At 47.6% G+C, this 72,089-nt stretch overlaps 1 protein-coding gene and 1 long non-coding RNA gene across 9 annotated transcripts; both read left to right on the top strand.

The window, feature by feature from the left end:
- The first annotated feature begins 8,342 nt into the window (after positions 1-8,342).
- On the top strand, positions 8,343-12,257 carry LOC123068640 (inner membrane protein ALBINO3, chloroplastic). Its single transcript, XM_044491252.1, has 12 exons — positions 8,343-8,797; positions 9,163-9,273; positions 9,370-9,444; positions 9,639-9,699; positions 9,981-10,054; positions 10,129-10,233; positions 10,682-10,789; positions 10,868-10,971; positions 11,084-11,233; positions 11,315-11,435; positions 11,572-11,714; positions 11,850-12,257. The coding sequence occupies exons 1-11, from the start codon at positions 8,462-8,464 to the stop codon at positions 11,674-11,676; spliced, it is 1,350 nt and encodes a 449-aa protein (XP_044347187.1). The 5' UTR covers positions 8,343-8,461; the 3' UTR covers positions 11,677-11,714; positions 11,850-12,257.
- A 14,232-nt stretch (positions 12,258-26,489) lies between these two features.
- Positions 26,490-33,795, top strand: LOC123068641 (uncharacterized). Of its 8 annotated transcripts, none has more exons than XR_006431910.1 (10): positions 26,490-27,420; positions 27,772-28,043; positions 28,193-28,330; positions 28,415-28,534; positions 28,649-28,734; positions 28,829-28,905; positions 29,369-29,794; positions 29,894-30,030; positions 32,802-33,014; positions 33,110-33,795. It is a non-coding gene; the product is annotated as an uncharacterized lncRNA (long non-coding RNA). The 8 variants fall into 8 exon arrangements; XR_006431904.1 differs by having other exon boundaries at positions 28,245-28,330; XR_006431906.1 differs by lacking the exon at positions 26,490-27,420 and adding an exon at positions 30,146-30,182 and having other exon boundaries at positions 27,432-28,043; positions 28,245-28,330.
- Positions 33,796-72,089: the final 38,294 nt, after the last annotated feature.

Consider the following 72,089-nt stretch of genomic DNA (forward strand, 5'->3'; position numbering starts at 1 on the left):
TCAAGTTGAGTTACTTATTAGGTTCAACTTAATATGAAAATAACCGGTGTCACAATGCCATGCTATGCATCACTTAACATATGCATCACATAACCATGCCAACAACTAAATCAACTACGCTCCCAAGGAGCCATCATCAACAACTCAAGATACTTCTCTGGTTAAGATCAAACCTCACTTCAACCAGAATCATTTCAAGCAATATCATTATTTTTCATCATGCAAGAATAATAATTAAACTAATTACCAAACTCCATGACCATATCATTTATTCTTTACTCATCACTAAGTTGTTCTAAGCTTAGCAACAAAATTTACTTCAAACTTTATGTAGATCAAGTATTCTAACATGACAAGCATTTTAACAGAATATAATTATCATATAAATAAGTTAAATGCATGAATAATTATGAGTTCAAGTAGAAAAATCACAAATATTGAAGTGGCACTATGAAAATGTTGTTGTGGCTTGCCGTAGTGCTGATGAGGTTCACAAAGCTCCTGGTGATCCTCAAGACAATCTTGCTCTTCTGAAAATAATCAAAACCACACAAAGAAAATATCAAGAAACCTTCTAAAAATTACCAGAAAATCCAGACAGCAAGGAAAAATCCCATCTCTTGGGTGCTGTTAGATTTTTGGTCAAAGAACACAATGCAAAAAGAATCAATGCATTTGTACTTTCAGGTAAAAAGTTGTGGCTATTTGAATGCTCCTGGAATTTAAATGAATTTGAAATAAATAATAAATAGCCAGCGGGGGGGGGGGGAGGGAGGGTGAGGTTGAAAGCGTAAACTCCTGGGGCGCCACCACTCATACCGCTTCGCGCGCGTAATGAGTGGCTGACTAGCAGGCCCCGCTAGTCAGGCCGGAGGGAGGGGAGAGGGAAACAGGGGAAGGCGGCGCTTTGCCGGAGCTCACACTGGCGATGAGGCTTCTTGGAGTCAAACGAGGGGGGGGGGGATCGACGGAGGAGAAGATTGCGCACCTTCCCGTACCCGTAGCATAGCTAAGGGTGACCGGACGGCGTCGGAATTGACCTCTCCAGTGGAGGCAGAGGGCGAAGGTTGCCGGAGATGAAGACGACAGCGGCTTGGGGCGGCTCCAGGGGCTCCAGCAGGGTGGGTTGGCTTCACTGACAAGTGGCGGAGGCCCCGGCAGGGTCGCCTTGGCTTGGGAGGGGCCGGAGCTGTGGGGACGATCCGGAGGGGATCGCCGACGAGCTCGGCTTCGGCACGGCAGCCCGTGGCCTGCCAGGCCAGGCTGCGGCTTCTACTGGTTCTAGGAGGGTGTGGGACTGGCTACGCGTGCTCCAGGAGGCTGGGGTGGAGGCTATATATATGTGGGCGGCGAGAAGGGCTCGGGCTCCGCCGGAGGACACCTGTCCATGGCGCCCAGCGACAAACGGCGCCAGTGAGAGAGGGAGAAGACGACGGAGGTCACGCAAGAACTGTGCACGGGCGCGGACGAGCACATGATCGAGGGGAACGCGACGAGCACAGTGCGCCGAGCACTGTGTCGTTGGTCGGACCGTGCCCGTGCTCGCTGCGGCGAGCTCCGGCGTCGGCGAGCGCCAGGGAGAGTTAAGGGGGTGAAGACAGGGATTGTGGCGAGGGGTGGCATGCCTGGGCTGGCTGGGCAGCGAGCACGCGCTCAATAGAGCGTCTGGCGGCGCGCAGAGCGCGCGTTTGGCATGCCAGCACGCTCGGACGAACGCGGTCACCGCGTGGACCGTGACATCAGGCCACCCTAAGCACTAATCAAGGTGCCTGGCGTGTAGTCCTTAGTAAACTGAAGTGTTACCACGATTAGGCTAGGATCCAGGTGCGATAAAATTAGTTTTGTACTGCTGGTAAGTTTCTGGACAGTAACTTTGGGGAGTTACTATGGTCAAACCACTGGGAGTCAAGGGCTGAGCTTTGGGGTTTTACTTTCACTTACTAAGGTAAATAGGCATAGGGAAAACCAGCTACAATGGAGCTAGTAAAAAGGTAGTTGTTGTAGAAACTACCAATTCTGCCCAGAAGTGAATTTATTTTCTGTAGCCAAAATATTCCAAAGAGTGATGAAATATTTTTGCTCAGAAAGGTGCCCTAGGGTCCATAGAATAATTGGGATTTTTCTCAGGATTTTTGGGGCAAGAAAAATTAGGGTTGCTTTGGAGCACAAAGGGCTAACTAGGGTTTTGGAGGGCAAAGTGAATAGTTTTCATTTAAGAAAAATATTCCAAGTCATATTTTGGGTTGAACCAGAGGTGAAATGATGGTTTTGAGGAGGAGAGGGAACACTTGGGTGAAAATCAAGGGGTACCCAAGTGATTAAGTCCAAATGAAATGATTCAAAACTCCAAATTCAAAACCAACTCAACTCAAAATCAAGAAAAAGAAAGGAGGGCAAAACCAGGCTGTCATACGGGGCGGCCAACGGGTTGGTCACCCGGGCCTCCCCATCCGCAGCGAGGTCCGGTGCAGGCGGAGCCGGAGAGGTAGGCCCAGCGCAGACAAGGAGCCCCGGGGTCGGGGTCGAGGTCGGAGACGAGCACATCAGAGGCGGAGCAGGGACGGCGACAAGCGAGGCCGGTGCCACCCGAGGCGGCAGCGGAGGGGGGGAGAGCACGGCCGGGGGAGGCAGCACGGTCGCCGGGGAAGGAGCCGGAGGAGACGGGACCGACACGGGCGGCACGGTCTCCTCGGGGTCCGGCACCGGGGCCGACAGGAGCAGGGCAGAATCCGGAGTCGCTGTCGGGGGAAGATCCGACTCCAGGGCCAGCGCGACAGGAGCAGGCGAAGCAGGAGAGCACGGGGAGGAGGCCGGGCAGACGACCAGGCCAACACTGGAGATGTCGCTTACCTCGGATGACGTAGCCGTGGAGTTCGACGGGCCGTCGAGAAGCGAGCCGGGGGCATCCTGCCGACCCTGCCCGCCAGCGGCAGGAGGAGGGGGGAGGGGGAGGGGGAGTGGGAGTCCTCTGAACCCCCGTCCTCCTCCGACCGGTGGGAGCGAGCTCGGTGACGACCGCGGTAGTCCCCGTCGGCCCCCGCGTTGCCGCCAGGAAGGCCAACGTCAAAAGAGCAGGAGCGGCTGACGTGGTTGGGCGGCTCGGGGGAGATCCGGAGGTCGAAGCCCTGGTCGTTGAAGAACACTCGGATGGTTGCACGAAGCTTGGAAGAGTCGAGGCACTTGACCTTGACCCGGACCTCCTCCTCCTTGAGGAGAGAGAGCTCGTCAACGACCACCACCTTGCTAAGAATCCGGGACATCTGACGGATGACGAGCTCAGACCAGGCAATTTCAGGAAGGCCGGCCACAAGAATCCATGCGGTGTTTAGGACGGCCACGGCCTGGGCGTCAAGGATCGGCTCAGAGATGTCGACGACGAGCTGGTTAAGGGCGAGGGTGATCCGGCCACTGCGGGTGGCGTATCCGTAGCTGATGGAGTCGGGGAAGACGATGGTGAAGATGTGGCCAGCGGTGGGGGTGACCACCCAGTCCCACTGGTGCCGGTAGAGGTGGTTGAGCTCGGCCTCGATCATCTCCGGGGAGGCCACCCCGTCGACCACCGTGACGACCGCCTGGAGGGAGGGGGAGGGGGGCGGCACGTCAGGGACCTCGAGGTGGAAGAAGCCCAGCCCCTCGATGTCGTGGCCGTACATCATGAGTTCGGACACCATCGGACGATCCGGGCACAGGAGGGCGGGGTGCCCAGGGTCTTTGCAAAGGTAACAACACTGGGGGTTGACATATTCGATTTACGAGTGGCCCTCCATCCCGCAGTTGAAGCACGGGGGACGGGGAAGGCCGGAGACAGGGCCCGGAGCGGAAGAAGAGCCCGGAGCCGGAGGAGGGAGGGGCGCTGGGCGCCACGGCGTTCTCAGCTGGGTACTTACGCACGAGAGAAATGCTTTGCACGTTTTTTGCTAGTGCACAGAGGTGCTGATCGTATCAGAATTAACCCCCTTGCTACTTTTTCCCCACGGTTGAACTGAATCGAGCCAGCGAGTGGGGGCGGATCGAAACCACTTGGAAACAAAGTGGCGTTGACGTGTTAGGGCATCTCCAGCCGTTGGCTCCTCAGGAGGGGCAAAAAATCGCTCCCTGGGGCGCACCGGCGCTAAACCGCGCACTGGTGGCGTGATGCCCCCTAGTCGCGGCGTCCACGGTTAGTCAAAAAAGTCAAATACGACGCAAAAACGACTCAAATTTAATGCAAATATCAGCGAGTTCGTACAAACTTAAACATATTTTACAAAAAAAGAAAAACTACCGCGGGCTACCTCCGCCGTCTCCCTCGCCGCCCGCCCACGCGGTTCTACATGCCGAGGAGGCTGTAGAACCGCGTGTAGTCACCGCTGCCGTCGTCATCGTCGTCGTCGTCGCCGGCCCCGCCTACGCCTTCGCCGTCCCTGCTGCATCCCTCCCCTGGTTGGCGCGGCGGGTTGGACGGTCCGGGGGCGCCGTCGCCGTCGTCGTCGTCGCTGTCGAGGACCACGACGCCATGCTCGTCCTCGCGCCCACGCTTGCGGGCGGCGATCTCCTCCAGGGCCCGGCGCTGCCGGACCATCTCGTCGCGGAGGTAGTCGTCCCATGCCCACCGCATGGCGTCCTCGTCGGAGAAGCGCCGGGCTATCTCCTCGTACTCCGCGGGGAAGCCGGGCTCCGGCTTGGGCTCGACGAGGACGAAGCGGCTGGTGGGTGGAGAGGCGTTGGCGCCGATGCGGACGCCGGAGCTGCGGGTGCACGCGCTGACCGGCGTACCCTAGGGCTCCGGCTTGACGGGGCGGAGGCAGGGCAAGCCGCCGAACGAGGAGGAGGACTCCCCGGTCTCCATGCGCCTCGGGGTCCAGAAGCTTCCCCGGCGGCGTGAGAAGGAAGGGGGAGCGGGGTACTCGAGGCGCGGCGTGTTGCCGCCCTCGATGTACTCGAGGACGGCCTCCAACGTGCGCCCGGGCACGCCCCACCACCGACGCCGTCCGGCAGCGTTGAGCCTGCCGGAGGGCACGACGCCGTTGGTGGCCTCGAGCTGCTGGGCGTGACGGCGGCGGAAGTAAGGGTCCCAGAGCGGGCTGTCGGGGACGTACCGTGGCCCCTCCCTCGCCGCACGCGGCAGGTTCGAGTGGATGTGTGCGATCTCCGCACGCCGCGCCGCGCCGGTGGGTACCGGGGGCACCGGCATGCCGCCCGCGCTGATCCTCCACGCCCCGGGCACCCGCATGCCCGGCGGGACCGGGTACTCGGCCTCGTAAAGGAGGCGAGCCTCGTCTTCATGAAGATGGCGGCGGCCGAAGCCGTTCACCGCCGCACCGTCGCCTGGGAAGCGCTCGGCCATGGGTGTGAACTGGAGACGGCGAAAGAGATGAGAGGAGAGGGAGGACGACGGCGGGAGAGTGTGAGTCGCCGAGTGCGCCGGGGGGCGGCATATATAGGCCGAGGCGCGCGTGCCACCGTGTGTACGCGTGGCGGGCGAGGGAGGGCGAGGGACGCGCGTCGTCCGGTCTTCACTGCGCCGCCCGTGAGGCATCAATGGTGCAGGCTGACCGGCGCGGCAGCGCGCGGCAGCTTTGGCATTGATTCGCCGCGGGAAACGAGGCGATGAGGATGACGAAGGGCCGAGAAGAGAGCCGTGTCGCTGACGCGGCGGGCCCGCGGCTTTTTCGCGCCAAAACAGTTCGCCCGGCGCCCCCGGGCGCCCCCCAGCGCGCCGGGTTCGGGCTGGGTCCGCCGGTGCTGTTTTCGGCCCAAGCCGGCGAAAATCGGGCTCCTGGGGGCGCGACTGGGCCGTTTTTTCGGCGCCGGCGTGAAAAAATCGTCTGGGGAGGCCTTCCTGAGGGCGCGGCTGGAGATGCCCATGCCCTCCCGACCGATGGGTCGTGAGGTGCTCATTTACACGATTGAAAATGCGCCCCAGCTATGCGTGCTAACCCGGCCTTCTTCTTCATCCTCCTCGTCGAACGACACGGTGCGTCTTCATAATATTCCCTTGACGCGCAGTAGTATCTTTTGACGTAGGGATGTAGAGTGGACGCGGCACGTCCACATTCATGGTTTTGTATTAGCTACTCCATCCCTGTTTTCACGTAAAATCTCCGAATTAGGTTTTATCATACAGATTTGTGTGTGTGTGTTGTTATTTAATGAGATTATTACTTTAGCACACTCTAAGGCTTAAGAAATGAATACACAAGGCCATATCAGTGAGATCCTAACCAGAGAAGAGCAACATGAGCTATATTAAACATGTAAATATCATAAAAACAAGATTGTTTTGTCAATTTTTAAGTATCTCTCTCCCAGGAACAACAAATTGGTTTCTTGATGGGACTAGGTTAGCGACGAAAAGATAAATTTTTAGTCAAAGTAGGTGAAGCACTAAATCAATACGCGAATTGTTTTCCTTGAGACTGGCGACAAGGTGGGGTGACACAGAACCCTAGCCGTCACCGGTCGCCTACCCCTCTCGTCGCCAGGGGGGCTCGCGCAAAGCTCACGTGGCCGTGACGACAAGAAGATCTTGATCGGGGCGCCCTGTTGTGGAGGCGCTTAAGAGTTGTTGTGCGACATGAAAATGATGGGTTCTCAGGGGCGGTCTTCGTCAGGCTGTGCATGATGGTAGTGTTGGTGAAGCCGGTGTCGGTCGGATGGATCCAACACGATGCTCTCATCGGTGGCCTGCCTGGCTATATCACCGGAGAAGAGGACATCGCTACATGGTTCTGGGCGGCGGTGCGCTCGATGAAAGACCCAAATCTGTCATATATCAACATGGGTGTTATTTTTCAAGATTACTTTAGTGACTCTTCATGTTTGGTCTGACGTGGCGGTGTTGTCCTAGAGATAGGAACAGTGTTCTCCACACCCTATCCATGTTTCATTGATGTGTGCTTTGCGCCGATGGAGGGCGCGTGGAGTCGTGTCTCTGGCAGATCTCCCCAGATCTGGTCAGTTATGTTTTAAGAAGTTTGTTTCGCCGAGGCGGAGACCAGAAGGCGGCATCGAGATATGCTCACGGTGCGCCGACGGTGGATGCAGTAGAAACAAGACTTCGGCACCCCAAGTTTTTGAATGCATTTTTTTGTAAGGATGTGTTTATAAGAACCTATGATCCTTAATATATAGCCTTTGACATTTTCACAAAATAAAACCAAATAGTTGAAGCACTAGTATGAAACAAAATATCAAGCTACTTCTATATATATCCTAAATCCCGATGAGTTTGACTTAATTTTGTAGATTTTGAACTTTAATTAGTTCATGTTAAGTCGAGCATATATCACAATTTTGAAATAAAAGTTGAGCACATCACATTTTAACTTTTACGAATAACGCTCTGGTTTTATATCAAAAAGTTCTAATGATACAATACATCCAAAAAAACAAGGAAATTACAACTAGAGAGCCAAACAAACTCAATCTCCAACACGAGTCCAAGGTGTGCCGCCACCGCCGCTTCATCGTCAAAAGCCAGACTGACATTGTATCTTGCGGTCGGGAAGTCATCGTGCTAAGGTCCAGGTGGACCAACGCCCCCCCCCCCCCCCCCCCCCCCCCCCAAAAAAGCCATCATCATAGATGCCTTGTGTAGATACAAAAAATCCCATACCCAAACCATCTCCTAAACAAACCTTCCGCCAGCTTCAAAATAACAGCGAAAAAAGCATCGTTGCGATCAGGAGGAAGCACAAAGTACCGGAGAGCAATCTATCGTGTCAGGGAGACACCCAAGTAGGCCGCAACCCCATATCTACCGCAAAAACGGGCATGGAAATATCACCCTCATTCACAATGCTAACACAAAGACACACAAAGCACCCCGCCTAGATCCGAAGGACGTGAGATGGCATAGACACCGCCTCCTAGATCCAACATCAATAGCTGAGAAAACCTAAAGAAAACTTAGTTAGTGTCGCCATTGCCAAAGACCTCATGAAGACACTAGTAGATTACTAAGCACCCGGGAAACTCCGAAACACAATGTCCCAATGGTTTCCCCTCCCTTCGCTACCGCTAGAGCAGCGGGTGGAGGTTGGAAACCCCAGTGGCGTGCAGTATTGATTCCGGTGTTTTCGGGTGTGCAATATGAACCCCAATACTCCCTCCGTTTCAAAATACTTGTCGTGGTTTTAGTTCAAATGTTTTAAAATACTTGTCGTGGTTTTTGAACTAAAACCACGATAATCGTTTCCCCCGGTGCATTTGAAAATTAGACAATTTGCAATGAATTTCTCCCAAACCGGTCCCCGGAAACATTGGAAACATTCGGTGCGCCGAGTCCACTAGCACGGAGAGGATAAAGCATCATCGTCCACCTCTCTCTCCAGCGACCGGCCTCCTCTTCCACTCCTCTCCTCTGCTCCCACGCCACCACCACCACCACCACTCGCTGCCCCCTCCCCGCCGCGCCGTGCATGAAACCCTAGCCCCGCCGCGGCCCCACCCCAGCCCAGCCCAGCCCCACCCGCCCGCGATGGCCAAGGCGCTGCTCTCCTCCTCGCTGCTCCCCTCGCTCCCGCGCGCCGTCGCGGGCGCCGGCGCCGCGAGGCTGCCGCCGCTCCCCTCGCTGCGCCGCCGCGCCGTGGGGTGCCGGGTCAGGGCGAGCCTCCACGGGCTCGACTCCGTGGGGGGCCTCCACGCGGCGCTCGAGCGCGCCGAGGCCGCGCTCTACACGCTCGCCGACGCCGCGGTCGTCGCGACCGACTCGGCGGCCGGGGCGGCCGGAGGAGGAGCGGACGCGGACGTGGCCGTGCAGAAGAGCGGCGGATGGTTCGGGTTCATCTCCGACGCCATGGAGGTCGTGCTCAAGGTAAGCGTGTACGCGCCGGAGCCGTAGCCAGCGACCGTGTGTGTGGGTAGAAGAATTGCCATTAGATTATGCCAGTTCCTGGCGAGTCTGACAGACACTTGTGGTGCGAGCACTCTGAAACTTACTACTCCATTTTGTGAGTAGAACTTAGTTGCTCCATTTTGGGGCTACCTCCGCATGGAGACAGTGTCCTGTGAGACAACTCTGCTACTCAGAGTGTGTTTCTTTGGCATCTAGCTTTGGCTGACATTAATCTCGAAATCTAGAATTTGTGAATTCTGGGATCTTGGCAGTGGCTAGGAGCGCAGAGTTCGGTAACTTCGTGATGCTGGATTTCTGATGCTATCTGAAATTTTGCCATACAGATTCTGAAGGATGGTCTATCAGCAGTTCATGTGCCGTACGCTTACGGATTTGCCATCATTCTGCTCACCATCGTCGTGAAGGCTGCAACATTGCCGTTAACGAAGCAGCAGGTGGATGTTCTAACCTGATTTGAGTTAAACCAGATGGGCACTCCTTAGTTATCTATCTATGAACTGAATTCAACGGTGCTGCTTATCTGTTTTTAGGTCGAATCAACCATGGCGATGCAGAATTTGCAGCCACAGCTCAAGGCAATTCAGGCGAGATACGCAGGCAATCAGGTTTGTCTTGTTTGGCTAGAACTTCAATCATGGATATACAACAGGGAGGTTTATGCTTCGGTTCCAGGCATATGTCTGCATAATGCTGTGATATACTGCATGTGCTTTCCTTAGTGAGATTATTTTGATTTTATCCTTTCAGGCACTTTTTTTTGTTAATATCTGATCTATTGCTTCTGCATAACTCTTATTAGGAAAGAATACAGCTTGAGACTGCTCGTTTGTACAAGCAAGCTGGAGTCAATCCTCTAGCAGGTTTTTGCATATTTTTTTTCCTTTTCTTCTTAACCAAGTTACTTCCATTGTGAAACCACTCCTCTGTTACATCTCATATTTTTAGTATTATTGCCTTCTGAAAAACATCTTCTGTTATTACTGACTTCTGAAAGGCAGTAAACCATATTAGCTGATCACATTTTCTATTATTTTTTCTGATTGATTGCCATTATTGCTGTCACGAATTGCAAAACCAGTTAGCTTTTTACTGCACTTTCTTTTGTATTGCAGCGTCTTGATCTCAATGTTTTCTCTTCCAGGATGTTTGCCAACTTTGGCAACAATTCCAGTCTGGATTGGACTTTACCAAGCCCTTTCAAATGTAGCAAATGAGGTATGCCATATCCTACTTCTTGAAGTTTGATTCGTTAAGAGTATTTTGGACTAAGTGGATTCTCTGGCATGAAGGGTTTGTTGACGGAAGGATTTTTCTGGATTCCATCTTTGGGAGGCCCTACAACAATTGCTGCTCGTCAAAGTGGTGCTGGCATTTCATGGCTCTTTCCTTTTGTGGTAATAAAATTGGTTATTTATCGATGTATGTGAAACTGTCTACTGTTGGTTCTGGGATTGATTTTGCCTATGTCGTTCCTCTATGACTATGCTCATCACAGATGTTAGCAATATGATGTTACTGCAACATTGTAGTCAAGTTACACCAGTGGCTTGTTGCTACACATAGCCACTTAGGCAGCACATTGAATTGTACTCAACCAACAACATTGGCTTTGGTTGTATTGTTGCGAGAAACAACAGGATTTGCTATGTCTAATTTTAAATCTGTACTTTAGCAGCATGAGTGAAAACGTTGGGCATGTGGCATATCAATCTTGTTTAAATGATGTAGTAACATATTATTTTCTCAGCTTATTCTTGTAGAAAAGTGACAATACACTACTTTATATGCTTGCATGATTGAGATATGCTAAAGTTATACTAACATTTGAAATGAATTGTGCAGGATGGTCATCCGCCAATAGGCTGGCATGATACGATATGTTATCTTGTGTTGCCCGTGCTACTCGTTGCTTCTCAGTTTGTCTCCATGGAGATCATGAAACCGCCCCAGGTGAATGCCTCTTTAATCCGCCATAACGCCGTTATACAAGCTTCCAGTGTTTAACCTTGGCACCTTTGATTGCTGCAGAGTACTGATCCATCGCAGAAGAATACACAACTTATTTTGAAATTTCTTCCATTTATGATTGGTTACTTCTCTTTGTCGGTGCCATCAGGATTGTCCATTTATTGGTACGTGCATCTTCTGTTTATTCTAAGATTGTGCTCAGACATGGTTTCTCATGCTCACTCAGTTTTTGCAGTTGATCAAAACTTGTAACCTGTGTGTTGACACTCCATGTAGGTTTACAAACAATGTCCTCAGTACAGCCCAGCAGATATGGCTGCGGAAACTGGGAGGAGCAAAGCCTGCTGTGAATGAGGGAGCAAGTGGAATTATAACTGCAGGCCGAGCAAAACGTTCAGGTGCTCAATCAGGCCAGGGTGGAGAAAGGTGCTTTTGAAATTCAGATGACATTTGATTTAACTGTACTATGCTCGGGCTGTAAAAATGAATCAACTATATTCTGAGCAGGTTTAAGCAGCTAAAAGAAGAGGAGAACAGGAGAAAAGCTGTGAAAGCACTTGGTGCAGGAGATTCAAATGGTTCAACTACATCCGAGGATGAAGAGTCGGACGATGACACCACAGAGGAGGTACTCATTTTCCTTTCATTCATATGTATTGCTGGATGATTGTGTCTGGACAAGTGGTGCTAGCCATCTGAGAGTTTGCTGCGGACAGTTCGTGTGAATATGAAATTCATCTTCAGTTATATAAACCTGACAACAGGGAGGATCCGTAGAGGAAACATTCACTACCGGCAACGACAAGAAACTCCCTACTTACTCTGGAAAGAAGGGCAAGAGGTCAAAGAGGAAGCGCATTGTGCAGTAACTTGACAGCCTAATTGGACTTCATTTTTGTCAACACTGGTAAGAAGCACTGTTAGCATGATGTCCGTGCTTTTTTCTTTAAAACACAGATAAAAGGGATGCTAGGTGCAATAGACAGATTGTCTCTCTATCGCCCATCTTACCCGTGTAATCTGTAATTGTTTACAATCACAGGTTGATTCAATTGACCAGTGAGCCGCCGTAGATGGTCTCGGATACAGTTTTGATGGCACAGGAGGCCAGATCTTCAGATGGGGATAGACAAAAGTTTTACTATCAGGCAGGCATTTGCTGGAAAGCTGTAAGATGAAAATAGTTGGGTTCAGTCAGCGCAGTACGTTATGGTAGGATCGCGATGTTAATGGGTCAGGCAAGCCTGTTCCAGCCGAGAGGATATGTTAGAGCAGAGGTACATAAACTTTCCTGTGCTGTTCTGTATGGTGGGCTCGGAAATCGGGCAGGAATTGCATACTTTGTACACTGTGTATTTTTTTTCTACCCCTCCTCTTGTAATAACCTAATAACATTGTTGTTCTTGGGAGTACATGTGTATGCAAATCGTACAAATTAGTGTGATGGTCATTACTTGTTCTCATTGCCTCTCAATCTTTTCATGCGGATTTTGGACCCTTTTTCCGTCGTCTGCTCTGCTCGCCCAACCACTGGATTATTATCATGCTCCTCATCGTACTTTACAATTTGAATGTGTAGCATATGCGCCTGTGTTTTGTTTCTGAAGGCAATGTGTTGGATACATATATTCTTGTCATGCAAAAAAAGGATGCATATATTCTTGGTGACTTGGTGTGACAGTCTTCGATTTCAGTTGGCCATCACGTTGGAAGGCAATTTGTTCAACATGTGCTAAGTTAGATCTGGAAACTCCTGTTTTGTAAGGAACGAATCATCAAGATTCAAATGGGATAGTCAAGTTTTTTTTTTTAAAGAATTGGGTTAGTCGATCCATACTCAAGGCCTGAGCATTAATATTGCAAAGTGCAAACATGAAAATATATAAATATCGCATGGTCCCAAAAAGAGGCCAAAATCACTATTTTGACCCTTAATGACGAGTTTAGCTTGAAATGGCCCACATATGAAACTATTTCACAGTTCAACATTTTTTGCTACGAGTTTTGCTTCGGCACACCCTAAAAGTTTGTAGATTTCGACGCGGATTAAAGATGAAGATTATAAGTTACTCAATCAAAAGTATTAAATTCTTCTGATCTCTTGTTTGATGCATTGGGAGAACAAGGTGTTCTATTGGGACCAGCACTTGCTGGACGGGAGGTTGTAATAGAGATGCTAGGTTGCTAGCTACTCCCTCCGTCCCATAATATAAGATCATTCTGTAAGTTGAGGAAGTAGTTCTTTTTTTTTTGCGGGAAATATAGTTGCTAGTTGGTTGTAACGCCCTCGATGCGGCTATATCTCCTACGTGTCGAAGCATGACTTAGAGGCATAACCGCATTGAAAGCAATGTCGCAAGTGAGGTAATCTTCACACAACCCATGTAAAACATAAGGGAAAGAGATACATAGTTGGCTTACAATCACCACTTCACACAAGTACATGAATAAAGCATTACATCAACCAGATACAATCACAGTCCGACTACGGAACCAAAATAAAAGAAGAACCCCAAATGCGACAAAGGTCCCAATCACCCCCAACTGGGCTCCACTACTGATCAACTAGAACGAAACAACACAAAGGGCAAGATCTTCATCGAGCTCCTCCTGAGCTTGGTTGCGTCATCTGCACAGACTCATCGGCACCTGCAAGCTGGTTTTGGAAGTATCTGTGAGCCACGGGGACTCAGCAATCTCGCACCCGCGAGATCAAGACTATTTAAGCTTATAGGAAGGATGGAGTAATGAGGTGGAGCTGCAGCAAGCGACTAGCATATATGGTGGCTAACATACGCAAATGAGAGCGAGAAGAGAAGGCAAAGCACGGTCGATAAAAGTATGATCAAGAAGTGATCCTATAGCAACCTACGTCAAGCATAACTCCAACACCGTGTTCACTTCCCGGACTCCGCCGGAAAGAGACCATCACGGTTACACACACGGTTGATGTATTTTAATTAAGGTCAACTTCGGGGTTTCTACAACCGGACGTTAACAAATTCCCATCTGCCCATAACCGCGGGCACGGCTTTCGAAAGTTCAAATCCCTGCAGGGGTGTCCCAACTTAGCCCATGACAAGCTCTCGCGGTCAACGAAGGAATAGACCTCCACCCGAGACGTTCCGATCAGACTCGGTATCCCGGTACAACAAGACATTTCGACAGGGTAAAACTAAACCAGCAACACCGCCCGAATGTGCCGACAAATCCCGATAGGAGCTGCACATATCTCTTTCTCAGGGCACACTCAGATGAGCGCTCCATACAACTAAAACCAAACCTCGAGTTTCCCCGAGGGGGCGCTGCACAGGACTCTAGTTCGGACCAACACTCAGAGGAGCACTGACCCGGGGGGGTTAAAAAAAATGATGACCCTTGAGTCTACAGAACCCAAGGGAAAGAAAAGGCTAGGTGGCAAATGGTAAAACCAATGTTGGGCATTGCTGGAGAAGCTTTACTTAAGGCGAACTGTCAAGGGGTTCCCATAATAGCCCAACCGCGTAAGGAACGCAAAATCCGGGAACATAACACCGATATGACGGAAACTAGGGCGGCAAGAGCGGAACAAAACACCAGGCATAAGGCCGAGCCTTCCACCCTTTACCAAGTATATAGATGCATTAATTAAATAAGATATATTGTGATATCCCAACAAGTAAACATGTTCCAACAAGGAACAACATCTCCATGTTCCAACAAGGAACAAACTTCAATCTTCACCTGCAACTAACAACGCTATAAGAGGGGCTGAGCAAAGCGGTAACATAGCCAATCAACGGTTGCTAGGACATGATGGGTTAGAGGTTTGACATGGCAATTTGGGAGGCTGACAAGCAAATGGTAGGCATCGTAGCATTAGCATGGCAAAAGAGCGAGCAAACCAGCATAGCAAAGATAGTAGTGATTTCGAGGGTATGATCATCTTGCCTGAGATCCCGCAAGGAAGAAGAACGAGTCCATGAAGAAGACAAACGGCCGTAGACGAACGAATCCTCACAACTCCGGAACGAAACCGAAGCTAACGAGAGAAGCAACCCGGAAAGAAACAAACAACATAGTAAACACACAAGCATAAACAAGTCATGATGCACAAACAAGTATGATGCATGTCCGGTTTAATGAGGCATGGCATGTCAAAGTGCAACAAACAATACTACAAGTTAAGTGGAGCTCAATATGCAACGAAGTGCATGTTGACGAAACACCACATCAATTATTTAGTTATCTCTCGTTTAAGCTACCCAACAATATTAACTGTTGATAACCATGGCATAAGTAAACTAACTATTTAGGCAAGTTTAAATGAGGCCGGAAACAACAAATAACAATTCCGGAAAATCCCCATGTCATTTAGCAGTTTAATGCAAACACAATATTAAACATTTTAGTTGTTGTTATCATGATGCGGATGACATATACAAGTTTATGCAATTATTATGAAAATGTTGACATGAGCATGTTATGAAGCATTTGTCGCCATGGCGGAAGGAAAAAGGTGCCACGGCGGTGAAACAAAAATGGTGCCACGGCAACATATCCGAAAATGATGCCACGGCAACATATCGGTTCCGGTAGCTCACAGAGATACCGGTGCAAAAGGAGGCGTGACGTGAGCGAGTCATGCAAGATGGTGGGGTGATCCCGACTTCCGGGTTCCCACGGGACGGTGGCACGGCAAAAGAGGGGCATCGCAAGGACGATTCGATCACGGTGCAAAACTCGAGCATCTCATTCAACACATGCATTCGGTCCACGGCGGTCGTTCTCGGCGGTTATACCTTCGAAGCGTGCATTTGGGGCGGAACGCGTTTCGTAGAGGAAGTAGTCGTTCACGGGCCATAGTGGAGGTAGTCGTTCACGGGTCGTCGTGGGAAGTAGAGGAAGTAGTTGTTCTGCAACGGTAGTAGTGGAAGTAGTTGTTCATGTCCCGTGGATGTTCGGGGCCCACGGGGTCTTCGAGGGTCGACGGTAGTGGTTCACGGACATCGTGGAAGTAGTCGTACACGGGTCTTCGAGCGACGGTAGATGGTACACGTTTTTCGTAGAAGTCCGAGGTCGTCGATAGAGGTACTTGGCGGACCATGTAGTCGAACTCGGCGCATCCGAAGGGGTACTTGACGAAATCCACCTCGGATGTAGTCGTACACGGCGTCGGTAGAGGAACTTGGCGGTCCATGTACTCAAACTTGGCGCGTCCAAAGGGGATGACCGGCTGGGCTGCTGCTCCGGTTGGCGTGGCAGCGAGGCAAAGGAGCTCGTGCTCCTTGGCAACGAGAGGCTCGGGGCATGAGCAGGGTCGAAGAGGGCCGAGGTAGGGGGCGAGCCGCGTGGTTGGCTGATGGTAGCCGCGGCCATGGAGGTCAACGAGCGTGGCCATGCGGTCATCCTCCTGCTCGAGGCAGAGGATGCAGGGGCGACGACCACGCCGGACTTGAGGACGGGGACGGCGAGGGGAGGCGGAGGCAGAGATGGTCCGGCACGGAGAAGTCGCAGGCGAGGTGCGGGCGAGCTCGTGCTCGAGTGCCTGAAGACGATGACGCGGCGGCAGAGAAGCGGGCGGTGGCGCTGGAAGAAGGCAGCGGCGGCGGACTGGGCGCAGGAGATGGCGCGACAGACGACGAGGAGGCCGACGGGGCTCCGGCCTGGCTCTCTCCTCCGGCGAGGGCGGAGCGCGGGAGCAAGGGGAGGCAGTGGCGACGATCTCGAGGAGCTGCTGCCCTTGAGCGCTCGGGCGACGGGGACGGCTGGCGCCGGTGGAGGGAGGAGGCGACGGGGTCGCGCGCGAGGGAGAAAGAAGGGCGAGGTGGAGGCGCACCGGAGGGGAAGGGGAAGATCGAGGAGAGGGGGCGAGGGGATCGGGCGCAGGGAGCTCGATGGGGAACGAGGGAAAGGGGCTCGAGAGGATGGAGTCTCTCCTGAGCGGCGGCGCGAGGGAACGAGAGGGAGCGATCGAGAAGAGGGGGTCGGGCTAGGGTTAGGATTAGATGGGCTAGGCCTAGGCGCAGAAGGGCCTTGGAGGCAGGCTGCTGGGCTACTTCTCTCACTACTACAAGAAAGGAAAAAAAACAGAGATGAGAAAGAAAAGAAAAAGAGGTTAGAGGTGGAGCTTGAGCAGGAGGGTATTTTCCCGGACTCATAAAAATGAGCTCGTTCCAAGAAAAATAGAAGTGGGCATGATCGAAAGATTTAAATTCAAACTCATTTGAAATTCAAATGGGTTTGAACTAGGACTTGATGAAAGGAAGGTCCAAAAATGTTCGGATTTTTGGTGGAGCTCCAAAAAATGATGAAATAAATATTGGCAAGGTTGGAGACCAAACTTGAAGCAGAAAAGGAACGAAATTATTTTGTAAGTGTGTTTTGGTGATTCCAAAACAATGGAATATTTTATTATATCTCCCTATATATCGGGAGGGTATGTTATAAAGAGAAGTCACCCTTCCCTCGATTTAAATGGATCGAAGATCCATACAATTTATTTAGTTGAGGTTTTAAAAATTAATGATATGATGGCATGATGCAATGCAAATGATGCAACAAACAAAACAAATCACACGACGAAACTCGGAATAGCTGGAAGTCTTCTGGAGCGTCGGTCTCGGGGCGTTATATTGGTGCAGTACCTTTTAAGTTAGCTTTATAGACAGTATGCGCATTTAGGGAGTAGCTTGTGAGATTTTCTCTCTTTGTGTTTAGCTGAGTTTCTAGCCTAGTATCCAGTAAAACATGAGCGGGTTCTAAATTGCTTAATGTCTCATATCCTGTGTTTGAGATTAGAAAGACGGCCGTATATATGGTGAATCTATTTAACGACGGCATGCGTCTTCTTATCTCTGTGTTTGATGTACAACCTCAAAAAAATCCATCTCCTAATTCAACTTACATCAATAGAAAAAAAAAAGACAAGATCTGATGTTTTTTCGAGAGTACGCCTCGGCGTACCATAGCTTTATAGAAGGCAAAATTTGAGTTACAAGAAACTACTCTCATTGTGAACAACGAACATAGCACAACACCACACACGAGCAACAACACCGCAAAGCAAGCTACAACACAAAGGGTCTATCCTAATCGAAACTCAACACCACGTCTCGACCGACGCCGGACATCTCCGAAGAACACCAACTTCCGCAGAGCTTCACTTGTCGACCCACCATCCACTCTTATCGCCTAAGAGGAAGTGGCAAGTGGGTGGGACGACTCGATCCGGTCCGAGGAAGACGCCGTCTTGGACACACCGGCGACGGGTGTACATAGCGCCACAGAGGAACAAGGAGGACAGCGGCGAACACCGGAGGAGAGCGACGAGGAGCCGACCATGTCTCCAAACACAATGCTCTCAGCAGAGGAACATCGTCAAAGATGCCGCCATTGTGTCGATCCAACCGAATCGAGGCTTTCGCCCGGAGACAACCACAACTCCAGGCGAGTGAGGGAGGTGACGAACATGCCACGATGACGTTCCCAAGGAGGGGAATGGCATCCGCGGGTGCCATCGCCGCCGGCCTGACGAAAGCCGTGCAAGATTTTCATCCACGCGTCGCACCTCACCACACCATCTAGACTTGGGCAACACCGTCCCAGAAGCTTCACACCGCCGCCACAGCACTTCGCCAACATAGCTACCAAGCCGAGGGCCATCGATGGACGCACATCAAGGAGAACACTGGCCACACCATCAATGCCCCGCCTGGACAAGAACCACAACCACTCCATACCTCTGGCAAGTCCAGGCCGCCGCAACAGGCATCGCCCACTCCAAGGGAACGCCTTGCGACGACTGGACCGCATCTCGACGAAGCCAAGATGCGCCATCAGGAGAGCATCACTGCTCATCACGCTGAACAGAAGTGGTCGGCCGCTCGCTGCTCGCCAATTCTTAGTCGATGTGAACAGTGGCAAAGTACTATTCACCCAAAGCTGCTACTATTCACATTCGAATTTGTCTTTTCTGAATCTCTAATAAATGTATATCGAGTTTCGAGCTGATTTTTTTGGAGCTGTAGACATACCCCATATGAATGTTGTCAAATAATTTTAGTTTTTTTAAATGTCTAAATATGATATATATTTTTGGTTAATCTCACGGTCTGACCTAAACGTGAGATCTCACGCAAGTCTCCCCCTGTCCTGTGTTTGTCTGGTTGATTAATATAGTACGTACATAGGTCATGCAAATTGTTTGGCAAATATCCTGGGGTTTTGCAACATGGAAGCCTGATGTCAATTTTACATGAGTAAGTTCGGTTTTTCAACGGGAGGGGGAACATCCAGCAAATCCCAAACAAGGGTTAAAGTAAAGAATACGGAAGTCTGCATGGGACATCTTTTCTTCTTTCCAGCCCAGACACCCTACTCTTTTTTTTTTTGAAAATTAAAACCCCTTCTTATTACTTTGTGATCAGAGTTACATCGTTCAGCAGTAGAGGATTGAGCTCGCTAGGAGGCTCCTCAAACAAACTACTACTTCAACTTTAGTAAAAGTTAGTACAAAATCGAGTCATCTATTTTGAAACGGAGGGAACACATGTCGCTCCTTTGGCCAAATAAGCTAGCTCATGAGCAACAATATTGGCCTTCCTCGGACAGTGTACAAATGATGTATAAGGGAATCCACATGCCATGTGATAGCAGCCGTCAAAAATCGCAGCAGCAGGACTTGCAGACCGGCCACCTTCATTCATTGTATTAATAATCACCATATTATTTGAGTTCACTATGATTTTATTGCAGCCAACTGACTGTGCAAGGGAGAGTCCATAACGCAGTGCAATTACTTCCGCAGAGAGACCATCAGGACAAAAACCAAGCTTCCAGCTGCCCGCGTTTATGAAGTTCCCCTTATCACTTTATCAGTAGCAATGAGAAGATCGTGATCAAAGGATGCATCTACATTTAGCTTCACAGGTCCCCCAGGAGGCGGCACCCAACATCCAGATTTTCGGACAACTTTCGGTACAGCTGCACATGTGTAATTTGCAGTCAAAGCCCGAATGGCAGAAGAGATCTGAAGGGCATTTTGAATCGGCTCCCCATGGCCACATTTTCTCCTCTCTTACCATAAGTACCAACAAGCAATAGCAATCATTTCGTGCATGTTTCGTTGGACTGGACCCACACATTCCCGTTCCGGCAACTCAAGAAGGATTCCAAGAACACATTCACCTGCCTTATCAATCAGGCATGTCTTCCTGATTATATCATACAGCCCCAGCTCCCTCCAAACTTGCACAGCCGAAGGACATTTAAATAATACTCCCTCCTTCCAGAAATACTTGTCATAGAAATGGATGTATTTTAGTTCTAGATACATCCATTTTAATTCATTTCTTCGACAAGTATTTTCGTACGACCCCACCTCTACAAGCCGGGCATTGTGGTGAGACTTTGACGTGCCGCCGGTTCAGGTTAGTTCCGCAAGATAGAGTCCCATGGAGTGTTTTTATAAGACACCCTGCTTAATTTACCTACCCCATTCGTTTATTTTTATAAGACGTTTCAGACATCTTGCTTTGTACTATTTTGAACCGTGTCTAAGAGCATCTCCAACAGGCGCACAACGCGCGGCGCGCTAAAATCTGGTTTGTGGCACGCCCATCGCCAGGTTTGGCGCGTCGCGCAGCGCTGACTCCAGTAGCGCGCGTGCAGCTCCAGCAGGTAGCGCGCAAAAATGCAGCACGCGCGAGCAGCCGACGCACACATTTGTTCTTATTTTGGGCATAAATTTCACACATCAACACAAAACACATGGCATATATTGAATCACAGACATCATTCAACTAAATTCGTGCCCAAAAGTTCATGCCCACAAGTTTAAATTCATGCCCACAACATAATTCAACCAAGTTCAAAATGCAAACCAAGTTATGATGACACAAACGAAAGGCACAAGAATCAAGCCTCGTCCTCGTCTTCATCTTCATCCTCATCTTCCTCCGATTCATCCGACTCCTCCGAAGACTATTCTTCCTCCTCCTCTTCATTGTTGCGCGCCGTATCCTCATCACGTGAAGCTCGGAAGGTGTTGCCAAAATCTTCAACGGCATCTTCATGCGAAGGTGGCACACCGACGCCCGGAGGTGCACCCAAGCCCCCGATGAGAGACGCAAAACTCATGCAACCATGCCGTCCAAGCCGCCCGGAGGTGCTCCAAAGCCACCCATGCCTCCTATGGTCTCCATGGTAGCTCCAAAGCCACTCATGGAACCCATGCCGCCCATGGTAGCTCCAAAGCCACCCATGGCACCAATGCCACCCATGCCGCCAAGGCCACCGTCACCCATTGTACGAATCATGGCTCTTTTTTGGATCAAGACTTCTTCACGGGCAAGGTTGGCATACTCCTTTTGCGCATCATTGAACAAAGATGTGTCCAAAAAGAACAAGTGCTTCTCTCATTCCAACAACTTAGCTCGCTCCTCCATGCCCACCTTCCTCTCCTCCAATGTCACTTTCCTCTCCTCGGCGGCCACCCTCCTCTCCTCGGCCGCCAACCTCCACTCCTCGGCCACGGCATCTTAGTTCCTTGGCATTTTCCTCACCTCGTTGGCTTCTCTTCTTGCGTTGACAATTGTTTCCATAGCATTTTTGAGCTCATCATCTTCTTTTCTTTTGCGTCTTTCTTCGTGCCATCCGGTCGTTTTGGCTTCGAGTATGAAACTGAGTTTGGTGTGGGGCTTCTCTTGCCATCTTCACTTGATGCATCCTTCTCATCATCATCCTCCAAATCAATTGTTCGCTTGCGTTTTTTGTTCAAATCCAAATCATCAATATCCTCACGCTTCCATATCTCATCATCCTTCAATACTTCATAGCAATGAGGCAAGGTAAATGGCCTTCCTTTCTTGATCTTCCCCTTCTTGGTCCTCTTCTCCTCTCCTTTGAACAAGTTTTGTGCAATATTTAACTACATGAAAACAAAACAAGTTAGCACAAGAAACACCAACAACAAGCATGATGTGAACATGAGGAATGATGAAATGACACTTACCCTATCGTCATCATTGGTTCCACTTGGGTTCAAATTGTCAACCGCTTTTTGTGCGGCCGCCCATTGTTGACAATCCCTATTGATGGTCGACCATCAGGAGCGAAGCAATCGTGTAGAGCGGTCAATTCCACTCATGTTGCGAAGATCAAAGTGTTCTTTCATCCGGAGCCAATAATCATCTCTACTTTGATCACCTCCAACGGATGGATCCCTCGACACGTCCAACCAAGTTTTGCATAGCACAACGTCTTCGACGTTGGTGTAGTTGCCTCCTCTTCCTTTCGGTGCGTCGATAATGCCCTCACCATCCTCATCCACCTCGAACTCATGGTCTTCGTCATTGGTTTGAGACCAATGCGAATTGTTCGAGTTGACACCCATAGTTGACATGTATGCATCATCGTTCACACTACAAAGCATATAGAACAATGCAATAAGCTATCTATATGTATGCATTCAAAAAATAAAGAAGAAAAAAAAGTTCGGGATTTTTTTACCTTTGGGGCATATCGTCGAACACATTGTGCTCGCCGGCGCTTCGGTAGCTGCCGCGTTCATCACACGCCCTGCAAGCTTCTTCCTCAGCGCCTTCGAGGTGCCGGGGCCGTCTGCCGCCTTGTTCTTCTTCGCAGATGTCTTGCCCTTCTTCGGCCGCGCCGCATTTGGGAGCTTCGAGGGGGGTGCACGTGGCTTCATCATGGTGGGCGCCGGCGCGACGCCACCAGCCGCCGAGGTCATCCGCGGCGGCATGAAGAGGCCGCGCGCGAGGCCGATGCTCAGAGGAGCTCCGGCGGAGGCGAGGCCAACGCTCCCAGCGCTAGGGTTTGCGGCGGCGGCGGCGGCAACAGTGGAGGGTTAGCGGTTGTAGGATGGGTGAGGGGGGTGCCGGCGCGTGCGTTCATCGAGTCAGCTCGCCGGCGCCGGCGCGTACGGGGCGAAGGTGGCGCGGGGGAGAGAGTGTGGCGCGAGCGCTCGTGTGTGCCGCACGCGAAAGCGGGCATCCCAAATACGCAGCGCGCGATGGCGATTCGGACCGAGCCCCAACTCTATATGCCGCGCGCGCGGTTATTGGGCGCCCACTGGAGACACTACCGATTGCGCGCGCGCTAAAATGGGCAAATTTACGGCGCGGCGCTTGTTTAGCGCGGCTGTTGGAGATACTCTGAATGTCTAAAATCGTATTATATAAGTGAATGGAGATAGTACTATTTTTTAGGGGCAATTTACCTACAACTAATCCGCCATCGTCATATCTCTACTCCTAATAGACTACTTGGTGAATAGTCTCCGCGGTTTATTTTCGTTGATTTTTTTTTCGTCATCCTCCCACCATCGGGTTTTTTTCGTCGCCCTCCCACCTCCGTTAACTCGCAATCCTCCCACCTACAGAAGACACCTCGCATGAAAATAACCGGACGACGGCTGAGGCCCCCTCGTACGAAAATAAACCGGAAGAAACGGATGAGCCTGGGAACGACGACCCCTCGCACGAAAGAAACCTCACGATCGAGGCTGCCCTCTACAACGACGGGAGCCATGCCGCCACCGCCACCGCCACCGCGATCCCTGAAATGCCGCTGATCTATTCGCTACATCGATGGAAACCGGGCACTAGCCACGGATCCCTTTGCCGACGCCGAGCAGTCATCGAGGAGCCGGCACCGAGGTCCTCAAGGAGGCGCCGCCGCCATCGTTGCAGGCCTCCGGGTTGCCATCGGGACACCGCTGCCGAGATCCGCCTTCGCCTTCGTCCGGCAGAGGCGACGGAAGGCAGCCGGGAGGGGAAGCGCACAACGACCCGGAAGACATCCGCCCTCACGCGCTCATCGTCTTGCTCGATCTACCCGAGGGATGCCAATGGGCGCCTCGGCGGCGTCCACGGCGAGATCTGAGTCTGGGACGTGACAATCCCTCCACCCCGGTCGCCGGTGAGATTTCACTGCCTCGATCCTCCCGGTCCCAGTTTATCAGGTCATCCCTGACAAGAGGGAGCGAGAGATGCTACTGCCGGGCACGTGCACGCACGTGGGGCGGCCGCCTACGAGCAGGGCCGTGTCCTCTCTCCTTCGTCGACCATGGCCTCCAAACCACTCCGTTGTACCTCTGCACCCAAGTGTCCGCTCCTCGATCTTCAACAGATTTTTTATCGCCTCTCTTCCGTTGCAGGTCAATCCCAATTTGATTTCTTATCTGCTATATTGCATTTGTTCTCCCAAATGGGTCACCGTGCCTTCTGTGTCAAAATTTGGAGATGTAGTTGAACAAGGAGAAATTTGGAGGGGCGATGAAAAGATTAGGTTTTGCAGAAAAATGGATACAATGGATCATGACTTGCGTGAAAACAGTAAAATACTCTGTTCGTTTCAACGGGAACCTGCTGCAAAGCTTCATGCCTAAGTGTGGTTTGAGACAAGGAGATCCAATGTCCCCTTATCTCTTTCTCTTTGTCGCTGATGGGCTCTCACGGCTAATACAGAGTAAGGTGGAAACGGGTGAATTACAGGAGCTGAAAATTTGTAGACAAAGCCCTGGTATCTCACACCTTTTATTCGCGGATGAGAGCCTATTATTTTTTAAAGCTAATAGCGATCAGGCTAATAAGGTAAAGAACATCCTGGACAACTATCAGAGAGCCACTGGACAGCTAATAAGTCCATCTAAATGCTCCCTGCTCCTTGGAAACAAATGCTCACAAGAAGATGGACAGGATGTAATAAATATCCTGAATGTAGTAACGGTGACTTTTGAGGAGAAATACCTGGGTTTGCCGGTTCCAGAAGGACGTATGGTAAAAGGGAAATTCAAGCACACAAAAGATAAATCGAGGAAAAGAATGAATGATTGGACAGAAAAATATTCTTCCAGTGGAGCTAAGGAGACACTAATTAAATCAGTGGCCCAAGCGATTCCCACTTTTGCAATGAGTGTCTTCAAGTTCTCAGCAACCCTCTGTGAGGAGCTCATGCACATGACCAGAGACTTTTGGTGGGGAGATGATGAAGATCGCCGACGTATCCATTGGTTGAGTTGGGAGAAACTTACAAAACGTAAAAGCCAAGGAGGTATGGGATTCAAAGATCTTAAAGTTTTTAACCAGGCTCTTCTCGCTAGGCAAGCCTGGCGACTGATTGCACATCCTGACAGCTTGTGCGCGAGAGTACTTAAGGCAAAATATTACCATGGGGCTGATCTGCTAGACACGGCGTTTATTCATAATGCGTCGCCGGGTTGGCAGGGCATCATGCATGGTTTGGAACTCCTTAAAAAAGGATGTATTTGGCGCATCTGCAACGGAAATAGTGTTCGCATTTGGAGAGACAATTGGATCCCGAGAGGAAACATGAAAATAAACATGAACCCAACAAGGTCCCGAACTCGGTGGGTAGTAGACCTCATCGACCAGGAGAGTCACGCTTGGAAGGAGGACTACATCATGCGTATATTTACACGCGAAGACGCAAATGATATTTTAAGTATCCGACTACCAAATTATGATGATGAGGATTATATTGCGTGGCAGCCCGAAAAAAATGGAATTTTCAGTGTTCGTAGCGCATATCGGTTAGCCATGGACGAAAAGGGTTCTGGGGTGATTGGGTCCAGCCACAATACCCAAGGAGATCGCAGTATTTGGAATAATATCTGGAAGACAAATGTACCCCAAAAAGTACGTATTTTTACATGGAGACTAGCATCGGAGTCACTGGCGGTTCAAACTAATAGATTTCGTCGCATCCCAGGCCTCACCCCGATTTGTAATGTATGTGGGGCCGAGGATGAAACAGGCTTCCATATGGCACATCGATGCACATTTGCAAGGGCCTTGTGGCACGAACTCAAGGAGGCATGGAACCTGCCCCCTGAGCAGGAAGTAGAATATACTGGAAGGGATTGGGTCCTAATCTTGCTAGATAAGGTGAGTGAAGATATGAAACAAAAATTTATGCTATTTTGGTGGCGTGTTTGGCACCATAGAAATGACGCGATCTTCGCAAAAGGTAAAGCGAAAATTTCCCACTCTGCTCGTTTTCTGCAAAACTACCTTGCAAACATCCGCTTGATTGCGGAGGGAACTTCTGAGATAGATCGAAAAGGGAAAAGTCCGATGGTTAACTTGCCATCAGTGCAACAACATGATCATACAAAGGAAAAAGGATGGACAATGCCAGAGCTCGGATGGGCTAAGGTCAATGTTGATGGAAGTTTTTTGGAGGAAAATAGGAGTGGAGCCTGGGAAGCTGTGATTCGAGATCATGATGGAAGAATTATCTTATCAGCTTGGGATTATATACCGCGGTGCAATGGAGCGGAGTGCGCGGAAGCCATGGCTTGCCTAGAAGGACTAAGGATGGCAATGTCGGGGACGAATCTACCCTTAATCATCGAGACGGATTGCAGCTCGGTGACAAAGGCGCTTATCCTCTCGTCTATTGATAGATCGGAGGTTGCAACAATTGTAAAGGAGTTTCAAGCCATGAAAGGGAACAGAGAAGTAAAAGTTTGCAAAGTAGATAGAAGGGACAATAGGTTAGCTCATAGTCTTGCCCAGTTGGGGCGTAGAGAGTTGCGTGGTGGGGTTATGCAAGGCTCTGTGTCAACCTGCGTGTTGAGTGAGGCCTTGCACGATTGTACGAACTATGTTTCTCTACTTAATTAATACAACTCTCTATTTCAAAAAAAAAGGAGAAATTTGGAGATGTAGTTCTAAAAACCAGTGAACAAGAAGCACATGGGAGCCGCTCAATGCTCTACTATTGAAAGTTGAGTAGGTGATTATGAGATGAAGACGCTGGAAGAAGTTGGTGTGGTTGTTTGTCAGTAAAACTTATCTGTAGTCAAGTCATAACCAGCCCGTTGACCATCATCCGAATGCTTCTGATAATAATCAAGTGTTTTCTATTGAATATGTTACAATCCATTCGGAAGCAAACTGAGTTACTAGCAGTTTAAGAAGATGTTATACACCTGACTTACAAAGATCTTTTTCATATCCACAAGGCATTTCATGACGATCCAAGTATATTGCTGATCAAATAGAAAATATGTAATTTTCTGTTTCGGTAATAAACGGGCAATTCAACGTATAGCTGGGGCAGCCTGATTTCCTCTTACACATGCCCGCTAGCAGCAGCATTTACGACCAGGCGGTTGCGGCCTGACTTGGCGGCTCTTCCTTTTTGTTTTGTGTTTGAATCAGATTTGGTGGTCTCGATTTTACATGCATGTGTTGATCTTGGTCTTGTTCTGTATGCAGGTAGGGTACACTTGATGTTTCATGTTTGGTGAAAGAAAAGGAGCTTCCTATGTTGATTTCGGGCAAGACATACATTCTGCCATGCATTAGTAGATCAATTGCTTCTTTGTGTAGGGGAACGATTAGTGATTGAATCTCTCTGACTCGTTTCTTGATTATCCAATTAATTTACCCTCATCTATGCATAAATTGGTCCGATTGAGTTATGCCATTTTTTTTAATAATCTATATTAGTTCTATATATGACTAGAACAATATGATACGATGCACATCGGTCCGCTTTACTGGCAGCTATCCTTCAAGATTGAGGGGAGGCACTCTTGTGGACCTGCCCAATGTTCGAGGAGATACAGCTGACTAAACAAGGTTATTTTAAAGTTCGGTGTGGTTCATGTTAGCTATCTATCAGTAATAGTACAACCTTGATTTTTATGTCGTTCAGGTTTACCTAACCATCAGTAACATTACTTTCTATTGGAGACTTCTTACAGGAGGTGCTTATAAAATGATAGTTGAACATGTACAGATTTTGGATCACGATCATCTATTTACCAGGCATCAGTTAACTCAAGGCATCAATCAAAATCTAGTGTTCTTTGTTTTGTGCATCATGGAGAAGACAAAGAACAGAGATTGTGTGATATATCCGATAGCGCAATATAATTTTCTCTTGCATATTTATAATCTGCCATTTGAATGATGTTTTCTGTGTTGTAGTCAAATCAAGACAATTTGCAACTTTGGTGTTGTGACGTTGGAGGCCGTGCTCAACAGCAATGGGGGACTGTTCGTTGATGCCTGACCCATGATGCCGGTGAAGGAATGAGAGTCGACGAGGAGTGGACGCCATGGGTTCGTGAACTGGCGAAGCCTCCGTTGTCCGTTTGGTAATGTCCGACGCATCATAGGCATAGTATGACTTGTCTCGTTTATGATGTCGTCTACAAACATCCAACGGAGGGGAACCCGTCCCAGTTTCCATCTTGATGGTAAGTTCTCTAATCTTCTATCTCATGGGATGTGATGTGGTTGCCTTCATTTTGGCTTTTGACAAAGGGTTGAAATTAGCTTATGTGCTTCCGACAATTAAAATTCCAGTGATATTTCCAGCAATATATAATTTCTAAATCATTTCCAGCAATATGTGAGTTGTTTGCTTGCTCAACCTTACGCTGGGATCATGTCTATAGACTACAAATAGAGGGAAGTTGGCCTGTGCCTTACTAGAGAGAGATGAACCAATAAAATGATTGGAAAGGTTCTTCCCAAGCAAAAGGTAGGCTGAATCTTGTACAGTTTACTTCATAATATATTTTGGTCAGTATGTTGTTTATTTTCTGAAATTGGTACTCCATTGTAGATTACCTATGATGAAAATTACATTCTCTGCGGGCGCTGATTCTGATATATTACTATGGCAAAGGAAGTTCAAAATTTATCTCAATCAAGCATGTGCAAAGGAAAATCCAAAATATGTCATGTCAGTAAAAGATTCTTAAACCAGTGCGTTGCCACGGGCTAACAAATCCAAAATATGTTATGTCAGTAAAAGATTCTCATTTGAATGATGTTTTCTGTGTCCTCGGATCACCAGGACGCCGCCGTCGCCTCGGATCCCCACATGCCGCCAGCATGGCTGTGACAACTGATGAGCACGCTCCACCCCCATTCCTGCCACAGGTCTTCACAGTCGAGGCTGCCTCCTCATTCCTTTCTCTAATCTTTCATTCAACTACTCGAAGTAAACAAACCATTTCTTCTCTTCTGTATGTAGATGAAGAAAAGTAGGCTCAATCAGGCCATGACCAGAGTTGAAGAAGGCTCAGGCAGATGGTGATACTCTCAAACCAGGTACGAGCATGATCCCTTTTCACCCCTACAGATCTTGCATGCCTTCAAAGCATCTGATCTTGGTCGTTGCAACCCTCCTTGTCCTTGATGCGGACAAAATTGATAGGGTTGTCCTGATTCCTTATGTCTTATTTTTCATGTTCTACTTTGCCTTCATGTGTGCTTCAAGCAGATGGACTTTGAGATCCCGCTCAAAATTTGGGCTAAAATGTGGTTATATTATTAAAACTTCAATCAATTGTAAGACTGAGAAATATGTAGTTGGTCAAGCAGCCTCAGCTTATAGTTGAGAGCGCCCAGGGCTGATTGACAACTATGTAGGTCAGTTTAACCCCGGTTATGGATGCTCGCATATAAACTTTACCCTGGGAAGACAACATAGCATGTACAAGGATTAGGCTTGTTATTTTCTGTAGTGAAGATAGTATTCGTGGTAGCATGCATTTTCACTTTTTTTTTGTAGGAGACCCCAACCCGGTAACCAAGACATGGAAAAGTGGAGTGCGGCCGTAAAGAATGCTCATCAAATTGCTGGCTCCATGTTGCCTATCCACTGTCATCATACTTGTCTGCATCAAAACGTCTCCGTTGATGTTGAATATGAAACAGTTGCCATTGTCCCACCAGCAGCACCGAAGACGAGCCCAGCAGCAACATGATGGAGACCAACAGTACTTCTTGATCCGGTATCTGAATCATTGGTCGTCAGTGTTTCCGCAGAAAGCGTGTAGAGGGAGATGGTTCTGCCGATAACCGACACACTGAGGTAGGTGTAGGTCTGGACGCTGGTGCTGTTGGAGGCGCGCCGGTCGAGCTCAGCCATCACTCAGCCGGGCTGTACTTTGAGCTGTCACAGAAAGATCATGATCATCTTTTAGCGAATACAAAGGTGTTTATAACTTCATAAGCAAAGACATGTAGTGTTGCTTGTATATTGAGAGATACTACAGGAATTGACACACTCATAGCTTTTTTTCACATGTAACAGGCTAGGTGGGGCGGTCGATTTGCAGCGGGGTGGCGTGAGGGATATCTCGTTTGGAAGAGCAGGTGGAGTACAAGGTTACAAGGTCGTGTCGAGGTCCAATGACCGGAATATCGGCTCCACAGAGGACGCCATCACAGGTGCGTCGATCTCAATCTTCTCCTCCATTGCCATTGTCTTTGTTACCCGTGTGTGTAGCAGGTGTGCTCTCACACTCAAGAATTTTCAGTACGTGATGGGTTCTTTCTAATTCAGATCTTGCTTGCCTTATCATGACATCTTCTTTGCCATGGTAAGGACATCATGATTCGTTCGCCCTCATGACTTTTTATTATGACATTAATGGAGTTCAGAAAGCAGTTTTAGTGAAGATCAAATGGTTTTTAGATTAAGTAGATAATACAAGAGTACTCTTCTGTAGTGTATTGTTGTTCAACTGAGACATATGCAGTGGGTTTGATGGCCGCAGGATAATTAAAGCCAAGGTAAAGACTATACATTCACAATTCCTATTGTTATAAACAGGAAAAAAAGATATAGGTGAATACTACTGTTTTAGATGCCGGTAAAATGGACTAGAATTTCATGAGCTGTTTAGTCAGCATGCTACCGCTCATCAGAGGCGGAGGACCAAATTTTTTCGAGGTAGGTCAGCCGAGACTACAGCACGTGAGACTTCCTCACTGCTAGCCTCTAGCGCTAGGGCGTGCGTCTTCACCGTCCACCTTGGCCTCCGGCACAAACGCTCCTGCTGCTTGCTGCTAGGCGCTAGCCCGCTGGGGTTCGCGTGTGGCATCCGCCAGGCTGGTGGTTTGTGTTCTGCTGTTCCTGTTCATACCTTTGTGATGACTGGTTCGGTATGTCGTGTGTGTGACGTATGTGCAGCCATCAGGCAAGGGCATGACCCAAATAAGGATCCTTCTAAGAAGTCATGACCCAACATCAAAGAGAACTCTTCCTTTCATTGACTTATTGCACCTGTCATCCGTCGATCGAGCGTATTTGCCGGAAATAAAGGTTGGGCGGACACCCTGTATCTTCAGTATTTCTCCCACTTTTTCTTCTACATGTGTAAATGTAGTTACACTTGAGAAAGCGAGAAATATTTGTTTTGTCAAAAAAAATGACATATCTTTGTTATCTGGATGCCCGTGCGTTGACAGGTGCGTGTGTGTTTAGCAATGGGAGCTATATCCCAAGTGCATGTGTTTAGATAGTGAATTTAAGTACTACTTATTTTGGCAAAGTGTCCTTTCCAGTATGGTTTTGAATTCAGAATTGTTACATAAGGAGCACCGGCGATTTCATTAATCTACAAAAATATAGATTGTTCCTTCGAACTACCTATTTCTACTCTATTAGATGTTCGTAAGCAATATTATGCTATTAAGATGCCATTTTTTAAATTGCCTTTTGGCCTTTGGATCACAACTATTTTTGTTTTGCTTCATTTTAAGTAAAATTGAGCAGGTTGTGTGTCCTGTTTTACACACATTTTTGCTTCGGTAATGTAAGTCCATTAACCTTCAATTCTTCTATACTTTATATGATTATGCAATCTACCACTTACATGTAAAGAGTGTCATATCTTAGTTTGCTGCAATTTATGCCCCTACAGAAGAAACGGTTTCAGGGCAAGGCAACAAAAGTTATTACAGCATAGAGCTTCTATCAAGTAAATTTCCTAGCAAAGAAATGAGCACTTGCTTCCTGGAACATGTGTCAGACCGTGATGGCACGTTTCTTGACAGCAGCGCCATGGAAGTCTTGCTGGGGCTTGGCAGCCTTGCATGTTTATACCTTAAACATGTTCCAAGACTGCTCAACGACAAGTTGAATTTTGACCCTCCCTGAATGGTCTCTACAAGGCTACATGGGCCATGGGCTGAAGTATATCATGAGATTTACCCAATCCACCTTACATTCAACTATGCACAATAGCGATGCCATGTTTTTAAATAATCTATATATATGCTTCTACATTGAAATCCAATTTCATCATAATTTTTCTATTTGATAATAGTATAACACTGGTAGACGTATGGGTTGTCCCTCTAAAATTTAAGCTTCGTCTCCATGCTTGCTTTTGTCTATTGGTACCCTGATTTTCTTAGAAAGGTGGTCTTGTGATTACTGAGTTAGCAGCTGCTGTCGAAATATTCAGAAAATTCAGTTTTATTTGAGTCGTAGCTGTAGTTGTTTGAACTCAGTTTCGTCAGCTTGTTTTCTTCAGTTAAACTTTAGCAGAAACATACCAAGCTGTGAGAGTGAAGTGCACCCTAGGTCCTCGAACTATTTTGAAGGTGTCACATAGGTCCTCGAACTATGAAAAGTGTCATCCAGGTCCTCAAAAATCCTTGAAGTGCAATAAGTGTGTACGTATGTGACACATTTGAAATAGTTTAAGGACCTACATGACACCGCTAAAATAGTTCGAGGACTTGGATGACACGCATATTGCACTTTAAGGACCTGAATGACCCTTTTCATAGTTCGAGGACCTACGTAACACCTTTTAAATAGTTTGAGGACCTTTGATGCACTTCACTCAAGCTGTGACGATGTCCTAGATTGTTAGGATAGATCCTCGCAATGATTGGATCGTGGGATGGCATGGCACAACGGTCACGGCGATGATGCAGAGAGGTGTGCAAGGAGTTCTAGGATGGCGGCACTCACAACTCGGATATGTCATGCTTTTCCGTTTTTCAGTTAGCATTGTAACCACTCAATAAATAGAGGAGGGAGAAGAAAAGCTGTAGACTGAACACAACACAAAACATCGTCTCTCTCTCTCTCTCTCTCTGTGTCTCTCTCTCTGTTAGCTCTCCAATTTATGAAATATTCAGTTTTCAGTGGTTGCCCTTTTTATATATTTTATATTAACTAAATTCACATCTCCATGGTTCAGCCCGTCTTTCCGGCTTGAGGCTTATCAAACACTTTTGGGTTCAAGATTCAGGACAAACAAGGCAAGATGCACAAATTTAACTGTGGTATGCACTCTCATTTTGGTGTCACACAACTGGAGTTATATCATCGCTCTTTCTTTTCCCATGTCATGCCCAGTAATTTATACTATTGTTCAAGCTCCATTGATAAATCGAACCTACCTCAAATTCTGGTACTGTTCAAGCTCCATTCTCTATATATGTGCCTATATACCTATATCACTGTCAGTTCTCTAAGGTTTCTTCTTTTCCTAATACCATTTGACAGTACGAAGATGATGATCACAATAAAGTCATGCTCTCATCGGATTCCGACCATATAGCGACTGTGTACCATGCAAAGCAAATCGCTTGGAAGGTAATAAGAGGCAAATTCAACCTTCACTCTACAAAATCTGCAACACATCATATTAATTGGAAACTCAACTCTTGATTGCAAAAGTTAAGTCTGTGCTATAAATGCAGGCAATACAAAAGGTAGGAAGAACTTAGGAAGGTTCCTTTTTTGTCGTCATAATGGAATAATTTAACTAAGTTGCTCTCTGCTGGTTGTTTGAAGACAAATTATAATGTGTAACCTACCAAATACTAAATTAAACTTTATCATCAGTTCCATGTTATTCCATGTAGTAGTGTATGCGGGAATTATATTGATGATTTCATTTTACCTTCATATCTGCTTAATTTTCTTACCAAACACAAAAGCTCTATGTCTTGATGTGTTCATAGAAGCGAAGATATAACTCATGATGCAAGCCTAATATGCTGATAATATTTTTACGGTTCAATGTTCCTATGAGGGGAGTGGGTGGGGACGGCAATGAGTGTCTTAACATATCAAGCAGTTGCCGCCTATGAGGGGAGTGAGTGGAGATGGCCAGATCTGTGCGGCGGAGGGGCGATGGAAGCTCGAATGGAAGATTTCTCGCCAGCATCGGAGCAATTTATTGGCCAGATCGACCATAAAGCTCCTACATAGACATGAAGGATTGTCATTATTAAGAAGTTCAATCTTTGGAAATTCAGCATGTGACACTGTAAAAATAGAAAGAAGCTAGAAAATTGTCTCTGGCCGATTTCGTATGTAGTTGTGAGCATTGCTAATTTCTGTCAACATGAACGAGATTTGGACTATTTATATAGCTACCATGTGCTCAACAAATTGTCTGGTAATGTAACACTCCTGAATAGATTGATGTATGATAAGCACATGTGTTAATTTTGAAGCAGGTGATAGATTGTCAGTTGTGCTGAATTGATATTTAATGACTATTCATATCAAAGTTTTAAATAGCCCGCTATAGGCTAGCTATAGCCTGTCTATAACGGTTTGATCAGCCAGAGACAATGGCATAACCCGCTAAACTTGCAAAATAGCTGGGTATAGCGGTCTATAGCGTCACAGTAGATGATATGGAGGGCCGCTGCTATTTGGCATAGTCCGCTATTTAGAACATTGATTCATATCAATGTATGACTCCTACATGACATTTCTCTTTGTATATACATTTTCGTTAGCATATTTATCTTTTTCAGATATTTTGTTAGCCCGTGGCAACGCACGGGCGGTCTACTAGTATTTTTAGTCCCACACGGACGCTAAAATGGGCAAATTTACGGCGCGGCGCTTGTTTAGCGCGGCTGTTGGAGATGCTCTAAATGTCTAAAATCATATTATATAAGTGAACGGAGATAGTACTATTTTTTAGGGGCAATTTACCTACAACTAATCCGCCATCGTCATATATTTTTAGTCCCACACGGAGAGTTTGGGCCGCTGGCGACGCGCTTAAAGGGCGACGTGCGTGCGCCTGCCTCGCCGGGCCTGGTGGCGCGGGCCTGTCACCCCACGCTTCAGTCCGAGAAGCCGGATTGAAAGAGTGGCCAGGTTTGGGTGACTATGACTTCAGCCCGAAGCCGGATTCGGCTGACTTCTTCAGTCCGAGAAGCCGGATTGAATCGTCCGGAAGTCCTGCGGGATTGGCCCATGCGGTGGGGTGCACCACTTGTGTGACCGTCTGCGTAGGACGACCCCGGTCGTCCGGGACATTAATTCTTCTCATCACGGACGGATAAAAACGATGGCAGGGGCACGCTCCCCCGGCCAGCTCCCAAGTGTTAAATCCGGCTGCTCGGATCAAATCCCACCCTCTTGTCGCCACTTTTTTTTTCCTTGCCTTGTTAACAGCATCTTTTTTTTTGCATTATAATACGTGTCTCATTCATATCATAAAGATCAAATTACAAGTCACGTAAAGACCGACATGACAAAACTGAAAAGATAGCAGAACATTGCTAAGCTTGACACCAACGTCCGTCACTTGCCTCCGGCACCACCACAGGAGCCACCAAAGAAAAAAAATGACGGATCACCTCCTTACCCGAGCTCGACGCGGCTCCATCGCTGATATGTAGCTTTGCGGACCTCCAAGGTGGCTCACCAAAGATGAAGCCATTGCCGTTGAACGAATCAGACCGGGGCAACACCCCGGACACGCTATCGAACTCCAGATCCGAGACTCCACAACGACTAAGACGCCGAAGTAGGAAACCATACCTGCCATCCATCAACCACGAACTCAGCACACGTTCTGTCTTCCAGATGTCGTCGATGCAGATCACAATATGCATCTGCTCCCGAACTACCTCCCAAGCTCCGCGCCGACGCTGGAGCAGACGTCGTCGCAACTGCGGAGCCCGAGGACACAAGTCCACCACAAGAATGCCGTCGCCGCCACGATATCCCCGCTTGAACAGACTGGTTCCCAAATCCATCACCGAGCAAAGAGACGATCTCCTCGCCGGAGAAGAACCTGGAGCTTCTTTATTCAGCATCGCCGTCGCCGCCGTCGAAGCCAAGACGTCGGACGATCTAAAAACCTAGGCTATTAGGGCTCTGAACCTAAAGCAAAAACGATCCGCACGCACGGGATCTGGCGACCCCCCTCACGACGAGCCGCCGGAAAACGGCGCCGGAAAGATGGCTCTCTTGGCAGCGGCGGCTAGGTTTTGGTCGCTAGCCAAACCCCCGTTAACAGCATCTCGGCATCTCCCAGTCCCACATTCTCTTTATTTCCAAAAGAAATGTACGTATAGGGAGAGTTTGGGTAAAAAATGTCCCCTCTATTCATAAAACAATACTTCCTCGTTATAGAATATCAGGTGTATTGGTTTCCGTACAAGTTAACCATTTAAATGTTTGACCAAGATTATAGAGTAAAACAACAACATCCACAATACCTAATAGATAAAATATGAAACTACTTTTATGATGGATCAAATGATATAAATATCGTATTATGGATATTGACATATTTTTTTAAAAACTTGGTCAAACATGCACTCGTTTGGTTTTTTAAAATACATCTTATATACAAAAAACAGAGGGAATATTTGGATCTCTAAAAAAACACCCCATCTCTCCTGAATAGAGGGAGAGTTGCTTCTCTCTCAATAATTTTTCAACACATGCAAAATCATCGCGCTGCCACCAGCCCGCTGCAGCCGCTGCCTGCCTGGCCGCCATCCACCGCACCGCCTGCTCCCTCTATTCATAAAAAATACCCCCCTCATTCTAGAATATAAGTTGTATCGGTTTCCCTGTAAGTCAACCATTTAAATTTTTAACCAAGATTATAGAATAAAATAACAACATTCACAATACCTAATAGATAAAATATGAAACTACCTTTTATGATGGATCAAATGATATAAATATCGTATTATGGATATTGACATATTTTAAGAAAACTCGGTCAAACATGCACTCTTTCGATTCTTTAAAAAAATACATCTTATATAATGGAACGAAGGGAGTATTTGGATCTCTAAAAAAACACCCCATTTCTCCTGAATAGAGGGAGAGTTGCTGCTCTCTCGATAATTTTTCAACACATGCCACATCATCGCGCTGCCGCCGGCCCGCTGCAGCTGCTGCCTGCCTAGCCGCCATCCACCGCATCGCCTGCCCCCTCTATTCATAAAAAAAACTCCATTCATTGTAGAATATAAGTTGTATTGGTTTCGTGCAAGTCAACCATTTGAATGTTTAACCAAGATTAGAATAAAATAACAACATCCGCAATACCTAATAGATAAAATATTAAACTACTTTTTATGATGGATCAAATTATATAAATTTTGTATTATGGATATTGACATATTTTAAAATAACTTGGTCAAACATGCACTCTTTCAATTCTTTTTTTAAATACATCTTATCTAAAGGAACGAAAGGAGTATTTGGATCTCTAAAAAAACCATTTCTCCTGAATAGAGGGAGAGTTGTTGCTCTCTCGATAATGTTTCAACACACACCACATCATCGTGCTGCCGCCGGCCCGCTGCAGATGTTGCCTGTCTGGCCGCCATCCACCGCATCGCCTGCCCCCTCTATTCATAAAAAAAATACTCCATCTATTGTAGAATATAAATTGTATTGGTTCCGTGTAAGTCAACCATTTGAGTGTTTGACCAAGATTATAGAATAAAATAACAACATCCGCAATACCTAATAGATAAAATATTAAACTACTTTTTATGATGGATCAAATGATATAAATTTTGTATTATAGATATTGACATATTTTAAAAATAACTTGGTCAAACATGCACTCGTTTGATTTTTTTTAAATACATCTTATATAAAGAAACGATTGGAGTATTTGGATCTCTAAAAAAACCATTTCTCCTGAATAGAGGGAGAGTTGCTCCTCTCTCAATAATTTTTCAACACATGCCACATCATCGTGCTGCCGCCGGCCTGCTGCAGTTGTTGCCTGCCTGGCCGCTATCCACCGCATCGCTTGCTGCACCACTGCTGCCTCGCCATGTGCCTCCAGAGCTCTGGCGATGTCTTGCATGGATGCGAGAGAGAAAGAGAAGATAAATTAGTCACTGACAAGTGGGAATTGTATGTTGAGGTAAAGTATATGCAAAGGTTTATAAGGAAACTACAACAGTCGCAAACCTTTCACACTCAATAAATTTATTGGTAGAATCGCTGAATGCATGTATAGGGAGAGATTTTTAAGGAGACTGTTGGAGATGCTAAACTTCTCACCTTTTTTGCAAGAACTAGGTTAATGCCCGTGCGTTACCACATAACAAAAAATTTAGACAAGGTGACACAAATATAAGGTATGAGTAAGTGTCAACACTATGTCAAACAAATATCTCAGATGCTTCAATGATCACCCACCATGTTATGTGTGTGGAAACACCAAATAATAATAGGACCTTTTCACCTCATCAAGAAAGAATATTGCGGTTGTGTGAGTTTGAATTTCTATCAGAGTTCAACTCTATCCTCCCCCCCCCCCCCCCCCCCCCCCCTACACAGATTCGCGTGTGTGATAATTAGAGCGAATTGCAAAAAACATCGACATTGAAGGCTACGTTTGCAGGAACCACAAGTCTACGTAATTGTGCCCAAAACCACTATTTTTTTCCTATTTTTTGCAAAAAATACTAGTTGACTGCTTTAGCCCATTTAATGATGATTATGACAGGTGGAGCCCATTTTTGTTGATGTGGCGTAACGGTTCGGAACAGACGTTGTTATATGTTTTTTTGTCAAAAACTCCTATTAAAAAAACAAAACAGCCAGCCACCCCCCCCCAACACTGCTCAGAGCCCAGCCGGCCTATCCACTGCTCCCGCCACCGGTGCCAGGGCCTGCTCCGCCGCCAGCAGAAGGACGAGATCGGTCGCGCCGTGCATATCCCCTCCTCCCGGCCTCGCAAGCTGCGCCGCCGCCGTCATTCGTTGATGTCCGAGCCAATGAAGCACGAGCGTGCCGGCGTGCGGGCCGAGGCCGTCGGGTCAGCTCGAACCGGTGGAGGCCGACGTGCGCATGGGCAACAGCGGCGCCGGCCGCGACAGGCGCGAGCAGCAACCGCGTCGGCTATCGTGGTACTAAGTCTGACAGTAAGAGTAGGGGGTACGTATGAGGAGGCAAGGCCCTAGCTACGGCGAGGTTGTACACACGAGTTTACGAGTTCAGGCCCCTCTCGGAGGAGGTAAAAGCCCTATGTCTCGGGGCCCTGAGGCGGTCGACTGGAATATGGGTGTGTGTTACAGGGGGTGCGAACCCCTGTGCCAGAGGAGGGGGTGGCTTATATAGAGTGCGCCAGGACCCCAGCCATCCCCCGTTACAGAGTTCAATGTACATTAAGACAGGGCGTTACTGGTAACGCCAGCTATAAATAGCTATTAATGATCTTCAAGACTACGGAGTGAACACCTGACCGTTGCAATCCTGAGCGACTATAGGTCTTCTGCACTCCGAGTGGTTTCTTGCATGGTCGAGTGACTTCATACTGGTCGAATGGAATTGGGGTATCCGAGTGAGATAATTGGCTGAGTGGATTGCACTTCGAGGTTACTTCAGTCCGTGTCTTTTGTTATACTTTGAATGCTCTTGATTCTAGGGTAGTGACCTTGTGTGGAGCGTCTAGGTCAGGCCTATGGCCCTACCCTAGGTCCATGGCATCGTCATTAGCCCCCGAATGGATTGACGTCTGAGTGAAAAGAGAATTGAAGTTGATCCTGTCCTGATTCTTATGCTTCGTAGGCATTTTCCTTGAGCCTGGGAATCATGCTGAGACTTCAAATTTATTTCAGTCGCCTTGATCGATTCAGAGGTCGTCGAGTGAGCTATACTGACAACCTTCGAGTGTTGATATGGTGCGAAATCTTTTGTGCGATTGGTTACTCTGTGGTTCCCGGATCTCACGGGATTCGAAACTTTGGGGAAGCGTGCGGGATGGAGCGCGCCGCAGTAAACGGGGTGGATAGACAGGGGCGCCTCGATTCTCGTGTCACATTTTTCGCCACGTATCGGGCATGCGACCGTTGCGGGATTTGACAGGATTGCTCGGGCCCACGAGTCAGCCACTCGGAAGCAGGCCCATAAAAGGCGTCGAGGCCGATGTGTTTGCATAGTGCGCCTTATTCCCCTTCTTCTTCCTCTGCGTCCCCACTGCGTCCTCCTCCACTCTTGACGCCGCCGCCCCGCCCGCGCACAGTCCGCCGCAATGGTTAAGGACAAGACGGCGGCCCTGGAGCACGCGAAGAAGGTGACGGCGACGGCGAAGGGCAAGAAGACGAGTCGGGGGTCATCGTCGAGGTCTGGATTGCCGCCTGGTTGGATCCAGGGGGACTGGATTTGGTCCATGACCCGGAAAGAAGATTTGGAGGATCTGGCCAACGCGGGCTTGGTTGCTGACGGGTCTTGGAGGTTGCTGATACGTCTCAACCGTATCTATAATTTTTTATTGTTCCATGCTATTATATTACCCCTTTTGGATGTTTATGGGCTTTATTTTACATATTTATATCATTTTTGGGACTAACCTACTAACCGGAAGCCCAGCCCGTATTGCTGTTTTTTTTTGCATATTTCAGTATTCCGAAGAAAAGGAATATCAAACGGAGTCCAAACGGAATGAAACCTTCGGGAGCGTGATTTTTGGAACGAACATGATCCAAAGGACTTGGAGTGCAAGTCAAGAAGCAATCAAGGCGGCCAGGAGATAGGAGGGCGCGCCCCTGTCTCCTGGGCCCCTCAAGCGGCCACTGACGTACTTGTTCCTCCTGTATATACCTATGTACCCCAAAAACATCCAGGGAGCCACCGAAACACAATTTCCACCGCCGTAACCTTCTGTATCCGCGAGATCCCATCTTGTAGCCTTCGCCGGCGCTCCACCGGAGGGGGAATCGACCATGGAGGGCTTCTACATCAACACCATAGCCCCTCCGATGAGTTGTGAGTAGTTTACCACAGACCTTCGGGTCCATAGTTATTAGCTAGATGGCTTCTTCTCTCTTTTTGGATCTCAATACCATGTTCTCCCCCTCTCTTGTGGAGATCTATTTGATGTAACTCTTTTTGCGGTGTGTTTGTCGAGATCCGATGAATTGCGGGTTTATGATCAAGTTTATCTATGAGAAATATTTGAATCTTCTTTGAATTCTTTTATGTATGACTGAGTTATCTTTGCAAGTCTCTTCGAATTATCAGTTTGGTTTGGCCTACTAGATTGATCTTTATTGCCATGGGAGAAGTGCTTAGCTTTGGGTTCAATCTTGTGGTGTCCTTAACCAGTGACAGAAAGGGTTGCAAGGCACGTATTGTATTGTTGTCATCGAGGATAAAAAGATGGGGTTTATATCATATTGCTTGAGTTTATCCCTCTACATCATGACATCTTTCTTAATGCGTTACTCTGTTCTTATGAACTTAATACTCTAGATGCATGCTGGATAGCGGTCGATGTGTAGAGTAACAGTAGTAGATGCAGGCAGGAGTCGGTCTACTTGTCACGGACGTGATGCCTATATACATGATCATGCCTATATAATCTCATAATTATTCGCTTTTCTATCAATTGCTCGATAGTAATTTGTTCACCCACCGTAATACTTATGCTATCTTGAGAGAAGCCACTAGTGAAACCTATGGCCCCCGGGTCTATCTTTTATCATATAAGTTTTCAATCTACTTTTATTTGCATCTTTACTTTTTGCATCTATATTATAAAATACCAAAAATATATTTATCTTATCATACTATCTCTATCAGATCTCACTTTCGCAAGTGGCAGTGAAGGGATTGACAACCCCTTTATTGCATTGGTTACGAGTTCTTTGTTTGTTTGTGTAGGTGCGTGAGACTTTTGAGCAGCCTCCTACTAGATTGATACCTTGGATCTCAAAAATTGAGGGAAATACTTACGCTACTTTGCTGCATCACCCTTTCGTCTTCAAGGAAAACCAACGCAAGCTCAAGACGTAGCAAGAAGGATTTCTGGCGCCATTGCCGGGGAGGTCTTCGCTCAAGTCAAGACATACCAAGTACCCATCACAAACTCATCTCCCTCGCATTTACATTATTTACCATTTGCCTCTCGTTTTCCTCTCCCCCACTTCACCCTTACCATTTTATTTGCCCTCTCTTTCCCAATCTCTCTCTCTCTTTTTCGCTTGCCTTTTTTCTGCTTGCTCGTGTGTTAGATCGTTTACCTTGTCGTTATGGCTAGTTCCTTATCCGCTCCTATGTCTCCCGAGTTTGAAGTTCTTCACTTCAAGCAAAGGAAGGGAAAAAACTTAAAATATGCTTGGTATAGGATGATGGAATCTTATCGCAAGTGCACCCTAGAGGTGAATTTTAGAATTCTTCTTCGCAATTTTTATGTTGGGTTAAATATGACGCATAGATAACTCTTGGATTGCATTGCCAAGGGAAATTTGTTTGAAATTGATCCTAGCATTGCACATGAAATTATAGAGGGAATAGTGGGAACACTACCTCAAAAGGGAGGACCACATCCTACCCAAGAAGAAACACAAGTTTCTGGAAAAATTTGCGAAGTAACAATTTTTTTTACAAAAGTCTCTTGAGCCTCTTAAAAATGTTAGCGGAAATCTTCACCGCATGAATATGTTGATTACTCTTTGCAATAAGCGGTTGGATTCTTTGGATCTAAAAATTTCTGAGTATGAAGGGAAACATAAAGAACCTCCCGGATTCGAGCATGAATCCGCTAAAAAACTGAAAATTAAATATGGCACTACTTAGATCTATCTTCGCTTTTATGCCTAGCTAGGCGCGTTAAACGATAGCGCTAGTTGGGAGGCAACCCAATTTTATTTGTGTTTTTTTGTTTTTGTTTCTGTGTAGTAATAAATTTTGCATCTACTTTCTGTTTAGATGTGTTTTTATGTTTTAATTAGTGTTTGTGCCAAGTAGAACCTATAGGATAACCTATGGTGATAGTTGATTTGATTCTGCTGAAAAACAGAAACTTTGCGCTCACCAGAAACAATTCAATAAATCACAGAAACGTGCTTTTGCATTGATTCTTTTTGCTTCTGATCAATAAAAAAGTTTTCCAGGACTTACTATTTTGGTAGGATTTTTAGAGTTCCAGAAGTTTGCGTTAGTTACAGATTGCTACAGACTGTTCTGTTTTTGACAGATTCTGTTTTTCATGTGTTGTTTGCTTATTTTGATGCATCTATGGCTAGTATTAAGTGTTATGAACCATAGAGAACTTGGAATACAGTAGGTTTAACACCAAAATAAATAAAGAATGAGTTCATTACAGTACCTTATGTGGTGGTTTTGTTTTCTTTCACTAACGGAGCTTATAAGATTTCCTGTTGAGTTTTGTGTTGTGAAGTTTTCAAGTTTTGGGTAAAGATTTGATGGACTATGGAATAAGGAGTGGTAAAAGCCTAAGCTTGGGGATGCCCATGGCACCCCAAGATAATCAAGAATAGCCAAAATCCTAATCGTGGGGATGCCCCGGGAAGGCATCCCCTCTTTCGTCTTCGCTCATTGGTAACTTTACTTGGAGCTATATTTTTATTCGCCACATGATATGTGTTTTGCTTGGAGCGTCGTGTATTATATTAGTATTTGCCTTTTAGTTTACCACAATAATCCTTGCTGTACACACCTTTTGAGAGAAGCCCACTTGATTGAATTTTTTAGAATATGCTATGTGCATCACTTATATCTTTTGAGCTAGATAGTTTTTGCTCTAGTGCTTCACTTATATCTTTTAGAGCACGGCGGTGGCTTAATTTTGTAGAAATTGTTAGTCTCTCATGCTTCACTTATATTATTTTGAGAGTCTTTTAGAACAGCATGGTATTTGCTATGGTTATAAATTGGTCCTAGAATGGTAGGCATCCAAGTTGGGTATAATAAAAACTATTATAGGAAGTGAATTGGATGCTATGATCAATTTGATACTTGATAATTGTTTTGAGATATGGAGGTAGTGATATTAAAGTCATGCTAGTTGGGTGATTATGAATTTAAAGAATGCTTGTGTTGAAGTTAGCATGTCCCGTAGCATGCACGTATGGTTAAAGTTGTGTAACAAATTTGAAACATGAAGTGTACCTGGCTTGTGCATCCTTATGAGTGGCGGTCGGGGATGAGCGATGGTCTTTTCCTACCAATCTATCCCTCTAGGAGCATGCGCGTAGTGCTTGATTTTTGATGACTTCTAAATTTTGCAATAAGTATATGAGTTCTTTTGACTAATGTTGAGTCCATGGATTATACACACTTTTACCTTTCCACCATTGCTAGCCTCTTCGGTACCGTGCATTGTCCTTTCTCACCTTGAGAGTCGGTGCAAACTTCGCCGGTGCATCCAAACCCCGTGATACGATACGCTCTATCACACATAAACCTCCTTATATCTTCCTCAAAACAGCCACCATACCTACCTATTATGGCATTTACATAGCCATTCCGAGATATATTGCCATGCAACTTTCCACCGTTCCATTCATCATCATCATGACATACTTTACTTTTGTCATACTGCCATTGCATCATCATGTAGTTGACATCATATTCGTGGCAAAGCCACCATGCATAATTTTTTCATACATGTCACTCTTGATTCATTGCACCATCCCGGTACACCGCCGGAGGCATTCATATAGAGTCATATCTTGTTCTAGTTTCGAGTTGTGGTTCATATGTTGTAATCAATGAAAGTGTGATGATCATCATTATTAGAGCATTGCCCCAAAAAAAGAAAAAAAAAGAAAGGCCAAAGGAAAAAAAAGGCCAAAGAAAAAAAAGAAAAAAAGAAAAAAAGAAAAAAAGAAAAAAAATAAAAGGGGCAATGTTACTATCTCTTCTTCCACACTTGTGCTTCAAAGTAGTACCATGTCCTTCATATAGTGAGTGAGGGAGTTCCGGACTAGGGGGTGTCCGGATAGCCGAACTATCATCATCGGCCGGACTCCAAGACTATGAAGATACAAGATTGAAGACTTCGTCCCGTGTCCGGATGGGACTTTCCTTGGCGTGGAAGGCAAGCTTGGCGATATGGATATGTAGATCTCCTACCTTTGTAACCGACTCTGTGTAACCCTAGCCCTCTCCGGTGTCTATATAAACCGGATGGCCCTAGTCCATAGGACGAACAACAATCATACCATAGGCTAGCTTCTAGGGTTTAGCCTCCTTGATCTCATGGTAGATCTACTCTTGTAACCCACATCATCAATATTAATCAAGCAGGACGTAGGGTTTTACCTCCATCAAGAGGGCCCGAACCTGGGTAAAACATCGTGTCCCTTGTCTCCTGTTACCATCCGCCTAGACGCACAGTTCGGGACCCCCTACCCGAGATCCGCCGGTTTTGACACCGACATTGGTGCTTTCATTGAGAGTTCCTCTGTGTCGTCACCGATAGGCTCGATGGCTTCTTCGATCATCATCAACGACGCAGTCCAGGGGGAGACCTTCCTCCTCGGACTGATCTTCGTATTCGGCAGCTTTGCACTGCGGGCCAATTCGCTTGGCCAACTGGAGCAGATCGAAAGCTACGCCCCTGGCCGTCAGGTCAGATTTGGAAGTTTGAACTTCACGGCTGACATCCGCGGGGACTTGATCTTCGACGGATTCGAGCCACAACCGAGCGTGCCGCACTGTCACGTCGGGCATGATTTAGCTCTGCCGCCGGACAGTACCCTGGAGGCCGCACTCGAGCCCGCTCCAATCCTCAATTCGGAGCCGGCCGCACAGATCGAGGATGGATGCCTAGACACTGCCTCGGGGGCTGCAACCTCTACGGCGATAGAGCCGAACACTGACTTTGTCCCTCATAGAGCTCGTGACTCCAAGGTGCCGGACTCCCCGCCGGACTCCGAACCTCCCGCGCCCGCCCTGATTGAATCCGATTGGGCGCCGATCATGGAGTTCATCGCAGCGGACGTCTTTCAACACTCACCTTTCGGCGACATCTTGAGTTCGCTAAAATATCTCTCGTTATCAGGAGAGCCCTGGCCGGACTGCGGTCAGGATGGTTGGGACGCGGACGACGAAGAAATTCAAAGTCCACCCACCACCCACTTGGTAGCCGCTGTCGATGATTTAACCGACATGCTAGACTACGACTCCGAGGACATCGACGGTATGGACGGTGATGCTGGAGACGACCAAGAACCAGCGCCCACTGGGCACTGGACAGCCACCTCATCGTATGACATATACATGGTGGATATCCCAAAAGATGGGAATGGCGAAGGAACAGAGGAAGATGACCCCTCCAAAAAGCAGCCCAAGCGCCGGCGTCAACGGCGCCACTCTAAATCCCGCCACAACAAGAATGAAGACTCCGGCACCGGAGACAATAATACACCGGACAGTGCCGAAGACAACCCGCTCCAGCAAGATGCAGCGCAGGAGGACGGAGACGCCAGCCCTTATGAAGGAGCGGCAGGAGAAGAGGTAGAGGATTATATGCCTCCCTTTGGAGACGAAGCGAGCCTCGACGATGACGAATTCGTCGTGCTTGAGGATCCCGTCGAACAAGAGCGTTTTAAACGCAGGCTTATGGCCACGGCGAACAGCCTCAAGAAAAACTAGCAACAGCTTAGAGCTGATCAGGATCTGCTAGCCGACAGATGGACTGAAGTCCTCGCGGCCGAAGAGCATGAGCTCGAACGCCCCTCCAAAAGCTACCCTAAACGCAAGCTGCTCCCCCGATTAGAGGAGGAGGCTTACGAACCCGCATCACCAGGAGACAATACTGCTGACCGATCACCCCGTGGTCGCGACAGAGTGGCCTCTAGGCCCTTCACCAGACCCGTACCCCGGCATCGCTCGAAAAGCACACAGCCACAGGGGAACACTCCGGACTTGCAAGATATATTGGAGGATAAGGCAAGACAATCAAGGTCGATCTATGGATCGCGTGGGCGTCCCATGATACGTGACAACAATCGTCGCGCCGGACACAGTAAGTCCGGCTGGGCCGAACAAAATAGACCAAGCTCCCTTGAGCTCCGTCGTGATATCGCCCAGTACAGAGGCGCCGCACACCCACTATGCTTCACAGATGAAGTAATGGATCATCAAATCCCCGAAGGGTTTAAACCCGTCAATATTGAATCCTACGATGGCACAACAGACCCCGCGGTTTGGATTGAAAACTATCTCCTTCACATCCACATGGCCCGCGGTGACGATCTTCACGCCATCAAATACCTCCCCCGCAAGCTTAAAGGACCAGCCCGGCATTGGCTCAACAGCTTGCCAGCAGAGTCAATTGGGAGTTGGGAGGACCTGGAAGCCGCATTCCTCGATAACTTCCAGGGCACTTATGTGCGACCACCAGACGCTGACGACCTAAGCCACATAATTCAGCAGCCAGACGAATCGGCCAGGCAATTCTGGACACGGTTCTTAACCAAGAAAAACCAAATCGTCGACTGTCCGGATGCGGAGGCCCTCGCGGCCTTCAAGCATAACATCCGCGACGAGTGGCTTGCCCGGCACCTGGGACAGGAAAAGCCGAAATCCATGGCAGCCCTCACATCACTCATGACCCGCTTCTGCGCGGGTGAAGACAGCTGGCTAGCACGTAGCAATAACCTCAGCAAAAATTCTGGCAGTCTGGACTTCAAGGACCGAAATGGCAGGCCGCGTCGCAACAAAAACAAAGCCGCATTAACGGCAATCATATTGAGGATACGGCAGTCAATGCCGGATTCAGAGGCTCTAAACCCGGTCAGCGGAAAAAGCCATTCAAAAGAACTACTCCAGGTCCGTCCAATTTGGACCAAATACTCGACCGCTTGTGCCAGATACACAGCACCCCCGAAAAGCCAGCTAACCACACCAACAGGGACTGTTGGGTATTCAAGCAGTCAGGCAAGTTAATTGCCGAAAACAATGACAAGGGGCTACATAGCGATGACGAGGACGAGACCCAACCGCCGAACAATAGAGGACAGAAGGGTTTCCCCCCACAGGTGCGGACGATAAACATGATATACGCAACGCACATGCCCAAAAGGGAGCGGAAGCATGCACTCAGGGATGTCTACACGATGGAGCCAGTTGCCCCAAAGTTCAATCCATGGTCCTCCTGCCCGATCACTTTTGACCGAAGGGACCACCCCACCAGCATCCGCCACGGCGGATTCGCCGCACTGGTCTTAGACCCAATCGTCGATGGATTTCACCTAACCAGAGTCCTGATGGACGGCGGCAGCAGCCTGAACCTGCTTTACCAGGATACAGTGTGCAAAATGGGCATAGACCCCTTAAGGATTAAACCTACCAAAACGACCTTTAAAGGCGTCATACCATGTGTAGAAGCCAACTGTACAGGCTCAATTACACTGGAAGTGGTCTTCGGATCCCCGGATAACTTTCGAAGCGAGGAGTTAATCTTCGACATAGTCCCGTTCCGCAGCGGCTATCATGCCTTGCTCGGACGCACCGCGTTTGCAAAGTTCAACACGGTGCCGCACTACGCATACCTCAAGCTCAAGATGTCAGGCCCTCGAGGAGTCATCACGGTCAACGGAAACACTGAACGTTCTCTCCGCACGGAGGAACATACAGCGGCTCTCGCGGCAGAAGTGCAATGCAGCCTCTTAAGGCAATTCTAGAGTCCGGCCTTTAAGCGGACGGACACAGCTAAGCGCGCCCGGAGTAACTTACAACAAGACCACCTGGCACGTTCCGAGCATGCGTAGCAGTGCGGCCCCTATTGGAAATATGCCCTAGAGGCAATAATAAAAGGGTTATTATTATATTTCCTTGTTCATGATAATTGTCTTTTATTCATGCTATAACTGTATTATCCGGAAATCGTAATACACGTGTGAATACATAGACCATAACATGTCCCTAGTGAGCCTCTAGTTGACTAGCTCGTTGGTCGACAGATAGTCATGGTTTCCTGACTATGGACATTAGATGTCATTGACAACGGGATCACATCATTACGAGAATGATGTGATGGACGAGACCCAATCCTAAGCATAGCACAAGATCGTGTAGTTCGTTTTCGTAGAGCTTTTCCAATGTCAAGTATCTCTTCCTTAGACCATGAGATCGTGTAACTCCCGGATACCGTAAGAGTGCTTTGGGTGTACCAAACGTCACAACGTAACTGGGTGACTATAAAGGTGCACTACAGGTATCTCCAAAAGTGTCTGTTGGGTTGACACGGATCGAGACTGGGATTTGTCACTCCGTATGACGGAGAGGAATCTCTGGGCCCACTCGGTAATGCATCATCACAATGAGCTCAAAGTGACCAAGTGTTTGGTCACGGGATCATGCATTACGGTACGAGTAAAGTGACTTGCCGGTAACGAGACTGAACGAGGTATTGGGATACCGACGATCGAGTCTCGGGCATGTAACGTACCGAATGACAAAGGGAATTGTATACGGGGTTGTTCGAATCCTCGACATCGTGGTTCATCCGATGAGATCATCGAGGAGCATGTGGGAGACAACATGGTTATCCAGATCCCGCTGTTGGTTATTGCCCGAGAGCCATCTCGGTCATGACTACGTGTCTCCCGAACCTGTAGGGTCTACACACTTAAGGTTCGGTGACGCTAGGGTTGTATGAATATGAGTATGCAGTATACCGAATGTTGTTCGGAGTCCCGGATGAGATCCCGGACGTCACGAGGAGTTTCGGAATGGTCCGGAGGTAAAGAATTATATATAGGAAGTGGTATTTCGGCCATCGGGAAAGTTTCGGGGTCACCCGGTATTGTACCGGGACCACCGGAAGGGTCCCGGGGGTCCACCGGGTGGGGCCACCCATCCCGGAGGGCCCCATGGGCTGAAGTGGGAGGGGAGCCAGCCCATAGTGGGCTGGTGCGCCCCCCTAGGCCCACCCCCTTCGGCTAGGGTTGAAACCCTAGGGTGGGGGGCGCACCACATGCCTTGGGGGGCACTCCTCCCCCCTTGGCCGCTGCCCCCTTGGGAGATTGAATCTCCCAGGGTCGGCGCCCCCCCTGGGGGCCTATATAAAGGGAGGGGGAGAGGGGCAGCCACACCCTGAAGTCCTGGCGCCCCCTCCCCCTGCTACACCTCTTCCTCCTCCGTCACGTGCTTGGCGAAGCCCTGCCGGAGTGCTGCTGTTCCACCACCACCACGCCGTTGTGCTGCTGCTAGAGCCATCATCATCAACCTCTCCTTCCCCCTTGCTGGATCAAGAAGGAGGAGACGTCACACACTCCGTACGTGTGTTGAATGCGGAGGTGCCGTCCGTTCGGCGCTAGGATCTCCGGTGATCTGAATCACGGCGAGTACAACTCCATCATCACCGCTCCCTCTAACGCTTCCGTACGCGATCTACAAGTGGTATGTAGATGCAAACTCACTCCCTTGACTCGTTGCTTAGATGAACTCATAGATGGATCTTGGTGAAACCGTACGAAAAATTTAAATTTTCTGCAACGTTCCCCAACAGTGGTATCAAATGGCCAACGCTCATGTCAACATGAACTTCAACGCGTTCCTAGAGAAAACCAAGCTGAAAGATGATGGCGGCAACTATACGGACTGGGTCCAGAACCTTAGGATCATCCTCATAGCTGCCAAGAAAGCATATGTCCTTGAAGCACCGTTAGGTGACCCACCTGCTCTCCCAGCACTGCAAGACGATTTGAACGTTTGGCAGACACGTGCTGATGATTACTCCCTCGTTCAGTGCGGCATGCTTTACAGCTTAGAACCGGGGCTCCAAAAGCGTTTTGAGCAACACGGAGCATATGAGATGTTCGAGGAGCTGAAACTAGTTTTCCAAGCTCATGCCCGGGTCGAGAGAGATGAAGTCTCCGACAAGTTCTATAGTTGTAAGATGGAGGAAAACAGTTCTGTCAGTGAGCATATACTCAAAATGTCTGGGTTGCACAGCCGCCTGTCCCAGCTGGACATTAACCTCCCGGATGAGGCGGTCATTGACAGAATCCTTCAGTCGCTCCCACCAAGCTACAAGAGCTTTGTGATGAACTATAATATGCAGGGGATGGTGAAGACCATTCCTGAAGTATTTTCAATGCTGAAGTCGGCAGAGGTTGAAATCAAGAAAGAACATCAAGTGTTGATGGTCAATAAGACCACTAAGTTCAAGAAGGGCAAGGGTAAGAAGAACTTCAAGAAGGACGGCAAAGATGTTGCCGCTCCCGGTAAGCCAGTTGCCGGGAAGAAGTCAAAGAATGGACCCAAGCCTGAGATTGAGTGCTTTTATTGCAAGGGAAGGGTCACTGGAAGCGGAACTGCCCCAAATACTTAGCGGATAAGAAGGCCGGCAACACTAAAGGTATATTTGATATACATGTAATTGATGTGTACCTTACCAGTACTCGTAGTAACTCCTGGGTATTTGATACCGGTGCCGTTGCTCATATTTGTAACTCACAGCAGGAGCTGTGGAATAAGCGGAGACTGGCGAAGGACGAGGTGACGATGCGCGTCGGGAATGGTTCCAAGGTCGATGTGATCGCCGTCGGCACGCTACCTCTACATTTACCTACGGGATTAGTTATAAACCTTAATAATTGTTATTTGGTGCCAAGTTTGAGCATGAACATTGTATCTGGATCTCGTTTGATACGAGATGGCTACTCATTTAAATCCGAGAATAATGGTTGTTCTATTTATATGAGAGATATGTTTTATGGTCATGCCCCTATGGTCAATGGTTTATTCTTAATGAATCTCGAGCGTAATGTTACACATATTCATAGAGTGAATACCAAAAGATGTAAAGTTGATAACGATAGTCCCACATACTTGTGGCACTGCCGCCTTGGTCACATTGGTATCAAGCGCATGAAGAAGCTCCATGCTGATGGACTTTTGGAGTCTCTCGATTATGAATCATTTGACACATGCGAACCATGCCTCATGGGCAAGATGACCAAGACTCCGTTCTCCGGAACAATGGAGCAAGCAACCAACTTGTTGGAAATCATACATCCCGATGTGTGCGGTCCAATGAGCGTTGAGGCTCGCGGAGGATATCGTTATGTTCTCACTCTCACTGATGACTTGAGTAGATATGGGTATGTCTACTTGATGAAACACAAGTCTGAGACCTTTGAAAAGTTCAAGGAATTTCAGAATGAGGTAGAGAATCAACGTGACCGAAAGATAAAATTCTTACGATCGGATCGTGGAGGAGAATATTTAAGTCACGAATTTGGTACACACTTAAGAAAATGTGGAATCATTTCACAACTCACGCCGCCTGGAACACCTCAGTGTAACAGTGTGTCCGAACGTCGTAATCGCACTCTATTGGATATGGTGCGGTCTATGATGTCTCTTACCGATTTACCGCTATCATTTTGGGGATACGCTCTAGAGACAGCTACATTCACTTTGAATAGGGCACCGTCTAAATCCGTTGAGATGACACCGTATGAATTATGGTTTGGGAAGAAACCTAAGCTGTCGTTTCTAAAAGTTTGGGGATGCAATGCTTATGTCAAGAAACTTCAACCTGAAAAGCTCGAACCCAAGTCAGAAAAATGCGTCTTCATAGGATACCCTAAGGAAACCATTGGGTATACCTTCTACTTAAGATCCAAGGGCAAGATCTTTGTTGCCAAGAATGGATCCTTTCTGGAAAAAGAGTTTCTCTCGAAAGAAGTAAGTGGGAGGAAAGTAGAACTCGATGAAGTACTACCTCTTGAATGGGATAGTAGTGCAGCTCAGGAAAATGTTCCTGTGATGCCTACACCAACTGAAGAGGAAAATAATGATGATGATCAAGGTACTTCTGATCAAGTTACTACTGAACTTCGTAGGTCCACAAGGACACGTTCCGCACCAGAGTGGTACGGCAACCCTATCCTGGAAATCATGTTGTTAGACAACGATGAACCTTCGAACTATGAAGAAGCGATAGCGGGCCCAGATTCCAACAAATGGCTTGAAGCCATGAAATCCGAGATAGAATCCATGTATGAAAACAAAGTATGGACTTTGACTGACTTGCCCGATGATCGGCGAGCGATAGAAAACAAATGGATCTTTAAGAAGAAGACGGACGCGGATGGTAATGTCACCATCTATAAAGCTCGACTTGTCGCTAAGGGTTATCAGCAAGTTCAAGGGATTGACTACGATGAGACTTTCTCTCCCATAGCGAAGCTTAAGTCCGTCCGAATCATGTTAGCAATTGCCGCATACTATGATTATGAGATATGGCAGATGGACGTCAAAAGGGCATCCTTAACGGGCATCTTAAGGAAGAACTGTATATGATGCAGCCGAAAGGTTTTGTCGATCCTAAGAACGCTGACAAAGTATGCAAGCTCCAGCGATCCATTTATGGGCTGGTGCAAGCATCTCGGAGTTGGAACATTCGCTTTGATGAGATGATCAAAGCGTTTGGGTTTATGCAGACTTATGGAGAAGCCTGCGTTTATAAGAAAGTGAGTGGGAGCTCTGTAGCATTTCTCATATTATATGTAGATGACATACTTTTGATGGGAAATAATATAGAATTCTTGGACAGTATTAAGGCCTACTTGAATAAGTGTTTTTCAATGAAGAATCTTGGAGAAGCTGCTTACATATTAGGCATCAAGATCTATAGGGATAGATCAAGACGCCTCATAGGTCTTTCACAAAGCACATACCTTGATAAAAATTTGAAGAAGTTCAAAATGGATCAGTCCAAGAAAGGGTTCTTGCCTGTACTGCAAGGTGTGAGATTGAGCTTGGCTCAATGCCCGACCACGGCAAAATATAAAGAAGAGATGAGCGTCATCCCCTATGCCTCAGCCATAGGATCTATTATGTATGCCATGCTGTGTACCAGACCTGATGTAAACCTTGCCGTAAGTTTGGTAGGAAGGTACCAAAGTAATCCCGGCAAGGAACACTGGACAGCGGTCAAGAATATCCTGAAGTACCTGAAAAGGACAAAGGACATGTTTCTCGTTTATGGAGGTGACGAAGAGCTCGTCGTAAATGGTTACGTCGACGCTAGCTTCGACATAGATCTGGATGACTCTAAGTCACAAACCGGATACGTGTATATGTTGAATGGTGGAGCAGTAAGCTGGTGCAGCTGCAAGCAGAGCGTCGTGGCAGGATCTACATGTGAAGCGGAGTACATGGCAGCCTCGGAGGCAGCGCATGAAGCTATTTGGGTGAAGGAGTTCATCACCGACCTAGGAGTCATACCCAATGCGTCGGGGCCGATCAAACTCTTCTGTGACAATACTGGAGCTATTGCCCTTGCCAAGGAGCCCAGGTTTCACAAGAAGACCAGGCACATCAAGCGTCGTTTCAACTCCATCCGCGAAAATTTTCAAGATGGAGACATAGATATTTGCAAAGTACATACGGATCTGAATGTCGCATATCCATTGACTAAACCTCTCTCGCAAGCAAAACATGATCAACACCAGAACTCTATGGGTGTTCGATTCATCACAATGTAACTAGATTATTGACTCTAGTGCAAGTGGGAGACTGTTGGAAATATGCCCTAGAGGCAATAATAAAAGGGTTATTATTATATTTCCTTGTTCATGATAATTGTCTTTTATTCATGCTATAACTGTATTATTCGGAAATCGTAATACACGTGTGAATACATAGACCATAACATGTCCCTAGTGAGCCTCTAGTTGACTAGCTCGTTGGTCGACAGATAGTCATGGTTTCCTGACTATGGACATTAGATGTCATTGGCAACGGGATCACATCATTAGGAGAATGATGTGATGGACGAGACCCAATCCTAAGCATAGCACAAGATCGTGTAGTTCGTTTTCCTAGAGCTTTTCCAATGTCAAGTATCTCTTCCTTAGACCATGAGATCGTGTAACTCCCGGATACCGTAAGAGTGCTTTGGGTGTACCAAACGTCACAACGTAACTGGGTGACTATAAAGGTGCACTACAGGTATCTCCGAAAGTGTCTGTTGGGTTGACACGGATCGAGACTGGGATTTGTCACTCCGTATGACGGAGAGGTATCTCTGGGCCCACTCGGTAATGCATCATCACAATGAGCTCAAAGTGACCAAGTGTTTGGTCACGGGATCATGCATTACGGTACGAGTAAAGTGACTTGCCGGTAACGAGACTGAACGAGGTATTGGGATACCGACGATCGAGTCTCGGGCATGTAACGTACCGAATGACAAAGGGAATTGTATACGGGGTTGTTCGAATCCTCGACATCGTGGTTCATCCAATGAGATCATCGAGGAGCATGTGGGAGCCAACATAGGTATCCAGATCCCGCTGTTGGTTATTGTCCGAGAGCCATCTCGGTCATGACTACGTGTCTCCCGAACCCGTAGGGTCTACACACTTAAGGTTCGGTGACGCTAGGGTTGTATGAATATGAGTATGCAGTATACCGAATGTTGTTCGGAGTCCCGGATGAGATCCCGGACGTCACGAGGAGTTTCGGAATGGTCTGGAGGTAAAGAATTATATATAGGAAGTGGTATTTCGGCCATCGGGAAAGTTTTGGGGTCACCCGGTATTGTACCGGGACCACCGGAAGGGTCCCGGGGGTCCACCGGGTGGGGCCACCCATCCCAGAGGGCCCCATGGGCTGAAGTGGGAGGGGAGCCAGCCCATAGTGGGCTGGTGTGCCCCCCTAGGCCCACCCCCTGCGCCTAGGGTTGAAACCCTAGGGTGGGGGGGCGCACCACATGCCTTGGGGGGCACTCCTCCCCCCTTGGCCGCCCCCCCCTTGGGAGATTGAATCTCCCAGGGCCGGCGCCCCCCCTGGGGGCCTATATAAAGGGAGGGGGAGAGGGGCAGCCGCACCCTGAAGTCCTGGCGCCCCCTCCCCCTGCTACACCTCTTCCTCCTCCGTCACGTGCTTGGCGAAGCCCTGCCGGAGTGCTGTTGTTCCACCACCACCACGCCGTTGTGCTGCTGCTGGAGCCATCATCATCAACCTCTCCTTCCCCCTTGCTGGATCAAGAAGGAGGAGACGTCACACGCTCCATACGTGTGTTGAACGCGGAGGTGCCGTCCGTTCGGCGCTAGGATCTCCGGTGATCTGAATCACGGCGAGTACGACTCCATCATCACCGCTCCCTCTAATGCTTCCGTACGCGATCTACAAGTGGTATGTAGATGCAAACTCACTCCCTTGACTCGTTGCTTAGATGAACTCATAGATGGATCTTGGTGAAACTGTAGGAAATTTTTAATTTTCTGCAACATTCCCCAACAGCTAAGCGCGCCCGGAGTAACTTACAACAAGACCACCTGGCACGTTCCGAGCACGCGTAGCAGTGCGGCCCCAACCCCAGCTCCTGCGAAACGTTAAAGCAGGTCCTTCGCGTACACCATTACGCTCTGAAGATACCATGGGCATGGGGAGAGGGGCACGACCACGATAAACCCAGACTGCGGCTCAACCACACCAGGGGCTCTCAAGTGTGCCGTTCCTTTTTCTTTTCTTTTTACCTTTTATTTTTTACCCACAGGACTCCGTTTGTCAGAGGCCCTGTCCGGCAGCAGATCTGCCGAACTCACGATGCAACAGCCAGGAAAGAATAAAGGCTACAACGAATATACAGGTGGTCTCCGTTACGAGCATTTTTATACACCAATCTGCAGCCTACCCCTGGAGGGGGACATGTTTAACAGTCTTATACCTTGCTTATCGCACTATTTGTATCGTTCTGCATTCGTAGCAGCACTTATTGAATAAAACAATGCAGCACCTTTTTGCTTATACTTGCATTTCCTTTTCATACATATGTTCATCCACGGCATATTGCATCCGTACACTTCGGTACGGCTAATACACACCAGGGGCTTATGTTCCCCGCATTATGGTGTGATGAGTCCGAACACTTTCACAAGTGCGGCACCCCGAACTTATAGCACTATATGCATCGGCTCCGAATCATGTCTTGGGTCAATAGTTGGGTTTGCCTGGCTCCCATGTTTTGGTACCTTATGTTCCGTTATATCGGCTAAGGTAACACTGGGAGAACCACTGCGATTGCGCCCCAGTTGAGCTGGGTTAATGCCTCAGTGGAGAAAGCTAAAACTGACCGTCATGATGAGGCGAGAGCCGGTCGCTATTCGAGAGGTTTTTTGCGAGTCCTTAAATACTTATGCCGCTTAGAGCGAGGAGCCAGATACTGTCCGGCCAAGGCGTGGATAGCGCCCCAAATTCGGCCTTTCGAAGACTAGGGGCTTCGCCGAAATTTAAAATTATAGAATTCTATGGCTAAGTGAGAGTGTTCAAGCATTATAAGTCCGGTTGCCGTGTTCGCTGTGTCGAGCGCCTCCCTAGATGGACCCAAAAATTGGAACAAGAGCGCTCGAGTTTATCCCGAACACCCCAGCACTCGTGGCATGGGGGCTGAAGCCGATGACTTGCCATCTCTCAGATTTGATAAACAGCCGCACAGAAGGTAATATTTTAAATTAACAAGCATTGCTTAGCGCATATGAACCAAGTTTTCAGCGCATAGGATAACAAAATGCGAGTCTACTCAAATATTACATCTTTGGAGCACTCACCCGCAATAGTGTGGGCGCCCTTCAGCACACTCTTATAATACATCTAGGGCGTGCGATGCTCCTTGCCCTCCGGTGGGGGGTCCGTCACAAGCTTCTGGGCATCCATCTTGCCCCAGTGCACCTTTGCGCGGGCAAGGGCCCGACGGGCACCCTCAATACAGGCGGAATGCTTGATGACTTCAACCCACGGGCACGCATCCACCAGCCGCCGCACTAGGCCGAAGTAGCTCCCAGGCATTGCCTCCTTCGGCCACAGCCGAACTATGAGGCCCTTCATGGCCTATTCGGCCGCCTTGTGGAGCTCGACCAGCTGTTTCAGCTGGTCGCTAAGGGGCACCGGATGTCCGGCCTCAGCATACTGAGACTAGAAGACCTTCTCCGTCGAGCTCCCCTCCTCGGCCCGGTAGAATGCGGCAGCATCGGACACGCTGCAAGGAAGATCTGCGAACGCTCCTGGAGAGCTCCGAATTCGGGTAAGCGACAGGTAATTAACACTCACATGCTTACTTTGCATGAAAAATGCCTTACCCGCTGCTATTTTCTTTACCGCCTCGATCTCCTGGAGGGCCTTGTAGGCTTCGGCCTTAGTGGCTTTGGCACTCTCAAGAGCCGTTGCAAGCTCAGACTCTCGAGTCTTTCGAGTCACGCTCCAGGATCTCATGCTTCTTCACGAGATCCTGGAGCTCTTGCTGTACCTCCGCCACCCGCGCCTCCTGTTTCTCTCGCTCGGTGCGCTCCGTAGCCGCATTGCGTTTGGCCACAGCCACCACCTCTTTCAGGGTCGCCACCTCGTTAGTGGCCCCTGCAATACCCAAGTTATCCTTGTCATTTTTCTTGCAACTAAATCCTTTCCTGTAAGGTACAATTTTCATAAGGTATTACTCACCTTCTTTTTCCTCGAGCTGCTTCTTGGCACGGCCGAGCTCGTTCTCGGACCGCTCGAGGTTTTCCTTCAAAGTATTGACCTCCGCAGTCAGTGCGGCGGAGGTCAGCAGCACAGCCTACAATCCCATATTGACATATTTTCATGACTCCTGCGTTTATCTTTCTAAAGATCCTCAGTCCGGCTTTTCTTTCCGAACACCGAACCAAGCATCAGGGGCTACTGTCTATGCGGTACCATTTTACATATATTGAAATTCTTACCTCAAAGCCTGTTAGAAGGCTGCTGCAGGCTTCGGTTAGCCCGCTCTTGGCGAGCTGAACCTTCTGAATCACCGCACTCATAACAGTGCGGTGTTCCTCTTTGATGAAGGCACCACTGAGCGCCTCCAGCAAATTATCCGGCACCTCTGGTTGGACGGAGGCAGCCGGCGTCGCAGTCTTGCCCTTCTTACGAAGGGGTCGCCCGCCAGACTCCGGAGCCACTATGGGTTCCGGGGCTGAGTCCGGTGCAAAGTCCGGGAGGTTGTCCTGCGACACCTCCGGGGCCCTCTCCTCCTGGTGGGTCCCTTCCTGGGATCCCGCCTCGGCATCGTCCGCATCACGGGGGGTGGAGGCAGTCGGAAGAGAATCCATATCCGACACCCCTAAGGACCCACTCGACGAAGTGGGGAGATCATCCTTAGGCGGACTGCAGGGTTGTATGCAGCATTAGAAAGACATAATGTGGCGGAAAATGAAAACCTTGAAGTTATTCGGGAGTCCGGATACTTACGATCTCGCCAGAGGCTTGTCCCTTGGAGGCCAGTCCTCGTCGTCGTCACTGGCGTTGGCGGAACAGTCCGGGGGAAGAGTTTTTCCCTTCTTGGACCCTTCGGCCTCCCTTGTTGGGGAGGCCTTCCTTTTCTTCCCTCTCCCCACTGGGGGAGAGGCTTTCTTCTTCTCCTCCTCGCCCTGGTGGGAGGAGTCGGCCTCGGATTCATCATTCGATAGCACCTGAAAACGGGAACTCTTCCGAGACCCTGTGGCCTTCTTCTTGGCCTTCTTCTCCGGCACCACGTGGGGTGCCGGAGCCAGCAGCCCCATCAAACGGGCGTCCGCTGGGTCCTATGGCAATGGGGCCGGACAGATAGCCTGTGCGGCCTTCTTCAGCCAGACCTGTCAAAGGAAAGGGAGTTTAGATCCCGCATAGAGTCAAACTATGGAAAACAAGCGTCCCTTAAAGGACAGAATAACTTACTTCATCAGCTGGACGCTCCAAGCTGAATCCGTGATCTTCGGTAGCGGATGCGGGAGCCCCGACGCCCTTGAACAGCACCTGCCAGACCTCTTCGTACGTAGTGTCGAAGAGCCCATTCAAAGTCTGGTGCTGCGCCGGATCGAACTCCCACATATTGAAGCCCTGTCATTGGCACGGGAGAATCTGGCGGATGAGCATGACCTGGACTACGTTGACAAGCTTGAGCTTCTTGTCCACCAGCTTTTGGACGCAGGCTTGGAGTCCGGCCAGCTCCTCCGAATCGCCCCAAATCTGGCCGCTCTCTTTCCAGGAGGTGAGCCATGTGGGGATGCCGGATCTGAATTCGGGGGCAGCTACCCATTCAGGGTCACGCGGCTCGGTGATGTAGAACCACCCCGATTGCCACCCCTTGATGGTTTCCATGAAAGTGCCTTCCAGCCACGTAACGTGGGACATCCTGCCCACCATGGCGCCTCCGCACTCCGCTTGGCTGCCCTTCACAACCTTCGGCTTGACACTAAAGGTCTTGAGCCACAAGCCGAAGTGGGGCTGGATGTAGAGGAAGGCCTCGCACACGATGATAAACACCGAGATGTTGAGGATGAAATTCGGGGCCAGATCATGGAAATCCAGGCCATAGTAGAACATGAACCCCCGGACAAAGGGATGGAGCGGGAAGCCCAGTCCGCAGAGGAAATGGGGAAGGAATACTACCCTCTCATGGAGCTTGGGGTGGGGAGGAGCTCTCCCTCGATGGGGAGCCGGTGCGCGATGTCGCTGGACAAGTATCCGGCGTTGCGCAGCTTCTGGATCTGCCCCTCCGTGAAGGAGGAGGCCATCCACTTGCCTCCTGCTCCGGACATAGTTGGAGAAGGTTGAGGTGAGATGTGCGGGCTTGGGCGCTGGAGCTCGGGTTCGCAGAGGTGGATAAGCCAAGGAGGAAGAAGGCGTAGGTAAAAGGGTTGGATCTTTATCCCCTTATATGGGCGGACAGAAACACGCGTCCCCACCACCTGGTAAAACTCGCTTATCTCCCAAGCATCACAATCAATGGCGCGGTTGGGTTACCCACATCCGTATTGATGGGAATCTCGGAATAAGGGGAACACGATCTCTGCTTCGACAGGACGTGCCAAGGAAACTGCCTCGCTAAACACGCTGAAGGTGGAACAATAAAAACAATTCGAGTAAAGGCTTGGAAGTGGTGTGACGTCACGCCACAGAGTACGTCAGCAGATTGATCTTGTGTAATATTATTCTCTCTACGGTGGTATGTGGAATTTATTTTTGCAGAGCCGGACACTATCCTGGTGTTCACAATCTTCTATAAATTATTCGGAGGAGGAACCCGTCTTGCAATGCCGAAGACAATATGCGCGCCGGACTCGTCGTCATTGAAGCCTAGTTCAGGGGCTACTGAGGGAGTTCCGGACTAGGGGGTGTCCGGATAGCCGAACTATCATCATCGGCCGGACTCCAAGACTATGAAGATACAAGATTGAAGACTTCGTCCCGTGTCCGGATGGGACTTTCCTTGGCGTGGAAGGCAAGCTTGGCGATACGGATATGTAGATCTCCTACCTTCGTAACCGACTCTGTGTAACCCTAGCCCTCTCAGGTGTCTATATAAACTGGATGGCCCTAGTCCATAGGACGAACAACAATCATACCATAGGCTAGCTTCTAGGGTTTAGCCTCCTTGATCTCGTGGTAGATCTACTCTTGTAACCCACATCATCAATATTAATCAAGCAGGACGTAGGGTTTTACCTCCATCAAGAGGGCCCGAACCTGGGTAAAACATCGTGTCCCTCGTCTCCTGTTACCATCCGCCTAGACGCACAGTTCGGGACCCCCTACCCGAGATCCGCCGGTTTTGACACCGACAGTGAGTCTCATATCTTGTGCTTCAAAGTAGCACCATGTTTTTCATATAGTGAGTCTCATATGTTGTCACTTTCATATACTAGTGGGGATTTTTCATTATAGAACTTGGCTTGTATATTCCTACGATGGGCTTCCTCAAATGCCCTAGGTCTTCATTAGCAAGCAAGTTGGATGCACACCCACTAGTTTTCTTTTGTTGAGCATTTATTTATAGCTCTAGTGCATCTGTTGCATGGAAATCCCTACTCCTCATGTTGAAATTGATGGGCATCTCCATAGCCCATTGATTATCCTCGTCAATGTGAGACTTTCTCCTTTTTTGTCTTCTCCACACAATCCCCATCATCATATTCTATTCCACCCATAGTGCTATATCCATGGCTCACGCTCATGTATTGCGTGAAGGTTGAAAAAGTTTGAGATTATTTAAGTACGAAACAATTGCTTGGCTTGTCATCGGGGGTGTAGAATTTGGGAACATCTTTGTGTGACGAAAATGAAGCATAGCCTAAATATATGATTTTGTAGGGATGAACTTTCTTTAGCCATGTTATTTTGAGAAGACATGATTGCTTTGATTAGTATGCTTGAAGTGTTACTATTTCTTTTACCAATATGAACTTTTATTTTGAATCATTTGGATCTGAACATTCATGCCACAATAAAGAAAATTACATTGAGAATTATGCTAGGTAGCATTCCACATCAAAAATTCTATTTTTATCATTTACCTACTCGAGGGCGAGCAGGAATTAAGCTTGGGGATGCTTGATACATCTCCAACGTATCTATAATTTTTGATTGTTCCATGCTATTATATTACCCCTTTTGGATGTTTATGGGCTTTATTTTACATATTTATATCATTTTTGGGACTAGCCTACTAACCGGAGGCCCAGCCCGTATTGCTGTTTTTTTTCATATTTCAGTATTTTGAAGAAAAGGAATATCAAACGGAGTCCAAACGGAATGAAACCTTCGGGAGCGTGATTTTTGGAACGAACATGATCCAGTGGACTTGGAGTGCAAGTCAAGAAGCAATCAAGGCGGCCAGGAGATAGGAGGGCGCGCCCACCCCTCCTGGGTGCGCCCCTATCTGCTGGGCCCCTCAAGCGGCCACCGACATACTTCTTCCTCCTATATATACCTATGTACCCCAAAAACATCCAGGGAGCCATCGAGACACAATTTCCACCGCCGTAACCTTCTGTATCCGTGAGATCCCATCTTGGAGCCTTCGCCGGCGCTCCGCCGGAGGGGGAATCGACCATGGAGGGCTTCTACATCAACACCATAGCCCCTCCGATGAGTTGTGAGTAGTTTACCACAGACCTTCGGGTCCATAGTTATTAGCTAGATGGCTTCTTCTCTCTTTTTGGATCTCAATACCATGTTCTCTCCCTCTCTTGTGGAGATCTATTTGATGTAACTCTTTTTGCGGTGTGTTTGTCGAGATCCAATGAATTGTGGGTTTATGATCAAGTTTATCTATGAGAAATATTTGAATATTCTCTAAATTCTTTTATGTATGATTGAGTTATCTTTGCAAGTCTCTTCGAATTATCAGTTTGGTTTGGCCTACTAGATTGATCTTTCTTGCCATGGGAGAAGTGCTTAGTTTTGGGTTCAGTCTTGCGGTGTCCTTACCCAGTGACAGAAAGGGTTGCAAGGCACGTATTGTATTGTTGTCATCGAGGATAAAAAGATGGGGTTTATATCATATTGCTTGAGTTTATCCCTCTACATCATGTCATCTTTCTTAATGTGTTACTCTGTTCTTATGAACTTAATACTCTAGATGCATGCTGGATAGCGGTCGGTGTGTGGAGTAATAGTAGTAGATGCAGGCAGGAGTCGGTCTACTTGTCGCGGACGTGATGCCTATATACATGATCATGCCTAGATAATCTCATAATTATTCGCTTTTCTATCAATTGCTCGACAGTAATTTGTTCACCCACCGTAATACTTATGCTATCTTGAGAGAAGCCACTAGTGAAACCTATGGCCCCCGGGTCTATCTTTTATCATATAAGTTTTCAATCTACTTTTATTTGCATATTTACTTTTTGCATCTATATTATAAAATACCAAAAATATATTTATCTTATCATACTATCTCTATCAGATCTCACTTTCGCAAGTGGCCGTGAAGGGATTGACAACCCCTTTATTGCGTTGGTTGCGAGTTCTTTGTTTGTTTGTGTAGGTGCAAGGGACTTTTGAGGAGCCTCCTACTGGATTGATACCTTGGTTCTCAAAAACTGAGGGAAATACTTATGCTACTTTGTTGCATCACCCTTTCCTCTTCAAGGAAAACCAACGCAAGCTCAAGACGTAGCAGCTGCCGGGGAACGAGATCGAGCCTCAGCCACAGGAGGGTGAGTGTGTCCTCCTCGCCACTCATGTCAACTGTGGTTTCACTCTACCTCTGCGTCCTTTTTTCTGGGGTTTCCTGAAGTTTTTTGGTGCCCAACTCCATCATTTCTCTCCCAACACTATGACATATCTTGCTGCGTATGTCTCTCTGTGTGAAAACTTCTTGGGTTGTCGACCGCATTGGGGTTTATTCGAGCACATCTTTACCTGTCGTTCCCAAACTATGAAGAAGGAAAATTCGACTGACGGAAGGACGCACATGATCCAAATGTGCGGGGGTTTAGGGATTCAGATGAGGGTCAGGAGTACTTTTCCCCATATGAACCTTTCCGAGTTAGTCAGGGGGTGGCAGTCGACCTGGTTCTATTGCCAGGATGTTCTGACCCCCGGTTAGTCGACTGGTCTTCCTCCCTTCACCATGGATCGAGTCCGCCAACCCTCTTCATTGACCGTGACTTCAGAAGAGAAAGTTGAGGTGTCCATGCTAGTCGACCGGGTAGTTCAATTGGTCCGTGACGGTGTGACTGGCATGGATTTGTTGGAGGTGTTTCTCAGTCGACGCATCCAGCCCCTCCAAGCTCGCGGTCATCCAATGTGGATGTACTCGGGCACCAATGACACCGCTCATGTCCACCCAGAGGAGGTCGCCGATGAGACGGTGGCGTAATGGTTGTAGAGCATCACTGGAAACAAAGATAACCCCAGGGGGTCTAGAAGAGTTGTACCATTTGACGCTGAAAATGAGCCGGACAAGGTCTGATCTTTGTTACCGAGTGTCTTTTCATTCTGATTTCCAACTATCCTTGAATCTGATTGAGGCTTGTTTGACTCCTTGCCTTGCAGATTTATACTAAGATGTATTCGATGCCAACGGGGAGCAAGTCCAGGAGGAAACGGAGAGCGCAGAGGAGAGTGCCGACTGGCAATCCTCCAACAACGATGAGGAGGACAGTGATGACTTGGACGGTAGTGAAGAAGTCGACTCACCACCTCGCACAGAACACTGATCCAAACAGTCTCAAGACCTTGCAGGTGGGCATAACAAGGCAGCTCCTCCAAGCACACAAGTGCAAAAACGCACTCGGACTTCGTCTCCAGAACCGTCTGAAAAGGTCGCCAAGCAGGCCAAGGTCACCCCCTCAAAGCCTCGGAAGACCTTGCCCAAGATCAAGATGGACGTTCCTGTTGCTTTTGCGTAAGTGTTTTGTTTTTCTCTATGTTACCGTCGACTCATTCCCCTGCTTGACCGAGTGGGTTCTGAATCTTTCAGTGTTGCGACTTCTGGGACCTCCATGGACATTGATAAGGATCAAGACGGTGAGGAAACTGAAGACGCAACCACTTCCAAACCGGGTATAATCTACAATCTTGTGCTTTTTGTCGGTTGAACTGTCGGTCGACTGAACTCTTATGGTTAAGTCTTGTGCAGCACCACAAGATGTTACTGAACTTCCAGAAGACGACGAAGAAGTGCCCCAGAAGATCACGGGAAGAAAGGGCAGGACTTCGAGCAGGAGAGCGCCTGCCAGCAAGGTACCTCAGTCGACATTAGTGCCGGAAATAGTGATCCAGCAATCTAGAGATCCAATTCGGGCTTATGTTTCTTTTGTCAATCATGTGTCGACTGACCGTCCTTCGGCGTCGATCGCTCAAGTCCTTGCTTCGTCCGTGCAACTCCATGCCTCAGATCCTCTGACTGCTCCGACTGTTCCACCAACTCTGCTCTTTGTTACCCATCATGTCCCAGAGGATCCGGTGAGCGCTGCTAAGGAAGCTATGCGCAAAGCAAGCTTTGTGATGGATCAAATGAAGGTGGTGCATGAGGCTAGCAAGGCTGCCTACGATGCCAGCTCTGCTCTTCAGACCAATGTCAAGGTGAATTGATTTCCGACTGATCTTTCAGCTTGATCTTTGCTCTGTTACGATATGGTATTTGGAAACTGTTGCTTTATTATCCGTAAGATGCCCGTGGATGAGCGTTTTGAAACCTTTTATGTGCATCTATCATGAGTCTGCACTTTATATCCATTCACCCACTGGGTGCTTTAACTTTTGCTGAATAGTTCTTCCAAGCCGACCAGGTTGTGTTGAGTGTATCTTTGAATCAGTGAGGGCACGCAGAGTGCACCCACTGGGTGTAGTCCCCGAGACCGCCGTTGAATGTTTGATTCGGCGGGGGTCTTTATCAAATGTCTCTTTACAATTCTTCCACTTGGTCGGGACAGATCGTGCCGAGTGGGATCCAGACCAGTGGGGGCACGCTGAGTGCACTCATTGGGTGTAATCCTCGAGACCGCGGTCGACTGCGGGCAGTCGGTAGGGGTCCGAGAATTTTTTTTACTCGTGCTGGACAGACCATGCCGAGTGGGAAATCGGACCAGTGGGGCACGCCAAGTGCACCCGCTGGGTGTAGTCCCCGAGACTATTGTTGAATGTTTGATTCAACAATAGTCTTAGAACACTTTTTGCTGCAGTTTTGCTATGATTGACCTTTGTTTCTGTCGACTGACGTGTCTTATTTGTTGACTGCAGAAATCTTGTGAGCTCGGGGCCTAGTTTGCTGAATTGGAGAAGAAGCAGATCAGTCTCAACCTCGATCTAGAGCTGGCCAAGAAGAATCTTCAGAAGGCCAAGGATGAAGCAGCTGCTATGGGAGGTAATAACTCGTCGACTGTCCACCTTATAATTTTTCCCTTTTAGCCTTTTGAACCGAGTGACTCCACTCGAACAGATGTGCATAGTGAAAACCGTCAACTCCAAGCTCGTTTGAAGAATGTTATTTCTTTAGTCAAAATGAAGCAGGCTCTGGAGCAGAAGGACCTCGACCTTGCCCCAGTGCAGAGGGAGGCGTGAGAGAAAACTGAACTTACCAACAAGAACTGGCTTCAATCAGCAAGTTGGAAGAGTAAAACGCCCAGTCGAAGACTGCCATTAACGAAGCCAACAAAGAAGTCGTGCAGCTGAAGGACAAGGAGGCCCTGTCTGACAAGGTTGGAGATCTCACTCGAAAGAGGGATAAACTGGAGGCTTATCTGGGAGGACTCGCCAAGATGATGTTCGTGATGCTTGAAGGTACTTTCCCTTGTCATACTGCAAATGACAAGAGCTTGTACATTTCCCATTCTCACACAATCTGTCATACTGCAAATGTATAAGACCAAAATAGAATGTACATTCAACTTGGTAAACTAAGTACTACTACAATATTTTCCATTTTGAAAAAGTACTACCATATTAAGTTCAAACTATCAATTAGGGACAACACGACAACTTACAGATACAAACTACAACAAAATATAGAATAACCACATGAAAATAAAACCTCCGCTATACATTATTATGAAAGCAGACATCACAAGAAGATATGAGATTTAGATGACAACGTGAACTACAGCAACACCTGCTTAATTACTCGGTGTAGCCAAGAAAAAAAGTCATGCATTGGAGTACAGAAGATTGTGCTGCTACTTTTATGTTCAAGGGTACACTGGCAAACCTGAACACTGCTTAATTTCTTCCATCAATATGTCTTTAGCTTTCTTGCACACTGCTCAGACATGCAAAAGAAACATTTATAAGATGTTGATAATGCAACCTGACTACCTAAGACTCATTGAGGTTTTGTCCACACCGAGGAAATAAAGCAATGAAAACATTACACTGTTATCTCAAATTGGTTAGGACCAAAAGGAAGTCAAGGCCAAGTAAACGAGCATCTCGCTAGTATTGGCAACATCTTGCTTAGTTAATAATGTGCCAAGGCCAAGTTAAGACCCTTTTTTTCCAACAACAGCAAGCCTTGATCATAATCATTTGGGGTGTGTGGGGGGGGCAAGGATGATAATTCATCTAGGGGTAATATGAACACATTGATGTTGCTCCTCCTTGAATGGGATTTCCAGTTTGTGCCAAGAAATGAGTTCTTTCTCAACTGAGAAGGAGCATTTTAGGTCTCCTCGTGGCTCCTCTCGATTCTACATCTTCAGGAACAAACAAAATCACACAAAGAAAGAAACTGTAAAAATTATTGAGTCGAGTACACAAGAATTGCCCTATGTGTAAAATCTAGACAAAAATATGTGTAGTGCAGAACTAGAGGAGCCAAGGTAGCTGACTTACAAAGCTTTTGAGAGACCTCATGTGTGGACCTGGTAGTTAGAGAGGTAGGTTTAGGGTTTTGCTTGGGTGATACATCCACCTCACGTCTCACTATATATAGATGATCAGGTTACATACGTGTACACGTACAAATAAAATATATGCAAACTAGACCCTATTTTACATGCCCCCTCAATCTGAACTACATACAAGATTCAGATTGGTCCTGAAGCGGTCTAGCATCTGACGGGTAGTGGGTTTAGTAAATACATCCACTAGCTGATCATCTGTTGAGATAAACCTGACCTCCAATGCACCTGCTTCTACTCGTTCCCTCACAAAGTGAAAGTCGATCTCAATGTGTTTGGTCCGAGCATGAAACACTGGGTTTGCCATGTTGGAAATATGCCCTAAAGGCAATAATAAAATGGTTATTATTGTATTTCCTTGTTCATGATAATTGTCTATTATTCATGCTATAATTGTATTAACTAGAAACCGTAATACATGTGTGGATACATAGACCACAACATGTCCCTAGTGAGCCTCTAGTTGACTAGCTCGTTGATCAATAGATGGTTATGGTTTCCTGACCATGGACATTGGATGTCATTTATAATGGGATCACATCTTTAGGAGAATGATGTGATGGACAAGACCCAATCCTAAGCATAGCACAAGATCGTGTAGTTCGTTTGCTAAGAGCTTTTCTAATGCCAAGTATCATTTCCTTAGACCATGAGATTGTGCAACTCCCGGATACCGTAGGAATGCTTTGGGTGTGCCAAATGTCACAACGTAACTGGGTGGCTATAAAGGTACGCTACAGGTATCTCTGAAAGTGTCTGTTGGGTTGGCATAAATCAAGACTGGGATTTGTCACTCCGTATGACGGAGAGGTAGCTCTAGGCCCACTCGGTAATGCATCATCATAATGAGCTCAATGTGACTAAGTAGTTAGTCCTGGGATCATGCATTACGGAATGAGTAAAGTGACTTGCCAGTAACGAGATTGAACGAGGTATTGGGATACCGACGATCGAATCTCGGGCAAGTAACGTACCGGTTGACAAAGGGAATTGTATACGGGATTGATTGAATCCCCGACATCGTGGTTCATCCGATGAGATCATCGTGGAACATGTGGGAGCTGATTCGTCCATTTTGCATCATGCTTTTATGTCAATATTTATTGCATTATGGGCTGTTATTTCACGTTATGTCACAATACTTATGGCTATTATCTCTTATTTTACAAGGTTTACATGAAGAGGGAGAAAGCCGGCAACTGGAATTCTGGGCTGGAAAAGGAGCAAATATTGAAGGACCATTCTGAGCAACTCCAAAAGTCCTGAAACTCCACGGAATACCTTAGAATAAATAAAGAAAAATCGTCGCCAAAGATGAAGGCCAGAGGGCCCACACCCTGCTCACGAGGGTGCCCCCCCCGCTAGGCGCGCCCCCTACCTCGTGGGCCCCCTGGTGGCTCTCCGACGCCCATCTTCTCCTATATGAAGTCTTTCGATGAGAAAAAAAACAGAGAGAACTTTTCGGGACGAGACTCCGCCGCCACGAGGCGGAACCTTGGCGGAACCAATCTAGGGCTCTGGCAGAGCTTTTCTGCTGGGGACACTTCCCTCCGAGAGGGGGAAATCATCACCATCATCATCACCAACGCTCCTCTCATTGGGAGAGGGCAATCTCCATCAACATCTTCACCAGCACCATCTCATCTCCAAACCCTAGTTCATCTCTTGTATCCAATTCTTGTCTCCAAGTCCGGGATTGGTGCTAGTAGTTTGCTAGTAGTGTTGATTACTCTTTGTAGTTGATGCTAGTTGGTTTATTTGGTGGAAGATCATATGTTCAGATCCTTTATGCATATTATTACCCCTCTAATTATGAACATGAATATGCTTTGTGAGTAATTATGTTTGTTCCTGAGGACTAGGGAGAAGTTTTGCTATTAGTAGTCATGTGAATTTGGTATTCGTTCGATATTTTGATAAGATGTATGTTGTCTAACCTCTAGTGGTGTTATGTGAACGTCGACTACATAACACTTCACCATTATTTGGGCCTATAGGAAGTCATTGGGAAGTAATAAGTAGATGATGGGTTGCTAGAGTGATAGAAGCTTAAACCCTAGTTTATGCGTTGCTTCGTAAGGGGCTGATTTGGATCCACATGTTTCATGCTATGGTTAGGTTTACCTTAATACCTTTGTTGTAGTTGCGGATGCTTGCAATAGAGGTTAATCATAAGTGGGATGCTTGGCCAAGTAAGGGCAGTACCCAAGCACCGGTCCACCCACATATAAAATTATCAAAGTACCGAACGCGAATCATTTGAGTGTGATGAAAACTAGCTTGACGATATTCCCATGTGTCCTCGGGAGCGCTTTTCCTATCATAAGAGTTTGTCCAGGCTTGTCCTTTGCTACGAAAAGGATTGGGACACCTTGCTGCACCTTATTTACTTTTATTACTTGTTGCTCGTTACCATTTATCTTATCATAAAACTATCTGTTACCACTTATTTCAGTACTTGCAGAGAATACCTTGCTGAAAACCGCTTATCATTTCCTTCTGCTCCTCGTTGGGTTCGACACTCTTACTTATCGAAAGGACTACGATACATCCCATGTACTTGTGGGTCATCAAGACTCTTTTCTGGCGCTGTTGCCGGGGAGTGAAGCACCTTTGGTAGGTGGAATTTGGTAAGGAAAAATTTATTTAGTGTGCTGAATTTTTCTGTCACTTGTTACTATGGAAAGTAATTGTTTGAGGGGCTAGTTCGGGGTATCTTCACCCTGTCCGGTTGAGCCAAGAGTTGCTCCTCAACCCACTGAACCTACTGTATCTATTGAAAATGAACTTCCTTTTGGAATTCCTTCGGGTATGATGGAAAAACTGCTAGCTAACACTTTCGCAGGAGATGGAACAAAGCATCCTGACGAACATCTACGCTTTGTGGATGATATTTGTGGACTATTTAAGCTTGCAGGTATACCTGATGATGTTGTTAAGAAGAAGGCTTTCCCTTTATCTTTGGAGGGAGACGCATTGACATGGTATAGGCTATGTGATGATACGAGATCATGGAACTATAAAAGAGTGAAATTGGAATTTCATCAGAAGTATTACCATATGCATCTTGTGCATCGTGATCGCAATTATATATATAATTTTTGGCCTCGCGAAGGAGAAAGCATCGCTCAAGCTTGGGGGAGGCTTAAATCAATGTTGTATTCATGCCCCAATCATGAGCTCTCAAAATTGACAATTCTCCAGAATTTTTATGCTCGGCTTTCTGATAATAATCGCACCATGCTCGATACTTCTTGTGCTGCCTCTTTTATGATGAAGTCTATTGAATTTGGATGGAATTTATTGGATAGAATTAAACGCAACTCTGAAGATTGGGACCTCGACGAAGGTAAGGAGTCAGGTATGACACCTAAGTTTGATTGTGTTAAATCTTTTATGGATATCGATATTTTCCGTAAGTTTAGCACTAAATATGGACTTGACTCTGAGATAGTAGCTTCTTTCTGTGAATCTTTTGCTACTTATGTTGATCTCCCCAAGGAGAAGTGGTTTAAATATCATCCTCTCATAGAAGTAAAAGTAGTTGCACCTATTAAAGTTGAAGAAAAGATTGTCACTTATAATGATCCTATTGTTCCTACTTCTTATGTTGAGAAACCTCCTTTCCCTGTTAGAATGAAGGATCATGCTAAAGCTTCAACTGTTGTTCGTAAAAGTAATACTAGGACTTATACACCCCCTGAGCAAGTCAAAGTAGAACCCAATATTGCTATTGTTAAAGATCTCTTGTCGGATAATATTGATGGGCATGTTATTCAATTCACTGGTGAAACTGCTAGAATTGCTAAACCCTGTGATAGAGATAAACATAGACCTGTGGTAGGCGTGCCTGTTATTTCTGTTAAAATAGGAGATCATTGTTATCATGGCTTATGTGATATGGGTGCTAGTGCTAGTGTTATACCCATTGACTTATACAAAGAAATTATGCATGAGATTGCACCTGCTGAGTTAGAAGAAATTGATGTTACAATTAAACTTGCAAATAGAGATACTATATCTCCAATGGGAATTGTTAGAGATGTTGAAGTCTTGTGTGGGAAAACCAAATATCCCGCTGATTTTCTTGTTCTTGGTTCTCCACAAGATAGCTTTTGTCCCATTATATTTGGTAGACCCTTCTTGAGTACTGTTAATGCTTAGATAGACTGCAAAAAGAATGTTGTTACTATTGGCTTGGATAATATGGTTCATGAGTTTAATTTCTCTAAATTTAGTAAACAACATCGTGAGGAAGAATTACCTAGTAAGGATGAAATTATTGGTCTTGCTTCTATTGCTGTACCTCCTAGTGATCCTTTAGAACACTATTTGCTAGACCA

The sequence above is a fragment of the Triticum aestivum genome, chromosome 3B, assembly GCF_018294505.1.
Source record: "Triticum aestivum cultivar Chinese Spring chromosome 3B, IWGSC CS RefSeq v2.1, whole genome shotgun sequence".
In the NCBI taxonomy this organism is placed as follows: Eukaryota; Viridiplantae; Streptophyta; class Magnoliopsida; order Poales; family Poaceae; genus Triticum; species Triticum aestivum.

What these genes read in the sequence shown, in the direction of transcription:
- LOC123068640 (XM_044491252.1), top strand. Translation starts at nt 8,462, where the DNA reads ATGGCCAAGGCGCTGCTCTCCTCCTCGCTGCTCCCCTCGCTCCCGCGC. An exon ending in CATGGCTCTTTCCTTTTGTG is followed by an intron (nt 10,234 to 10,681) that starts GTAATAAAATTG and finishes TGAATTGTGCAG; the next exon opens with GATGGTCATCCGCCAATAGG. An exon ending in AGATCATGAAACCGCCCCAG is followed by an intron (nt 10,790 to 10,867) that starts GTGAATGCCTCT and finishes TGATTGCTGCAG; the next exon opens with AGTACTGATCCATCGCAGAA.